This window comes from Bufo bufo, chromosome 4 (assembly GCF_905171765.1).
Source record: "Bufo bufo chromosome 4, aBufBuf1.1, whole genome shotgun sequence".
Classification (NCBI taxonomy): Eukaryota; Metazoa; Chordata; class Amphibia; order Anura; family Bufonidae; genus Bufo; species Bufo bufo.
In genome coordinates this window covers 623,162,234-623,234,322 of record NC_053392.1, presented here as the reverse complement: position 1 = coordinate 623,234,322, position 72,089 = coordinate 623,162,234, and positions in this window count along the sequence as shown.

Sequence of the window (72,089 nt, the reverse complement as noted above, 5' to 3'; positions counted from 1 at the left end):
TCTGGGAACTCCTTCAAGACTGTTGGAAGACCATTTCAGGGGACTACCTCTTGAAGCTCATCAAGAGAATGCCAAGAGTGTGCAAAGCAGTAATCAAAGCAAAAGGTGGCTACTTTGAAGAACCTAGAATATGACATATTTTCAGTTGTTTCACACTTGTTTGTTATGTATATAATTCCACATGTGTTAATTCATAGTTTTGATGCCTTCAGTGTGAATCTACAATTTTCATAGTCACAAAAATTCTTTGAATGAGAGGGTGTGTCCAAACTTTTGGTCTGTACTGTACATAGCCCACGTACCCGGCGCCATTGACGCTCGAATGAGCCCCATTAACGTTCCTCCAACAGCTCCCACAGGCAAGCCGGACACTCCAGGCCAACCGCGTCCGCCTCCGGGGCCAACTGCCAAAAACTATTCCACTGCGAACGAGAAAGGGCGTCAGCAATACAATTGTCCACCCCTGGCACATGCACTGCTACAACCCAAGCATTAAGCGACAAACACTCCAACACCAACCGCTACAGCAGCCGCACCACTAAAGGTGACGATGCTGACAAACCATTGATCGCCTGAACTACCACCATATTGTCGCAGTGAAAACGTACCTTCCTGTCCCGGAAACGCTCCCCCCATAGCAAAACCGCCAACACAATGGGAAATAACTCCAACAAAGCCAAATTTCTCACCCAGCCCCGCTCAACCCACACAGCCGGCCAAACCCCAGCACACCATTGACCTCCACAAAACGCCCCAAAACCCGAACCTCCTGCCGCATCAGTAAGTAATTCAAAATCAAAAGAATCAACAACTTCACCCATAAACAGCGAGCTACCATTATACTGGTCGAGAAACGAACTCCACACCTGCAAGTCCGCTCGCAAATCCCTCCCCAATTGAATGTAATAATGCGGAACAACCACCCCCGCGGTCGCCTGCGCCAACCGCCTGCAGAACACTCGACCCATGGGCATTATCAACAAGCGAAATTTAGCTTCCCCAGTAATGACTGAAGCTCCCTCAACTGCAACTTCCTCGCCCGACTCGCCCTAGCCACCAGTCTTCTCGGATCTTCCAGCTTATCCCTCGGCAACCTACACTCCATTCTCACCGAATCAATAACTATCCCAAGGAAGCTCAATTCTGTTACCGGCCACACCGTCTTTCCCTCAGCCAATGGGACCCCAAACCTCCCAAAAATCGAACTCAACGTTTCCAACAATAATGCGCACACCGGCGACCACGGGGGGCCAATACACCAAAAATCGTCCAGGTAATGAATCAGTGATTCACAACCTGACGAGTCCACGACCACCCACTCCAAAAACGAGCTGAACGTTTCGAAGTAGACGCACAACAGCGAACACCCCATGGTTAAACAACGATCTACAAAAAAAAACCCATCCCAAAAACCCCCCAACAAGTGCTGACACTCGGGATGAATCGGCAGCAACCTAAACGCCACCTCGATGTCTGTTTTTGCCATAAGAGCACCGGCCCCAAAACGCTTCACCCAACCCACCGCCGCATCGAACGACGCATAAACTACAGAGCAAACTGCAGGGCCAATACCGTGATTGACCGAAGAGCCCTTCGGAAATGACAAATGATGGATAAGGCGAAACTTATTCGCCTCTTTCTTAGGGACAACACCCAACGGTGACACCCGACAATTACAAACAGGCGGTTCCAAAAATGGGCCCACCATCCGCCCAAGCATCACCTCCTTCCCCAGCTTCTCCCCCACTACCTCCGGATGCTCCCTAGCCGACCGCAAATTCTTCCTTAGCAACACAGCCCCCCCCCCCCCCCCTCGTCACAAACGGAATTCTAAAACCCTCCGAAAAACCCAACTCCAACAACCCCGCAGCCTCTCTATCGGGGTACCTATCTAGGTACGGCTGCATCTTTTCCAGCCGAACCGGCGTCGCCCCCTTTACCAGTACCATCCCCCCCTCTTTGCTTGCCACTTCTAAAACATCTCGCCGCCCCATGATTCCCTCCACAACCCGAACATTCGTGCTTAAATTTACATTTAACCCCGAACCGACAATTTTCCTTGTTATAGGCGAAACACACCCCCTCGCCGAGGCAACTGCCATATTGCCCGGCCCCCCACTGCTCCCCTTCCCCCGAAAGGGCTGCCCTGACCGCACTAGGGCCGTAACCTTCAACCACAAGGCAATACCCTTGTGATCCCACCGCATCTCAGGACGCACCGCTTTTCGTTGACGAAATTGCTCATCATAACGTAACCACGCTACCCCCCCATACACCCGATAAGCCTCACCAATTGCGTCCAGATAACAGAACAGCCCCGAACAAGCATCCGGCGCTTTCTCCCCAATTACACTCGCTAATATCGCGAACGCCTGCAACCAATTTGCAAACGTCCGTGGTATCAATCTAAAACGGCGCTTCTCCTCCTCCTCTTTCTTACTTTCCTCCCTCCGCACTCTATCTAAATTGAAGCGCTCCAACGGAAGCAGGGAAAATATCTCAACATATTCCCCCTTCCAAATCCTCTCCCTGACCTCAGACTTCAAATGAGCCCCCAACGGGCCCTCAAAACAGACATAAACCTCCCCTTTCGCCTTATCATCCAACCTTACATTATCCTCCTCTACCTCCGCCCCCGCTTGCGTCTGCACTGACACCCCCATGCCCGGTAACCCCCGCTGCTGTTCACCCACCGACTCGCGCTCACAGCCAAACCCTGCACCCCCCAGGCCTGTAAAGGTGTCCCCCCGCTCATCCCCCAACTAGCAACCAACCCCGCCAAACCCCACAGCAATTGTCCCAGGCCCTTGCTCAAATCTAACTGAGAGACACCCCCCACCCCAGCCCCCATACCCTGCACTACCTGTGCAAGTGATCCCCAAGAAAGCTCACCTGGCTGCCTGGGTGCTGTGTTCCCATCACCCGCAAGTCCTGAATCCGGAAGCCCTCTCCTCTGCGCTGCGCCATCCGATCGCATAAGGCCGCTGGCATCCTGCTGTCCCCTGGGCACGCTGGGACCCGGGACGTCATCTTCAGGCTGGTCGATGAAACTAGAATTTCCCTCTTCACCTTGCCTCCTGGCAAGGGAGGAATGCAGCCTGCAGCAAGACCCCTCAGCTGACCAGGCCTCCGGACTTCTCCTAGGACTTGCTGTCTCCTGTCCCCTGGCCCTGCACAGACCAGGGACGCTGGGGTTAATGGATGCCTCACAACTTCTCCTGGGGGCGGAGCTTCCATCTCTGCCTGAATCCTGGGGCCTGCTGCCACCGGCCGCCATACTGGCAGCAGCCCCGCGCTGCAAACGCGACCTCCCACGTCGAGGGGCCGCCTCTGTGCCCGGAGTTACAGAGGCGCCCGCAGTGCCAGGTCCCGATCCCACGCCGTCACCGCATGCAGGTGGAGATGGCCGGGCCCGGCCACACCCAAGGCTCCGCCTACTAGAAGGATTCCTCACGTCGGGGCCTAGATGGAGCTGGCGCCGGCGGCACCCGATGTGGAAGGTCCCACGAGGGGCTCCTAATACGGCGCTTAGCCCGAGGGGGGGAAGATGATGGGGACATGCGCGCCGGCGGCCTGGCCCGCCGTGGCCAAACTACAGGTGAGTGAGGCAAAACGGGCACCTCACCCGCCCCCCTAAGCAGCAACTGGATTTGTTCTTGAGCCCAAGCAGGGCCCCTCACCTCCGCCGCCGCCCGCAACTCGCCAATCATAGCCTCCAACTGCTCCATCTCTCCGGTACCAGCCAGCTTTTCTTTTCACCTAAAATGGCGCCCTGCTTCCTTCCTCCCTGCCTATTTAACCCCCTAACTCCTCCCCCCCTTACACAAACTGACCTATCCTGACCTCTCGCCCAACCTCTAGCTCCCCCCCCCCGCTTCACTCCACCCCCCTCAACCTGCTAAACCCCGGGCTCACTAACCAAACCCCCGTCATGGGGGCCTCCCCTAAAGGGGGCTCCGTCCCCCCTCAGTCCGGCCACTGCTATATATTAACAAACAATTGCAGATACCCCCGTAATGGGGTACTGCACATGTTCCAGAAAAGCAGATGAATATGGAGTAGGACTATGAGCAGGCATGCCGTAGATTAGTCTTGCGAGACAAAAGTGGAAGACCAGCTCGTCGGATTATGAAAGTATCCCGGGTGCACAGACGTCACTCCAACAATGTAAGAGAATCCATGCTGTGAGAACGATTGCCGAGGTGATGGAAATGTGAAAGCAGTAGTGCACTTACTTTGTGCCAAGGTTGTTTTTAGTACAATGACATGAAGAAGAAGTTTCTAATCCCCGTGGAGCTGGATGAATGTTTTTTCATACATTTGCCTTGCTTGACTTCTGTGTCTTAAACTTTTTTGGAGGAACCATGATGCCTCCATTGTTTGGACTGTTCTTTGGTCTCTGGATCACGTTTATGGGGTTTTCTCAATCACTACAGTATGTCTCTTTTCATCTCCCTTTTTCAATCTTTATCTATTTCTCTCTCTCTTTATCTGGTCGCACTGCTGGCACAGTCTGCTCTCCCTGGGCATGTACCTCTGTCGGTGCCGCCCGGATTCGATGAGCAGGCTGTGGGCCTCAGTCTGTACCGGAGCAGGATCTGTCGGTCTCTGGGGTTGGGGAGTTATCTATCTAGCGCATATCTATCAGTCTGTCTATCTACTTATCTATTATCTACAATGTATCTATCTATCTATCTATCTATTATCTATCTATCTATCTATTATCTATCTATCTATTATCTATTGTCTATCTATCTATCTATCTATCTATTATCTATTGTCTATCTATCTATCTATCTATCTATCTATTATCTATCTATCTATCTCTATCTATTATCTATCTATCTATCTATTATCTATCTATTATCTATCTATCTATCTATCTATCTATCTATCTATTATCTATTATCTATCTATCTATTATCTATCTATCTATCTATCTCTATCTATTATCTATCTATCTATCTATTATCTATCTATTATCTATCTATCTATCTATCTATTATCTATTATCTATCTATCTGAAGATTAGTTTGGAATAAGAATCATGATGTGCTGCGCATTGAAGTTAAATAGGCTTTTTTCCATTTTGTCATAGGGATGCTTGTGTTTAATTCTCTCTCCCACTTTTGAATGTGAGAAATGTGTGAATCCAGATAGGGTTCTACTAGTTGTAGATAAAAGGTTTTTATCCCTTTCAATGATTAATTTATTTGATTATTCAGTAATTGATATTCTCATTATTAGACAGCTAAATTAGGGTACTTTCACACTAGCGTCGCTGGATTCCAGCAGGCAGTTCCGTCCCCCAGAATCTGTATGCAAACGAATACCATTTGCGGATCCGTCTCACAAATGTATTGCAATACTGGATCCGTCTCTCCGGTTGTCATCCGGAACACTTAGGGCCGGATCTGGCATTAATGCATTTCAATGTAAAATAATGCTGGTGTTCCGGAATTTTGGACGGAGAAAATCAGTAGCATGCTGCAGTATTTTCTCTGTCCAAAAACCGTACAGTGACTGAACAGAAGACATCCTCCTGATGCATACTGAACGGATTGCTCTCCATTCAGAATGCATTAGGATAAAACTGATCAGTTTTTTTCCGGTATTGAGCCGATAGGACGGAACTCAATACCGGGAAAAAAAAAAACACTAGTGTGAAAGTACCCTTAGGTTGTGATGTACATTTTTTCCTTTCCATAAGGGACCTAAATAGTTTTTTTAAGTTCTCTCTAGTTATCTATCTTTTTGTTTATTTCATCTCTATCCTTATCTATCAGTTTATTTTTTCTTCTACACTTTACATACAGTACACAATACCTTTTTGGCCACATGAAGCAAACACCAAATAGAAGTTTGCTTCATTGAAGCACAATAAAGAATAGGATGATGCTTTACATAAAATAAGGAATGTTATCTGAATAATTGTATTATATTGGAACTTATATTCTTCTTTGATTACCTGATTATAATGGTATTCTGCTTGGCACTGTAACAAATCAAACTAATGTACTTTCTTTAACCATTTGAAATTAAAAAAAACTATCTATCTATCTATCTATCTATCTATCTCATATCTATTATCTATTTATCTATGATTTATCTATCTAGCTATGTATCTAAGTATCTATCTAGCGATTATCTATCTATCTATCTATCTATCTGTGGCGAAACCAACCTCGCCACTGGGTTTTGGAGAGGCCTGTTTATCCGCCTCTTGCCTCAGGATTATGGCCCATACTAACTTTTAAACCCCTGAACCGATTCAAGTGAATTTTGGATAGGTTTGTCCCCAAGTTATACTGTTTAAATTGATGTAAGTTATATGTATGGCAAATGTAAACTCACAAAACTGTAACAATTTATAATAAGTGTAACTTGTCAGCTTGGGAGGAAAATGCTGGGTGTGTTTCTATTGTTGCCATTGTCCCATTGTGTGTTTAAAGGGTGATGTCTGTCCTGTTGTCTGCACATGTGTATTGGTGACTTCTCTTTGTCTTGAGAGATAATTGGATTACGCCTCGGGTGTCTCCAGGGCAGAGAGGAGGAAACCATGATGCATTGTGGGGATGTGTTGTGTCTGTGTGTCCTAAGTGCTGTTTATCTGTCCTATGTCACAGTCTTCATTCTGGTCCCCTAGGGGCGTGTACACCAGATGGGCTTGGTTGTTTTATACCTCCCTGTGGGCGGACCTGTAATTGCAACAACTGTAATAAAAACCAGGCTGGGTGTGCCAGCACCTCAGACCACTGCTTGACCCTCAACACGGAGCCTTGTCTCGTTATTGGGGGGATCCGCTGTATGCTGTTAGAGACTGATTGCCAGGAGTGTAAGCTGATTCCTGTTCGTCTGCTAGCAGCTATTCGTGAGGTTCCAGTTTGGAGTGCTACTTTGTATCCAGTTCGGGACATTGGTGTTCTGCAGTAGCTGGGCCTGTCTCTCAGAAAGGGGCACATCGCCTAAACGGATTTTAACCCCTTGTCTGCTGAAACGGTCCGTTACATTGGTGCAGCAGTGGGATCGTTCCTACAGCCAGAAGGACAGCTACAGGAGACACCATTTCTTTGGATTTTACAACTTAAGGGCAACGCATGTCTCAGTACAGCGACCCTAAAAGCACCAGGATGGAACCAGCAGTGGAGTACAGATACTCTGTGGAGGAATTCGACCGTATGATGTGGTTGCGGCTGAACTTCTTCGGACCTAATACAGCTGAGAAATACGTGAAGTTCGTGAGGAGTCTAGTGTTCAAGACCCTACTATACCGGGCAGAAGGTGACGGTCAGCTGCCACATTGGGTGGACCTCCATCGGAAGTTACAGTTGCGGGACAGAGAGAGCTCAGTCTCCTCTCCCCAGCGGCAGAGTGTCCAGCAGGGAATTGGGAGCCCAGTCTCCATTCCCCAGTGGCAGTGTGAATTGCAGGGAATTGGGAGCCCAGTCTTCATTCCCCAGCGGCAGTGTGAATTGCAGGGAATTGGGAGCCCAGTCTCCATTCCCCAGCGGCAGTGTGAAGTGCAGGGAGAGGAGAGCAGCGTCCTCCCTCCCCAGCGGCAGGCTGAGTTACAGGGGGCAGAGGTAGTTGTTCCTGCCCCCCAGCAGCAGAGTGATATGCCGGGAAGGCAGTGTGAAATGCAGGGAGAAGAGAGCAGCGTCCTCCCTCCCCAGCGGCAGGCTGAGTTACAGGGGGCAGAGGTAGTTGTTCCTGCCCCCCAGCAGCAGAGTGATATGCCGGGAAGGCAGTGTGAAATGCAGGGAGAGGAGAGCAGCGTCCTCCCTCCCCAGCGGCAGGCTGAGTTACATGGGGCAGAGGTAGTTGTTCCTGCCCCCCAGCAGCAGAGTGATATTCCGGGAAGGCAGTGTGAAATGCAGGGAGAGGAGAGCAGCGTCCTCCCTCCCCAGCGGCAGGCTGAGTTACAGGGGGCAGAGGTAATTGTTCCTGCCCCCCAGCAGCAGAGTGATTTTTTGGGAATTGGGAGCCCAGTCTCCATTCCCCAGCGGCAGAGTGTCCAGCAGGGAATAGAGAGCCCAGTCTCCTTTCCCCAGCAGCAGGACACTGTATTGGGAGCGGAGACGGTCGGTCGCCCTCCCCAGCGGCTGGAAGTATGTATGGGAGAGGAGCTCGTAACCCCCTCTCCCCAGCGGCAGCTTAACGCACCAGGGGGAGACAGTAAGCCCCACAACAGTGCAGATGGGACCGTGGTCTCTGCACTTACAGCACAGGGGGTAGAGACAGTCGGTCTCCCCCTCCAACAACCAGACTCTAAGCCAGGGAGCAACACAGAGACCGGGAGTACCAGCTTCCAACATAACCTTGGTGGACTCACTGGACAGAGACAGGCTACCCAATGCAACAGGTTCAGTATTGGGTTGTGGGTGGGCTGCCAGACTAACTCAGGTACCGACCGGCGTGAGGTCAGGTATCTGGTTAGTCTTCCCCGGAGGGGCGGGGGAGATGTGTGGCGAAACCAACCTCGCCACTGGGTTTTGGAGAGGCCTGTTTATCAGCCTCTTGCCTCAGGATTATGGCCCATACTAACTTTTAAACCCCTGAACCGATTCAAGTGAATTTTGGATAGGTTTGTCCCCAAGTTATACTGTTTGAATTGATGTAAGTTATATGTATGGCCAATGTAAACTCACAAAGTTGTAACAATTTATAATAAGTGTAACTTGTCAGCTTGGGAGGAAAATGCTGGGTGTGTTTCTATTGTGCCATTGTCCCATTGTGTGTTTAAATGGTGATGTCTGTCCTGTTGTCTGCACATGTGTATTGGTGACTTCTCTTTGTCTTGAGAGATAATTGGATTACGCCTCGGGTGTCTCCAGGGCAGAGAGGAGGAAACCATGATGCATTGTGGGGATGTGTTGTGTCTGTGTGTCCTAAGTGCTGTTTATCTGTCCTATGTCACAGTCTTCATTCTGGTCCCCTAGGGGCGTGTACACCAGATGGGCTTGGTTGTTTTATACCTCCCTGTGGGCGGACCTGTAATTGCAACAACTGTAATAAAAACCAGGCTGGGTGTGCCAGCACCTCAGACCACTGCTTGACCCTCAACACGGAGCCTTGTCTCGTTATTGGGGGGATCCGCTGTATGCTGATAGAGACTGATTGCCAGGAGTGTAAGCTGATTCCTGTTCGTCTGCTAGCAGCTATTCGTGAGGTACCAGTTTGGAGTGCTACTTTGTATCCAGTTCGGGACATTGGTGTTCTGCAGTAGCTGGGCCTGTCTCTCAGAAAGGGGCACATCGCCTAAATGGATTTTAACCCCTTGTCTGCTGAAACGGTCCGTTACACTATCTATCTATCTATCTATCTATACATACAATTGCAAATACAGCAGCAGCACAGTCAGATGGTGTGAACTTGGTGCAATTCCTCTAGGAAGGCAGGCTTCTCCTCCACTATAAATACATCCAAAGAACGAGGCAGCACTTCAGAGAAGCGTAAAAGGGTGAAAACCCCAAACTTTAATCCCCAAGCAACGTTTCGGCCTACTCAATGAGTACGCTTGACAAAGGCCTCATTGAGTAAGCCGAAACGTTGCTTGGGGATTAAAGTTTGATGTTTTCACCCTTTCACGCTACTCTGGAGTGCTATCTATCTATCTAGCTAGCTATGTATTTATCCAGCTGGTCCAGGCAGACCAGGAGGTACCTGAGCGAGGTACCAGATGTACAGGCATTGTCAGCAGGCTGAGTCGTAACCAGGAGCAACAGTGCAGGACCGAAGGATGAGGCAGAGACGAAGTCAAACAGGCAATAGATCAGGGCAGTCAGCACAGGTACAGATCAGACAATCCGGATCGGCAACAGGAGAGACAAGGCAAGCAGGCAGGGATCAAACAGGTAGCAGAGTCCAGGAACACAAGCAGATATCAGGAACCTTAACAGGACTCAAGGACCTTGACACTGAAGCATCTGGGAAGGGGGCTGAGCCACTTATATATGTGCAGGAGGGCTAGGATTGGTCAGCGAGGTCACATGATCTAAACCATAAAGCACAGGAAGTGACGCACGCCAGCCATTAAGGAAGTGTTGCAGGGGACCAGCAGCAAGCATACTGGTGCCAGGGCTGAAAGGAAACTGTGGAGTGGATCCCAGAACAACAGTACCTACAATGACAGAGCCCAGGACTGCAGCGGTATATGGGGAAGCACTGGCAGCAGATCACCTCTGAACACGCCGCCCGGGACCCCGGCGGTAAGCAGGGGAACAGCGGCAAACAGCAGCTGCTGTTACAGTACACCCTCCCCCATACACCCCCTCTTCTTGAGTCCACGATGAGATTGAAACCTTTTTACCAAGTTCGGAGCATGAATGTTCTCCTCTGGTTCCCAAGACCTCTCCTCAGGACCAAAGCCTTTCCAGTCCACAAGATAGTAGGTCTTCTTGCCACGTTTCTTGACTTCCAGGATGTCTTTGACCTCAAATATCTCGTCAGAATCTCCATATACCAGAGTTGGAGTTGAAGAAGCCGTCGAGAAGTGATTAAGAACTACTGGTTTCAGTAAGGACACGTGGAAGGCATTAGGAATCCGCAGACAGAGAGGCAGACATAACTTATATGTCACTTCGTTGATCCTCTTCAATACTTCAAAGGGTCCAAGGAACCTAGGAGCAAACTTGAAAATGGAAACCCATAAGCGGATATTTTTAGAGAAGAGCCATACCTTATCTCCTGATGAGAACTGAGGTGGTTTTCTTCTTCTCTTGTCTGCATTCGCTTTCATGCGAGTCACCGCTTTGTTGATGCAGTCCTTGGTGTCAAGCCAAATCTTAAAAAAATCCCAAAGTAGCAATTGTACCCAGTTGTCGTGTTGGGCTGAAACAAAATGTCAGAGATAGTTCTCTAATATTTGATTGACTCGCTCTACTTGCCCATTGATCCGGGGATGATAACCAGAAGAGAAGTCCAGCTTAATTTCGAGCAGCCGGCAAAGATCGATTTAAAGCTTAGAAGTAAACTGGACTCTGCGATCGAAAACAATATGCCAAGGTAGACCATGCAAGTGGAATATGTGATTCACAAACAGTTTAGCAAGTTCAGCAGCCGAAGCCAGTCCAGCCAAGGGAACAAAGTGCGCCATCTTGGAGAACGGGTCCAGGACCATCCAGATAGCTGTACATCCGGCAGAAGAGGGCAGATCTGTAATAAAGTCCATGGCAATGTGTTTCCATGGGGCATCAGAAACAGGGAGCGGTAACAACAGCCCAGGTGGTTTGGTCCTGGAGACTTTATTCTGAGCACAGACGGTGCAGGCAGACACATAATCACGCACATCCTTAGACAGTGTGGGCCACCAGTAGTGGTGAGACAAAAGTTCTGAGGTCTTGTGGGTCCCTGGGTGACCAGCCAGTTTGGAGTTGTGCCCCCAAGTTAGAATACGTTTTCTCTTGGCAGATGGCATGAATGTCTTCCCGGGAGGGATGTCTTTTACCAGGACAGGAGCCACTGGTTGGAGAAGTCAAATGACCGAGACAGAGCATCTGCCTTAAGGTTCTTCTTGGCCGGGCGAAAGTGGAGCTCAAAATCAAAATGGGAGAAGAAAAGAGCACACCCGGCTTAGCGAGGGTTCAGGTCGGTGAAGATTACCACCGGATGCTGGGCCCCCTCCAATAGATAACGCAACTCCTCCAAAGAAAATGTTATGGCCAGAAGATCTCTGTCTCCTATACAGTAATTCCTCTGCAGGGGAGAACTCAGAAGAGCTTGGAGGAAAATCCACATGTAAGCATTTTGCCCTTGGAACCTTTCTGTAGTAAAACAGCACCAGCTCCTATGGAGGAGGTGTCCACCTCTAAAAAGAATTGGCAGGAGACATCGGGATGATGTAGAACAGGTGCAGAAGCAAAGGACCTCTCTAATTGGATGAAGGTGGCCTCCACCCCAGGAGTCCAGACTCTGGCATTCACCCCGCTGTAAAACTAAACGTACATGCTTCTGGTGAGTGGTGAAATCTGGAGAATAGATCAGTATATCGTCCAGGTACACTATCACGCAGACATAGAGCAGGTCCTGGAATTGTTTATCAACTCCTGGAATACTGCAGGAGCATTGCACAGACCGAAGGGCATGACTAGATACTCGTAGTGACCGTCACGAGTGTTGAAAGCAGTCTTCCACTCATTCCCCTTTCAAATGCGGATAAGGTTGTTTGCGCCGCGCAGGTCTAATTTTGTGAAGACCGTAGCTCCCTGGATCCTGTCAGAGAGTTCAGAGATTAGCGCAAGAGGGTATATATTTTTGACCGTGACCTTATTCAGACCTCGATAGTCGATACAGGGCAGTATGGTATGTCTGCATCGAACCTAACTGCTGCACCCAACTTTTCCAGAGTCTGATATTGTCCACACCCCTCATCTTTCCTTCTTATCCCTGGTATGTCTGCATTGAACTTTAATGTCTCTTTAATTGCTGGATTTATTGAGTATTTGTTTACATTGACTATTTCACCCCTGTATCTGGTCCTCCCTTGTTTAGACCAAATTTAGCCCCTTCCCCGCTTGTTCACACCTGATTGAACACTGAGTGGTATAAATCTAAGTACTTAGGACTTTCAGACCTTGGTCTTTTCAATGCAACATCTTTCAAATGCAACTCTTTAAGTGCACATACCGAATTATACCAGAACGGAACCTGAAAGGGACCAAAGGCAATTACAGAAATAGTTCATGCAAACAATGTTTCAATCTTTCATCTTACTCTTCCCACTTTTTCAAAACCTCCTGAAATACCCCCACATCCATTCACCCAGCAAGAAACTATTCATCTGTCCCTCCATCTTCCCATCTCATCTGACCACTTGCACAACCCTGTTTGGCAATATAAAACACTTCCTTCCCAAACACACACAGATACCTCCTGCCCTTTCTTATTCTCACCTACTAACACTTTCTCTGCTTCTCCTTATTGCTGGTGATATCTCTCCAAATCCATGGCCCCATCAGTAAATCCCCACTATCACCTCTACGTCCCACTATGAATCTCTGTCTACAAATTTCTGCAACCCCTTAAACCTAATAACCATTCCTCTGACCCCTGCTCCCTTGGTTACTCTTGCAGGAGCATTATGGAATGCATGCTCTGTATGTAACAAACTGTCCTACATTCATGATCTTTTCATCTCTCGAAAACTTTCCTTTCTGGGTCTCACAGAAACATGGCTGACACCCTCTGACACCTCCTCCGCTGCTGCACTCTCTTATAGCAGATTTCATTTCACTCACACCCCCCGCCCTGGCTGCAAACATGGTGGAGGAGTTGGTCTTCTCCTATCAGACACCTGCTCCTACAGCCCAACTCCACTGCCACCCTCCATTACGCTCACTTCATTTGAAGCACACTCTGTTTGCATCTACTCTCCCTCCAACCTCCAAGTAGCTGTCATTTACTGCCCCCCAGGCCCAGCCACCATATTTCTTGACCACTTTAACACCTGGCTCCTACACTTTTTTTTCTGCCGACATCCCCACTATCATCATGGGTGACTTCAACATCTCTATTGACACCTGCCACTCAGCCGCCTTTCACTCCTATCAGTCTCTTCCTCCGTTTGCTTCTCACAGTGGTCTTCAGCTCTCACCTACAGAGATGGTCACACTCTGGATCTGATCTTCACCCACCTCTGCTCCCTATCTAGCCTTTCTAATTCACCTCTCCCCCTATCCGCCCACAACCTACTCACCTTCTCTTCATTGGTCTCTTCTGTGGCTCCTCTGGTCCACACACTAACATACCTAGGGTGGCCACTTGCAGAACCCCAAAAAGGAGGACATCGTACCGGGGACAGTGGCGCACAATAGTTCAATACTACAGCATGCACAATACTACATTATACAAAATATCCATATCACTATATACAAGAAGATGTATAACTTATACCAGCTGTACATATATAATTATATACAGGAGATACCCAGGTTATACCAGCATGGTCCATATCACTATATACAAGAAGATGTATAACTTATACCAGCTGTACATATATAATTATATACAGGAGATACCCAGGTTATACCAGCATGGTCCATATCACTATATACAAGAAGATGTATAACTTATACCAGCTGTACATATATAATTATATACTGGAGATACCCAGGTTATACCAGCATGGTCCATATCACTATATACAAGAAGATGTATAACTTATACCAGCTGTACATATATAATTATATACAGGAGATACCCAGGTTATACCAGCATGCTCCATATCACTATATACAAGAAGATGTATAACTTATACCAGCTGTACATATATAATTATATACAGGAGATGCCCAGGTTATACCAGTCTGCTCCATATCACTATATACAGAAGATGTATAACTTATACCAGCTGTACATATATAATTATATACAGGAGATGCCCAGGTTAGACCAACATGGTCCATCACTGTATATACAGAAGATGCATCTTCTTGTAGTTACTATAGTGATATCGAGCATGCTGGTATAACCTGGGTATCTCCTATATATAATTATATATGTACAGCTGGTATAATGTATACATCTTCTTGTATATAGTGATATGGAGCATGCTGGTATAACCTGCGTATCTCCTGTATATAATTATATATGTACAGCTGGTATAAGTTATACATCTTCTTGTATATAGTGATATGGAGCATGCTGGTATAACCTGGGTATCTCCTGTATATAATTATATATGTACAGCTGGTATAAGTTATACATCTTCTTGTATATAGTGATATGGACCATGCTGGTATTACCTGGGTATCTCCTGTATATAATTATATATGTACAGCTGGTATAAGTTATACATCTTCTTGTATATAGTGATATGGAGCATGCTGGTATAACCTGGGCATCTCCTGTATATAATTATATATGTACAGCTGGTATAAGTTATACATCTTCTTGTATATAGTGATATGGACCATGCTGGTATTACCTGGGTATCTCCTGTATATAATTATATATGTACAGCTGGTATAAGTTATACATCTTCTTGTATATAGTGATATGGAGCATGCTGGTATAACCTGGGCATCTCCTGTATATAATTATATATGTACAGCTGGTATAAGTTATACATCTTCTTGTATATAGTGATATGGAGCATGCTGGTATAACCTGGGTACCTCTTGTATATAATTATATATGTACAGCTGGTATAAGTTATACATCTTGTGGTATTTAACATTATATACCAGAAAATGTATAACTTATACCAGCTGCTGATATATAATAATATACACAAGATACCAAGCAGACCAGAATGGTATGATATAAGGTAATAACATTAGTAGTAACTTGACAGTACCTGGGCTGGATCGTGGGCACTGAGCCTAGTGGGCTGGCAAATTGAAAAAGCCACTAATCAACTTGGAAAGAAGTGGCTAGCAGTCGCAGACAGTGTGGCAAGTTGGCAACTGGCATATAAATACAACAAGCCTGCTGGCTCTGGACTGGCTGTGGGCTCAGTGGGGCTGCCTAGTGCCTACTGGCTGGGCTGAATGGATTTATCTGAAGGCTGGCTGAGTCGAAGGCCAGCTGAGGGTAGGTGCTGGCTGCCTCTGGCTTTTTCTGGGCACTTCACTTAAGGTAAGGCAGGCACGGCCCGACTCTGCACGGTCCGTGCTCCTCAGAGTCTGTTCCCTTCAGTTTCTTCCCGCGCCGCCGCCTGCACAAACCAGAATTGACTGGCGAGAGATACAGGCAGCGCTGGCGTGTGACATCACAGCGACAGCGCGCGTGAGTGTGTGACCTGGTCCAGACAGGCCTGCCAATTGGTTGGGAAGTCTGGGGATACTTAAAGTGACCAGCTGAGCGCCGTACCCACCGATAACCACAAAAAAGGAGAACTTCTGGTCGTCCATCCTGGCCTTGCACCAGACGGAGGATCAGGAGTCTAAAAACCGGACTGTCTGGCGGAAAACCGGACGTCTGGCCACCCTAAACATACCCCCACAGGAACCTTAAACATCTCAACTTTTGCTTTCTTTTTGACTCTCTTCTGCCACTCTCTACCATTTGTTCGCTCCAAGACCCAGATACAGTCCTGAACAAAAGTTTAAGACCACTTGAAAAATGGCAAAAAATCATATTTTACATTGTTGGATCTTAACAAGGTTCCAAGTAGATCTTCAACATGCAACAAGAAGAAATGGGAGTGAGACAAAACATTTTTTGAGCATTCAATTTAATGAAAACAACAAATAAACTGAAACAGGCTGTTTTTCAGCTGATCCATATTTTAGGACCACATGCCTTTAAAAGGCCAAATCTGTGCAAAGATGTGGATTCATTGTCATTTTCTGTCAGGTAGTCACACGTTGTGATGGCAAAGGCAAAAAAACTCTCCCTTTTTGAACGTGATCGGGTTGTTGAACTGCATAAACAGGGTCTCTCACAGCGCGCCATCGCTGCTGAGGTGGGACGCAGTAAGACAGTCATTTGGAATTTCTTAAATGATCCTGAGGGTTATGGAACAAAAAAGTCAAGTGGAAGACCCAAAAAAATGTCATCAGCACTGAGCCGGAGGATCCAATTGGCTGTCTGTCAAGACACTGGACAATCCTCAACCCAAATTAAGGCCCTTACTGATGCTGACTGCAGCCCCATAACCATCAGACGGCATCTGAGACTGAAGGGCTTCAAAAACAAAAAACGTCTTCAAAGACCTCGTCTCCTTGAACGCCACAGAACTGCTCGTTTGGACTTTGCAAGAGAGCACCAAACATGGGACATTCAAAGGTGGAAGAAAGTTTTATTCTCTGATGAGAAAAAATTTAACCTTGATGGTCCTGATGGTTTCCAACGTTACTGGCATGACAAGCAGATCCCACCTCAGATGTTTTCTATGCGCCACAGTGGAGGGGGCGCCATAATGGTCTGGGGTGCTTTTTCCTTCAGTGAAACAATGGAGCTTCAGGAAGTGCAGGGGCGTCAAACGGCCGCTGGCTATGTCCAGATGTTGCAGAGAGCATTCCTCATGACTGAGGGCCCTCGTCTGTGTGGTAACGACTGGGTTTTTCAACAGGACAACGCTACAGTACACAATGCCCGCAGAACAAGGGACTTCTTCCAGGAGAATAACATCACTCTTTTGGCCCATCCTGCGTGTTCCCCTGATCTAAATCCAATTGAGAACCTTTGGGGATGGATGGTAAGGGAAGTTTACAAAAATGGACGATAGTTCCAGAGAGTAGATGGCCTTCGTGCGGCCGTCTTCACCACTTGGAGAAATGTTCCCACTCACCTCATGGAAACGCTTGCATCAAGCATGCCGAAACAAATTTTTGAAGTGATAAACAATAACGGCGGAGCTACTCATTACTGAGTTCATGTTTGGAAGTTGGATTTCTGTTTTGGGGGGGTTTAGTTTTTTTTGGAGGTGAGGTCCTAAACTTTTGATCAGCTGAAAAACAGCCTGTTTCAGTTTATTCATTGTTTTCATTAAATTGAATGCTCAAAAAATGTTTTGTCTCACTCCCAATTTTTCTTGTTGCATGTTGAAGCTCTACTTGGAACCTTGTTAAGATCCAGCAATGCTACATAGGATTTTTTGCATTTTTCAAGTGGTCTTAAACTTTTGATCAGGACTGTGCTAGTGTTGATCGTGAATATTCTAATCGCAAATTTTTATCGCAAATATCGGCACTTTGAGAATTCGCGAAGATTTGAATATAGTGCTATATATTCGTAATCGCGAATATTCAGGATTTTTTTTCATCAGTAACCCTCCTTATTGCTTTTGGGCCAATGAGAAGGCTGCAATGTTTTTGTCTGAGCTTAGAAACATCCCCAGCAACCAATAGGTACGTTTCCTACCCCTTACTGTATAAGAACCTCCCCAGCAGCCATTTTTTACAGTTTTTTATTTTCAGTTCTGAGAGAAAGAGCAGTGTTATTGCTGTGCTCTGTGCTTTACTGTGTAATTACATTAGATAGTTAGATAGCTTATATACAGTATTAAATACATTGAATAACATTTAGCAGCAATATAGCACATAAGTGGGACACTGCACCTTCAGTGAAGCCTCCAGCCCACGCATACATCACGGCACTAAGCAGCACCTTGCGTGGGCTGGTGGCTTCACAAAATGATGCCGGCAGCCCGCTCTTCCATTCAAGACATTTAGTATCGTTGGGCGGGCTGGCGGCTTCTCTGTATGCGGTGTACTGCCGCCAGCCCGCACGTCCTTCAGTCACCACAGCCGGAGCAGCAGAAGGATCGCCTTCTCCTCTGTGCTGCCTGGCCATTAATCCTTAACCAGTGTCTCTGGTTTGTTAAACTAGCGTAATCTTCTGTAGTAGTACTCATTATCAAAGCGGCGGGCAGGTCCTCCTGCTCTATTCATGAAGTGGGAGGAGCATGAATGAGTGAGTGAGGTTACGCTGCCGACCTGCCCGCCGCTTTGATAGTGAGTACTACTACAGAAGATTACGCTAGTTTAACAAACCAGAGCCACTGGTTAAGGATTGAATAAACACACTTTACATATAAAGACTGCTGTGAGAGGTTATCCCCCATAACAGTGTCATCCACAGATCCCCCATAACAGTGTCATCCACAGATCCCCCATAACAGTGTCATCCACAGGTCCCCCCATAACAATGTCATCCACAGATCCCCCATAACAGTGTGTCACCCACATATCCCCCATAACAGTGTCATCCACAGATCCCCCCATAACAGTGTCATCCACATATCCCCCATAACAGTGTCACCCACAGATCCCCCATAACAGTGTCATCCACAGATCCCCCATAACAGTGTATGTGACCATTAAATCTACTTGAAATTACTATTAGAGCGAGTGCTGGTCCTTACTATACAATCCCCCCATAACAGTGTCATCCACAGATCCCCCATAACAGTGTCATCCACAGATCCCCCCATAACAGTGTCATCCACAGATCCCCCATAACAGTGTCATCCACAGATCCCCCCATAACAGTGTCATCCACATATCCCCCATAACAGTGTCATCCACAGATCCCCCCATAACAGTGTCATCCACAGATCCCCCATAACAGTGTCATCCACAGATCCCCCCATAACAGTGTCATCCACAGATCCCCCCATAACAGTGTCATCCACATATCCCCCATAACAGTGTCATCCACAGATCCCCCATAACAGTGTCATCCACAGATCCCCCCATAACAGTGTCATCCACCGGTCCCCCCATAAAAATGTCATCCATAGATCCCCCATAACAGTGTGTCATCCACATATCCCCCATAACAGTGTCATCTACAGACCACCATTAGTTCAAAACCCACCAAAAGCACACCTTTTGGTTAAAGATTTTTTTTTCTTATGTTTCTCCTCAAAAACCTAGGTGCGTCTTATCATCAGGTAACTACGGTCAAGGACAATATATGTCCTTTATGGCCCACTGGTTAATTATGGTTCCTGCATAGCCACACCAGCAATTTGGCCAGGTGACGCCACTTCCGCCTCCATGTTGTCACGCCGTTGGTCCTGCAACAATGTCCGCCTCTGCCTCCTCATCCTCCACCGTGTCCTCAGCCTCCGCTGCAGGGACAATTCACAGTGCCCCTCCAGCATACCACATGTGCAAGGCACGGCGGTATCACTGTGTTCTACACCTCGTTTGCATGGGCGAACTGAGTCACACAGGGGAAGAACTACTCTGTCTCCTTCATCAAGAAATCGAATCCTGACTTTCTTCACGACAACTCAAAATCAGAACCATGATGACCGACAACAGGAAGAAGCTGCGTCAAGGAGGGCTGAGCCATGCGCCCTGCATGGCGCATATGTTCAATCTGGTTATAATGCGGTTCCTGAAGTCTTCCACCCATCTGCAAGACAGCCTAAAAATGAAACTTTGCATGCACTTCAGCCACTCGTACACCGCCAAGAACACCCTCCTTGAGCTGCAACGGCAGAACGGCATCCCCCAACATAGGCTGATATGCGACGTTTCCACCCGTTGGAATTCCACCCTCCATATGGACCGACTATACAAACAGAGAAAGGCCATAAACAATTTCTTGATGATCCAAGCGGACAGGAGTACTCCTCTGTGTAACTACGATGTAACCTGCCGTTTGCTCGTGCCCTTTGAGGAGGCCACGTTATTTGTCAGTCGCCAGGACTATGGGATGAACAATGTCTTTCCACTGAATCATATACTGAAAAATATGCTGGTAAACCTGGCTGGTCAGGGGACTGGAGATGTGGCGCCTAGATCTCACGGCCACATGAGCCCTATGGGGGCTGAACTGGAGGAGGAGGAGGACATTAGAGCACAAGCAATGTGTAGCTAAATGGGTGTTTTTTCTACACAGGTGACAGAAGAGGAGGAGCAGGAGCAACCAGAGGAGCTACAGGGCAATGAGGAAGACGAGGCAGAGGACCCAGACACACCGTGGCAGTATACACCCACTGAGAGGGAGGACAAACAAAACTACTATAGAGACATCCTAAGTAGTCAGTTGGCCGCTGCCTATCTGCGCCATCGTCCATCCTCTCGCAGGTCTGACCGGGGAGGGGGGGCACCTCTGTGCTCATGTTCCACTGCCATGGCTGCTGGGGGGGGGGGGGGTTGGTGGCAGGAGAAGTACCAGCTCCATCAGCAGCAGCCTGAGTATAGAGTCGCTGATGAGCAGCTTTCTTCACTGGCATAGTGAAGAAACTACTCACCAGCAGCTAGACATAGAGCAGAACCTGAACCAGCAGATGGTGGCATACTTAAATTGCACCCTGCCACCCATCATAGAAGATCCTCTGGACTACTGGGCAGCCAAACTGGATTTGTGCCCACAACTGGCCAAGTTTGCCCTGGAAAAGCTGTCCTGCCCGGCCAGTAGTGTGGCATCAGAGCAGGTGTTTAGTGCGGCGGGGGCCATAGTTACCACAAGGAGAACTCGCCTGTCAACCCAAAATGTGGAGAGACTGACCTTTGTCAAGATGCATCAGGCGTGGATCAGCCAGGATTTCCACCCACCAATGCCTGCTGCATCAGATTAGATCAGCCATGCTGCCTCACCCAAACCTTGACAAAAGAGACCGGTTTCTTCTGGTTACCTGCCTCAGCTACTATTCTGATGCTGTCACCCGCCTGATGCCACACATCTGATGCCAAGTGTTCCTTATTACACCCACCATCGTCAGAGGGTACTGTTATTGGCACCCACCTCCCCACTCTGTCCCCGATTCACTCTGTGGTCTCCTCATGCTGCTGCTGCAACCTCCACACCATGTCACCTTGCCACTCTGTGGTCTCCTCACACTGCTGCCACCTCCACACTTTGTCATTGTGCCACTCTGTGGCCTCCTCATGCTGCTGCTACCTCAACACTATGTCACCTTGCCACTCTGTGGCCTCGTCATGCTGCTGCTGCCACCTCCACACTATGTCATTGTGCCACTCTGTCGTCTCCTCATGCTGCTATCCCCTCACCAATATGTCATTGGGCCACTCTGTGGACTTCTCAAGCTGTTCTCCCACCCTCCCCACTCCATGACTGGGCCACTATTTTGCCCTTTTGGCCTGGATGACATCATCATTTATTTGACCCTTCTTCTGATCTGTCAGAAGGAAGGAAAAATGAGACGCAGCTGTAATGCCTGTATGGTGCCATCAGAATTGGCTTATGATTTGGTAGCCAAAAGCAGGAGTGGGTACAAAACACCGAAGACCTACAAATATTACATTCACGTGTCATCTCTGTTTTGGATCCACTCCTGTTTTTTTGTCTTTAGCAATACTGATGGATTACTGACCAAATGCTGACCGAGTTGAGGCGGATGCTCCACAGACAGGATCAGTTTTTTGGGGGTTATTGTTCTGACGGATCAGAGGAAGGGCAAAATAATCAGTGATGTCAACACAAACTTACTGCTGACACCCTCTCCACTCTGTCGGGGGCTCTACTTGTATAAGTGTTTAATAGAACAGGTTCTGCAGACATCTATGTGGAATCAGCTGATGAGGGTGCAAAAGGAGTGCGCTTCTTCTTGACACTAACATTGACCTGTAAGGCTGAGTTCACACCTAAGTTATTTGGTCAGGTTTGGCCCCGTGACTACCCAAATAAGTGAAGTGTGCAGTGATTCTAAGAGCGACGCCTGTCATCTGCATGTCATACGGACTCACAGTATTATTTCACTACCACAGCAGACTCTCTATGAGTGTTACTGCAAGGCACAGTGTTCTACACCCCTATAAAGGTTCTCTGCAGCCAGGAAATAGAAGTTTTTTAACGTGATTCACCGCAAATAAATTCAGATCTAATCGTTTTGGAAAATTCAGCGAACCGGCCGAATCAAATTTTAGAAAAATTCATTCATCTCTAATTACAGCAACCTTAGCAGGACACAAGGACCTTGACACTGAGGCATCTGGGAAGGGGGCTGAGCCACTTATATACATGCTAGGATTGGTCAGTGAGGTCACATGATCTAACCCATAAAGCACAGGAAGTGATGCGTGCCGGCCCGTAAGGCAGTGATGCAGAATATCTATCTATCTAGCTATCATTTCTCTCTATCCCAATCTCTATCTTTCTATCTCCCAAATGAGTCACCCAAAAATTAAATTCTTTGAAACCTAAACTTTTCCGGTGAAGATTCCTGAATTTTAGAATGTCTTCTCTTCTCTCCAGGTATCCCCCCTGCTCGTGGATGTGGACTTATCATCAGACATCACTGACCTCATCTTAGGTTTGTTTGGCCGCATTCCCTTTTTCCCTTTTTCTGCCCGGCGCGCTCTTTTTCAGTGAAGCTTCGCTGATTTTCGCTTTCTTCTTTTCAGGTCTGTAAAAATAATAAATTCTTATTATGCAAATCTGTAATTCGTATTTTAGGATTTTTTTTTTTAAAAGAGCTGACTTCACGCTAAACATTTATAAAAACATTCAAAATTCTGAACCTCGGGAGACAAGGAAAAGTGCCAGCACCTTGATGGACGGGAGAATCCTTGGCTTTGCTGCACTTTGTGGGATGATTGATGATGAGACTCCGCTCTCAGGTCATAACTCCCATCATTCACCCGCAAGATTTGCAGCTGATGCAGGACGGACTTGTTGGCTAACAATAATATGCTGCCTCAGGAAAATGACCGACAAATCTGCCACGTCCTCAAGGCTTTTGATACCTCCTGGAAATGATGAACGGACTGAGCAGAGTTCTATCTTGTAACCACTCCACTCACCAGTGATGGATGGGGATAATACATTTCGAGATGGCTGCAAAGTCGCTTTATTTTTATACACAGAGCGGTTATATATTAACCAGGTGATTTTTAGGAAGCTTTTGGTCGGCAATGGGAAAAAAATGAAAGGGCAAAATAACATTAAAGCGCGGAAGAACCAATCACCACCAGTAACGCCGAGGTAGCAGAGCTGAATTTGATATCGAATTGGTTCTTCTGTGATTCTTCATAGCACAAGGTGCAAAGTCAATGCAAGTCTTTGGAAAATGAAAGATACATCAGGAAATGCAATAGGCTGAGACAAGTGACATCTCGATATAATCTACATTGATCAAACCATGGGGACCATTTTTGAATGGCTCCATACATTAAAGCTGTTCTAGATGACACGGTCATATATTTTTTTTGCAAATGAAGCCCTATGGGGCAGGGAAATACTAGAACTTCATTCATCTTGTCAAATTGTATTGAGGTGGGAAAGGAAACCTAGAAACGAATAATACAAGTCAACAGGACATTAACTTGTCTACAATGTATCAGATAGTGGGAAGGGTGGGGCTTAGCAAGGGGTGTGGCTTATCTTCTATTAGGGACAGAGCAGTGGGGGAGAGCTCCTGCTGCAGCCAGTTGCCTTAAAGAGGGACCAAGGTGGAAGCCAAGGTTTATGACAAGGAGGATCTTTGCCTCACAAAGAAAAAGAATATTAAGGTAATTCTCACATTAATATCTGCCCTGAAAATTTGCTGGAACTTTTATTGAGGGAAACAAGAGTATGAAACACATACAGTACATAGGAGATGCACAAAATACAGCCATGTCAAATATACCGCTGCAGAGTGTATGATAGTTTCCAAAAAACATAATCACTGTTTCTTCAAATAATTCTCAAAAAAGCGCTGCAGCAGCAGCAATAGTAGTATCATTAGTAGTAGTACTGGCAGCAGTAGTATTATTGCACCAGCGGTAGCAGAAGCAGCAGTATGAGGCCTCTTTCACACGACCGTATGGATTTTTCAGTGTTTTGCGGTCTGTTTTTTACGGATCCGTTGTTCCGTTTTTTGTTTCCGTTGTGTTTCCGTTTCTTTTCTGTATACAGTAATTACATTAAAATGGGCTGGGCATACAATTTTCAATAGATGGTTCCGCAAAAATGAAACGGATACGGAAGACATACGGAGTACATTCCATATGTGTTCCGCTTTTTTTGCGGACCCATTGACTTGAATGGAGCCACGGAACATGATTTGTGGACAATAATAGGACATGTTCTATCTTTCAACGGAACTGAAAAACAGAAATACGGAAACGGAATGCATGCGGCGTATATTCCGTTTTTTTTTGCGGAACTATTGAAATGAATGCTTCCGTATACGGACAGTATATGGAATGCAAAAAACGGCCCTCAAAGGGAAAAAAAACAACTGTTCTATAAAAGAGGCCTTATTAGTAATAGTGGTGGTAGCAGCAGCTGTAGTATTAGTAGTAGCAGCTGTAGTATTATTATTATTATTATTATTATTATTAGTAATAGTAGTAGTAGCAACAGCAGCAGTGGTGATATTAGCAGTAATAGTAGTAATAGCAGTAGTATTGTAGTAGTAGCAGTAATAGTAGCAGTAGTATTAATAGTAATCGTAGCAAATGTAGCAGTAGTAATAGTTGGTAGTAATAATAGTGGCAGTAGTAATAGTAGTAGTAATAGTAGTGGCAGTTGTAGTAGTAACAGCAGTCGTAGTAATACCCTAGTAGTAGCAGTAGCCGCAGCAATAGTTGTAATAATATTAGCAGTAGTAATAATAGTAACAGTAGCAGTTAGTTTCCCAAAAACATAATCACTGTTTCTTCAACTTTTCCTCAAAACGTGCTCTTTTTTATTCATTAATTTCATTTGAAAATGTATTATTAGATTTTTTTATTTCTTTATTTGTTTTTATATATTAAATTTTTTAACTCAATGAACTAAAAATTAAATAAAATAAAATTTTCCACGTATGTACCGCCGCGTCCCGTCACCAGGGATGGGTCTGCCCGGGGCCGACCCATTCTCTCCAATCTCTCGCTCTGTGCGCACTACACACTCAGGCCGCAAAGTGAGCGTGAATCACCCCAAACACGTACAGAGTCAGACCCAACACCCCAAACACCCGCTACCACCGACTTTGACGTAAGTCAGAAACGCTAAAAAAGCCACGTATATACGCGCTGCTCACAAGAGGTCACACAATCACACGTTCAGGCGGACTTAGAAAGGGAATATTTTATACACGAAAAATAGTGCAGTGTTTCCAAAAACAGGCAAAGTAAAAATAACGTACAAAACAGCAAGAGTAAAATAAATGGGAGAAAATATAATAAAAACAATTTACTGCCCGCGGGAGAAAGAGAAGGATTGGATACCCGTCAGCTCGGCTGTGACTCCCACATGGTGTAACTGATAAGTTCTGTCCTTGCAACATTTTTATAGAGTCAGGGTTGGTTTCCATCATGCCGTAAAAACTGACAAGAGTAGGACATGTTCTATTGCAGAACGGATTTACAGATATGGAATAATGCACAAGGAGTCATTTCTTTTTTTGTTTTTTTTTGCGGCCCCATTTGTGGGCTCTAAAAAAATGGAATGGACACGGACAAAAAATATGTTCGTGTGCATGAGCCCTTATACTACGGATGCACAGCACAAATAATTCTATTATATTCATTACGAGTATGCATCCGCACATCATATTTATGAAACAATTTATTTTATTATTTTTTAATGTATTAATTAAAAGTAAATTAATTTCATAATGTTTCTAAATTTAGCAATATGTCTATGAAGTGTTCTTATCTCAGCCCCATCTCCAGCTGTAGATGTCTATTAGATGTGCATAACTTCCAGATATTGGACCTTTCCCCTTCCATTTTCTGGTTTCTGTAAGGCCCCTTTCACACGGGCGAGTATTCTGCGCGGGTGCAATGCGTGAGTTGAACGCATTGCATCCGCACTGAATACCGACCCATTCATTTCTATGGGGCTGTGCACACGAGCGGTGATTTTCATGCATCACTTGTGCGTTGCGTGAAAATCACAGCATGCTCTATAGTGTGCGTTTTTCGCGCAACGCAGGCCGCATAGAAGTGAATGGGGCTGCGTGAAAATCGCAAGCATCCGCAAGCAAGTGCGGATGCGGTGCGATTTTTACACATGGCTGCTAGGTGACGATCGGGCTGGGGACCCGATCTGTATTATTTTCCCTTATAACATGGTTATAACGGAAAATAATAGCATTCTGAATACAGAATGCAAAGTAAATTAGTGACGGAGGGGTTAAAAATAAAAATAAATTAACTCACCGAGTCCACTTGATCGCGTAGTTGCGGATCTCTGTCTTCTTCTGTAATGTTGAGCTGCCGGCTAAGGACCTGTGGTGACGTCACATCACATGATCCAATCACATGGTCCCTCGCCATGGTGATGAACCATGTGATTGGACCATGTGATGAGCACAGTGACATCATCAAAGGTCCTATTCCTGTGCACAGCAAAGAAGAAGACAGAAGAGATGCCGGCTGAGCGATCAAGTGGATTAAGGTGAGTTAAATTTTTTTAGATTTTTTTTTAACCCCTCCAGCCCTATTGTACTATGCACTCTGTATTCAGAATGCTATTATTTTCCCTTATAATCATGTTATAAGGGAAAATAATACAATCTACAGAATACCTAACCCAAACCCGAACTTCTGTGAAGAAGTTCGGGTTTGGGTACCATGCATGCTGATTTTTCTCACACGCGTGCAAAATGCATTACAATGTTTTGCACTCGCGCGGAAAAATCGCGCCTGTTCCCGCAACGCACCCGCACCTTTTCCCATGTGAAACCAGCCTAAATGTTCTCTCCCCAGTTCTGCTGGGCGTTGCTCTTCCTGATGATCTCATGGTTGTCCCATGTACGCTGAGCCAATCAGGTAGTCAAGTCTCCTTTCTGATGCTCCTCCTCCCTCTCACAGAACATAGTATCACACAGACACCGAGGAGGAGACCCTGCAGCTGCATCCTCCTCCTCCCTCTCATTACTGTCCTCAATTTTACACTAGGTGGATTTTGGGGGATTTTCAGAGACCTTGAAGGCTGGGAAAGAGGAACTACAGGCTGCAGGAAGGAGAGGTAGATGGCACTTTTCCAGAATAAGAAAAAATAAATATAATAAAGTGGTTGTCTCATCTGAGACACTGGTGGCATATCTCTACAATTCTAGCGATAGGCCATCAAAGTCCTAGATGACAGAGTCCCTTTATAATGTTCAGCGATAAATGGATTATTTAATTACTATGACTTTAAATTTAAAAGAAATACAATATATAATCATAAAATAGCAACAAATTAACCTTTTTTTGATCCAGTAATTTCATTATTGATATTGAGTTGGTTTTCACGCAGCACTTGTGCATTGCGTGAAAATCGCAGCATGTTCTCTATTCTGCGATTTTCACGCAATGCTGGCCCAATATCAATAATGAATATTAGTAATAATAGTAACAGTAGTAGTAACAGTAGTAATAGTAGCTAAAGTAGTAATAGAAGTAGTAGCAGCAGTAATAATAGTAGTAGTGATAGTGGTAGTAGCAGTAGTAGTTATAATAGTGGTAGTAGTAGTAGTAATAGTGGTAGTAATAGTAAGGCAGTATTGTAATAGTAGTAAGTAGATGCAAGTGCTACTAAGTTGAGTATTTCTAGTAGTAGCAAGAGGAACAGTAGTAGTAGAAAGCAGTAACAGCAGTAGTGAGTGGGTCTTAGTACAGTACTGTAGTTAAAGTATTAGTAGTAAGTGGGTAGTGGTGGCACAAGGAGTAGTAGCACCAGTAACATTAGCAGTAGAAATAGAAGTAGAGTAGTAATAGTAAGGCAGCGGTAAGTAGTTATTATCCATGGGATAGGCCATCAGTATTACATTTTTGGGGGTAGGACACAAGTCAGGTGTTTGGCGCTGGATGGTGGCACCAGAACTGCACGGCTTGGTCCATTGCGCAGTGTATGAAGCTGGTTACCAGGCACCTGAGTGGGCGCAGCTCTGCAGTAAGCATCCACTATACTGCTGATTGGAGGGGTGCAGGGTGTCAGACCCCTGCCGATGAGAGATGGCCAGTCCTGTGGATTAACAGCTATTTCAGAGATACACAGTCACAGCAAACCTTAACTGGACTTCTTCAACGTTACTGCAGCAGTGTTCACCAACAGCGATCCTCACTGTACAATGCAAAGAAGGACAAGAAAATGTTCATGGACTTTCTCAATGGCTTTCGGTGGATTTTGTGTCGTGATATCACACTCAAGTTTAGATCTTCTACATCTGTATGTATGTAATAGGTTCTTATCTGCCGAAATAGGTTCTTATCTGCCGACACATTCTATGTTTCTATACAGTGAAGGAGTTTAAGCATGCATGGGATAGGCATAAGGCCATCCTTCATATAAGATAGGGCCGGGGGCTATCCATAGTACTCAGTATATTGGGCAGACTAGATGGGCCAAATAGTTCTTATCTGCCGACACATTCTATGTTTCTATGTTTCTAACATGTTACGTGCCAAGTTAAAGATTGCTACAGCTGTGCAACTGGAAGTGGGGTTGTTGTTGACATCATTCAAGACCTCAATGAATTCCAAGATGCACCCATGAGAATCGAATCAGGAGTAAACCTTTTCCGAGGTGATCAGGGCAAGGTCACCCTCATCTGCACTCATGATGAACTTCAGCCCAGCGGAAATCCCAAACTGAAGCAATAGAGAACTTGTATGGACTACTCGATTCATCAGCAATAACTTCCACCATTCCATCCACTGGACACAACTTGGACAGATGCGGACCTCCTAGAGCAGGGGTCAGCAACCTTCAGCACTTCAACTGTTGCGAAACTACAACTCCCAGTATGCTCCATTCACTTCTATGGGTGTGAACAGCCAAGGAATTGTGCATGCTGGTTGTTGAGGAAGGGTTGAGACGTATGCATATATACCCATACGTGCATGCATGTATGGTATATATGCATACATTGATCACCATATCCTGGGATGATGTGCGCAGATGTGCCCAAAATCTGTGCATGTCTGCCCATGGATGCCCACAGGGACTCATGGTGGCCCCTGTGGGAAATAGGTGCCCCCTTTAGACTGTGCCCCCTTAGAATATACGGCTGCGGCCCCTTATGATAATATATATATATATATATCTCTATAATCCCCCTTAGATAGCTATGGCCCCTTACATCTGTGTCCCCTTAGAATATTAGTGTCCCCTTCTATGATATGGATGTATATATATATTGTGGGGATGTGCTCGTGGTAGGCCACGGTAGCGGCGGCAGTATTGAGGCAATCACAGACAGTCTTTGTGGTTCACCGTGACTTTATTTACACCAAAGGCATAACAGGCAATGTGCAGACCACACAGGTGCATATCCACATAGTGCATAAAACAAAAGTCCTTCCATAGAAAATAAACAGCAGGTTTGAGTCACCTTGTTTTGGACAGACCACAGCAGTTTCTGCAGGCTTGTAGGCTACCTGCCTTTGTCTCCCTCAGGCCAGAGCCACTTCGGCTCGTAGCACCACAGGTCCCAGGACTATCCTTCAATGTGTGCTGCGCCCAGACTCTCCTTCTCCAGCACTAACTCTGTCTGTGGAAATCTCCAGCACAGCAAGACACACCCCACCCCCATCATCAGCAGGCTGGGTTCTTTAAAGGCCCAGCTCCACCAAAAACCTGGGCTGGCCGTGGGGAACAGGCACCCCCCCAACTCTTTACCTGTTCCCAGTAAAAACCGGCCCGGACACGCTGCGCCAGCAGCATTCGCCGCTGTAACCGCAATGATCCGGTTCTTACTCCACCGAGGCCAGGACCTCTGGTGGCACGTATCGTCCGTCCATTATTATTCCGGGGACTCTCCTACATATCCCCCCCCTTTGTTCACCCCTGAGGGCTTGAACATACTGTTCAAGCCTGAGGGGGTGAACACATGCACACCAGTGTACCCGGGACAGGGCATCTGCGTTCCCCTGTAAGCGGCCGGCCCTGTGCTCAACAGTGAACTTAAAGTTCTGGAGGGACAAGAACCACCTGGTGACCCGAGCGCTCCCCTCCTTAGCTCGACTCATCCACTGGAGAGGGGAGTGGTCGGTCACCAGACGGAACCTTCTCCCCAGAAGGTAATTTCTGAGAGACTCGAGTGCCCACTTGATGGCGAGGCACTCTCTCTCCACAATGCTATACCGGGTTTCTGCTGGGGTAAGCTTGCGGCTTAGAAAAACCACGGGGTGCTCTTCCCCGTTGAGCTCCTGGGAAAGCACAGCCCCTAGCCCTACTCCCGAGGCATCTGTTTGAACTATAAACTCCCGCTTGAAGTCGGGCGTCACCAGAACCGGGGACTCACATAGGGCCGACTTCAAACGGGAGAACGCCTCCTCCTCCCCCCAGCGAACCATCACCGACTTTCTACCCTTCAAGAGGCCGGTTAACGGGGCTGCCAAGGTGGCAAAATGGGGAATGAACCTCATGTAGTACCCAATCAGGCCCAAAAATGACCGTACTTGCTTGGACGTACGAGGCCTGGGCCAATTCCGGATTGCTTCAACTTTATTCACTTGGGGCCTAATGACTCCGCGTCCAATCACATACCCCAAATAGCGAGCTTCCTCTAGTCCCACCGAGCATTTTTTTGGGTTGGCAGTCAACCCCGCCTTCCTTAGAGAATCTATCACTGCCTGAAGTTTTGACAAATGACCCTCCCAGTCCGGGCTAAACACGACTATATCATCCAGATACGCGGAGGTATACTGGTGATGGGGCTTGAGGACGACATCCATCAGACGCTGGAACGTAGCCGGAGCGCCATGCAACCCAAAAGGCAACACCCTATACTGAAAAAGCCCCTCCGGGGTGACAAAGGCCGTCTTCTCCTTTGCCGCCTCCGTCAGAGGTACCTGCCAGTAGCCCTTCGTGAGATCTAGGATCGAAAAATACCGGGCTTTTCCCAGCCGCTCTATCAACTCGTCCACCCGAGGCATGGGATAGGCGTCAAATTTTGATACCTCATTTAATTTCCTAAAATCATTACAGAACCGTAATGAACCATCCGGTTTGGGAATAAGGACAATCGGGCTAGCCCACTCGCTCTTTGACTCTTCTATGACCCCTAGACGTAGCATCGATCTTACCTCCTGCGAAATGGCCTGTCGCCGAGCCTCCGGTACTCGGTATGGTCTTAGGCGGACTTTCACCCGGGGCTCGGTGACAATGTCATGCTCGATCAAGGTGGTACGTCCAGGAAGGTCAGAGAATACGTCCCTATTCCGACTAACGAATTCTCTCACCTCTTGTGCCTGTTTGGTCGACAGTCCGTCCCCTATCGTCACCCCAGCGGCGTTCTCCGGAACACCTGGTGACCCCGGGTCACTCCCTGCCGTCCAGACAGAGGGCGGGCTGTCTCCAAACAAATTCTCTCTGTCTCTCCAAGGTTTTAGTAGATTCACATGATATACCTGTTCGGGCTTCCGCCGCCCTGGCTGGTATATCCTGTAATCAACTGGGCCCACTTTCTCCTTAACTTCATAGGGTCCTTGCCACCGGGCCAGGAATTTACTCTCGACCGTGGGCACGAGTACAAGAACTCGGTCACCTGGGTGAAATGTCCTTACCCGGGCGGACCGGTTATATACCCGACTCTGGGTCTGTTGTGCCGCTTCCATGTGCTCACGGACGATCGGCAACACGACCCCTATTCGGTCCTGCATTTTTCCTATGTGTTCTATCACACTTTTATGAGGCGTAGGCTGTTGCTCCCATGCCTCCTTAGCGATGTCCAGTAGTCCACGGGGATGTCGCCCATATAACAACTCAAAGGGCGAGAACCCCGTGGACGCCTGGGGCACTTCCCGTACCGCAAACAAAACATAGGGCAACAGTAAGTCCCAATCTCTCCCGTCCTTAGCCACGACTCTTTTTAGCATGGACTTCAGGGTCTTATTAAACCGTTCTACTAACCCATCGGTTTGGGGATGGTAGACGGACGCGTGCAGGTGTTTTATATTTAATAGCTTACACAATTCCTTTGTTATTTTGGACATAAAGGGTGTCCCCTGGTCCGTCAGAATCTCCTTTGGTATCCCCACCCGGGCGAACATACTCATAAGCTCTTTAGCTATTACCTTGGCCGACGTATGGCGCAACGGGACCGCCTCCGGATAGCGAGTGGCATAGTCTAACACTACCAGTATGTGTTGGTGACCTCGGGCTGACTTAATAATAGGGGCCTACCAGATCCATGGCGATCCTTTCGAAGGGCACCTCTATAATGGGCATAGGTACCAGTGGACTGTGATACTGAGGGTGGGGGCTAGTCACCTGACACACTGGACAGGACTGACAGAACCTCCGGACTTCCTCATAAATCCCAGGCCAATAGAACCGTTGTAGAATTCTCTCCAGCGTTTTCTTAACCCCCAGATGACCACCCAACACATGCGCATGCGCTAAATTCAAGACCATTCGCCGGTAAGGCTGGGGCACCACCAGTTGTTCCACCACCTCCTGCCTCACCTTGTCTACCCTATATAACAGGTCCTGGTTATAGGCCAGGTGAGGAAATACGGTATCGGCGCCGGGACGCTGGGCAATGCCATTAATCACCGACACACCTTCTCTAGCCCGCAATAACGTCGAATCCTGGAGCTGTGCGGTCCCAAAGGTTTCTCGGGGTACCCCCAGATCCAGGACAGGCGAACTTTCTACTGTCTCACCCGCCAATACTTCTAGGGGAAACCGGTCAGGGTTACACTCTACCTCCCCTACGGTGACCCCTACAGCTGGGGCCCCTGCCTCGGGGTCCTCGGGCTCGGGACCCGGACATTTTTCTTCCCCACAGGTAGGCAACCTGTTCCTCCACAAAGTCCAGAACAGGGGAAAGTCCCTTCCCAATATTGCGGCATAAGGGAGCCGTCTCCCCACTCCGACGACATGTGGTACCTCCTTCCCACGCACCGCCAGGGTAACCTTAGTGGTGGGATACTCCCGGCGATCCCCATGTATACAGACAATGGTAAGGGTTCGCCTATCTGGGAGTTTTTTCGTTACCAGCGATTCATGGACCAAAGTTACCAGGCTCCCAGAGTCCAGCAGGGCCTGCACGGAGTGACCATTGACAACAACATCACACAACGGAGGGGTGTCTGCAGCCAGCAGGGGGTCAGCTATATACACCGGTTGGGCATAAAAAGAGGACCGGCGAGCGAACCCGCAGTCCATGGGTTCGGATGCCCTAGGGCAGTTGGCTGCCACATGTCCCCAACCCTGACAATGCCAACATCTGATCCTCGCAGCCTCCCTCCTCCCCAGGGTATTCCTCCCACGGACTGGAGATCCACTCCCATCCTTATGAGGTGGGATCCCTTTTTCAGGATCCCGGGTCGGCAACGGGGGCTGACGTGACTTCGGTAGTACCGCTGAGTCCCGCACCAAATCCTGAGTGGCCATATACCTCTCCACCAGGCTAACCAGTTGTTCCAGGTTGCCTGGATCGCCTTGTGCCACCCAGCGCTGTATGGCTCTCGGGAGGGTACGCACGAACCTGTCGACCACGACCCTTTCAACCATCTGAGAAGGGCTCAATATTTCAGGCTGAAGCCATTTTTTTACTAGGTGAAGTAAGTCATAGGCTTGTGACCGGGTGGGTCGGGACTCGGCAAACACCCACTGATACACCCTGTGCGCTCGCACATAGGTGTTTACCCCCAACCTGGCCAACACCTCACTTTTTAGCCTCTCATAGTCCTTGGCCTCATCGCGGCTGAGGTCAAAATAGGCCTTTTGTGCGTCCCCCACCAGAAAAGGCGCCACCACCTCGGCCCACTGTTCCAATGGCAGCCTCTCTTGCTCCGCGGTTCTTTCGAACACCGTCAGGAACGCCTCTATATCATCTTCCGGACCCATTTTCCTCAGGGCGGATCGGACTTTATCCCTGGTGGTAGACACAGTCGGGGTTGTTGCGGTTGAAACTCCTTGCAGGGATGTTCGCACCGACTCTTGCATGGCTACCCGCTGCTGCATTAGGAGATTGTTTGTTTGCTGCTGTGCACACATAGCCTCCTCATGTCTTTTTTGCTGTAGCTCATTATTTTCCCTCTAAGCCTGCAATGCCTGTTGCTGCTGTACATTACTCTGAATCAGGTGCTTAATGGCCTCCTCCATCTTGTCAGGAACCATAAAACTTGCAGGCCAGATATATGACATGCAGTCCAACACAACTTTTGCCTCAGGCCTGCCTCACTGCAGGAATGCCCGCTCCAAGCCACCAATTGTGGGGATGTGCTCGTGGTAGGCTACGGTAGCGGCGGCAGTATTGAGGCAATCACAGACAGTCTTTGTGGTTCACCGTGACTTTATTTACACCAAAGGCATAACAGGCAATGTGCAGACCACACAGGTGCATATCCACATAGTGCATAAAACAAAAGTCCTTCCATAGAAAATAAACAGCAGGTTTGAGTCACCTTGTTTTGGACAGACCACAGCAGTTTCTGCAGGCTTGTAGGCTACCTGCCTTTGTCTCCCTCAGGCCAGAGCCACTTCGGCTCGTAGCACCACAGGTCCCAGGACTATCCTTCAATGTGTGCTGCGCCCAGACTCTCCTTCTCCAGCACTAACTCTGTCTGTGGAAATCTCCAGCACAGCAAGACACACCCCACCCCCATCATCAGCAGGCTGGGTTCTTTAAAGGCCCAGCTCCACCAAAAACCTGGGCTGGCCGTGGGGAACAGGCACCCCCCCAACTCTTTACCTGTTCCCAGTAAAAACCGGCCCGGACACGCTGCGCCAGCAGCATTCGCCGCTGTAACCGCAATGATCCGGAGGACCTCTGGTGGCACGTATCGTCCGTCCATTATTATTCCGGGGACTCTCCTACAATATATATATATATATATATATGTATAAAATATCTATTCCCCCCCCCCCCCCTATACCGGTGTGAATGTGCCCCAAGCATTCACACAGATGCAATCTGGTTGATTGTATCAGAATGACCGGACTAAGGTTCGGACATCCTGATAACTACAAAGGACTCAGATTCAACAGAATCTGAGCCCTTTGTTGCAATTACCTCCAGCGCTGCTGGAGATAATTATACATGATAGAAGGAAGGGCGAAACCTCCCCTCCTTCTATTATGCGCATTTCGGCAGCAAAATTAACATCTCACTGGCCGGAATGCAGAATGCTACAGGCGGGAGATCAAAGGCTTCTCCCGCCTGTTGGCATGTAGCGCAGCCCCAATGCGCTCGTTCAGGAGACGCACGGGCCAGCGCAGTGACATCATCTCACTGCGCCGGCCCACGTGTCTCCAATGGTGGCGCGCGCGCGCGCCACCCTGTGGGCGGTGCGGCAGTGCGGGCCGTCAGAGATAAATATCCGGCGGACCCGGCACTAAGGGAGAAGAGCCGTGCCGCCCCCCACATAAGGAGACGACCCCTGGACGAATGAGCAAACATATATTAAGTATCACCCCCTTTATTATCCCCTATCCCACCAACGATATTAACCATTATACCCCTGATCCCTACCGCTATTCCACCAACGATTTCTCCCCTTGTTAACCCTGTAATCCCTGACACTATACCCCTACTCCCTTGGTTGCCCCTGATTCACCCTGGTCCCTGATTAACCCTTACATTATAGTGTCCTTGTTTGTGCCCCTGATACTGTGCCCCTGATTTACCCTTGCCTCTGGTTAACCCTTCCCTGATTCTGTGTCCCTGATTTACCCTGGTCCCTGATTAACCCTTGCCCTGGTCGTGCCCCTGATCACCCTTCCATTGTTATCCCTGATTAACCCTGTTTACCCCCCACGATACCTCACCCCTATTACCGTATTTGTATTTGTGGTCTGCTTACACCCCTGTAAGACCACCGTTAACCCTCGTCGTACCCCATAGGGATAGTAAATAGAACCAGGTGGGTGGGCTGTTAATATTTGTGTGCGTATGGTATAGCTAGTTTGTGGGTGGAATCCGGGAACGTGTAGGGTAGTTTAGTACTGTATATTTAGTGCTGTATTAGTGTATTGTGTGCTTAATGTACTAGGTGTTAATAAATATCTTGTTTACTAGTAACTATCTGTGTACGAGTAGTCATTGGCGATAGTTAGTTCAGTAAGGCGCATGCAGTTAGTTTAGTGAGTAACGTAAGGTGTAGTGAAGGTATTGTATTATTGTTATATAAAAGGTATAAATAGGCGGAGTCATCAATTGACGGCTCCTCCTATTTATGAATATTAATTATCAATATTTGCATAAATATTGGTGATTAATATTCCCCCTTTACACTGGTTGTCTTAGTTTCACCACAGCTTGAGTGGTTGCTGATCCCTGTCCTAGAACCTTGGCATCACCACTCTTGTGGCCACCAGAAGTTTCTTAAAGGAACCCTCCTTGAAAATCTTGGCCCAGGGTCTGGAGTGGCGGGGCGTGAACATATTTGATGTTACTGTGCTGTTACTGTGCTGGCCCTGTGCTAAGTATAACACTGTGGGGTATGTTCCTGGAGTGTTATTTTAAGGTTCCTCTTTTGATAGGTAGAACCTGAGCTAAGTATTTCTGGCCCTGAATGGGTCGAGCGGCTTGCACTGAATGGAAACTGGTATGTTAGCAGATTGTAATTAATTTGAAAACACATTTCAAGTGGAAATCTCTCACAATCGCATCTTTCAAAGAGTCTGCAGATAGCGGAGGCATGCAGTGACCTTCATCCCTCCTTTCAGAACAATTCCCCGTGAGGCACAAAGATTTCCTAATCCATTCCTAACCTTAACCAAACAGAAAATCGCTTAAGGCTGCAGAAGGGCAAGAACGAGTAGCAAGGTGCTTGATGTGACCCTGCAAGAAGTAAGGTGTGTGTGTGGGGGGGTTAACGCATTTCAGACCTGGGGCACAGAAACAGCTCGACCTCCAGCAACAGGCCACCGGAGAATATCAGGAGCACGTGGCGGACACCAGGCCGGATTACAATGAGGAGATTTGTTGTTTTTGTATTCTTACGTTAGATGGATAATTCCGCTCCACGCTCGCCCTTGGGTTCAATGTTCTGCGTTTTGTTCGATAATTGTATTATGCTTTCTCTTTGTGCCTCGCGTGGGAAGAAAAACCAAGGCCGCGGCACCCAAAACATTGCATTCTTGAATTCTTTGTTTGCAGGAAAAATAGGATAGTTTTGCCATAATCAGTGAGAAATTTCAATGTTGTGCTGCCATTTATTCCCTGTCGGCAGAGTTAGATTGTGGGGTCTCGTGGAATATACAGTGTCGATCAAAATTAGAGAACAATTTATGAACACTTGATTTTTTCAGAAATAATGTAATCTACATTGATCATCATTTGAAGGATTTTTTGTAAAGGATACACCATGCCATTAGAACAGTGTTTTCCAAAATAACCAAAGTATATCAACATAAAACCTTTATTTTAAAAAAAATTAGAGAACAGCAACGACTGTAGCACAGAGAAAGATTCTAGCTACATTTTCTGAAGGTTACACCAGTCACCAATCAGTGGAAGTGTACAGGCGCTTGCTTTGAAGGACTTCAGCACATCTGCAGCCACAGGACATCACCCGTCTCTCACACTGCTCCGGTGGGATTTTGCTTCACTCTACTTCCAGTCTCTTTGACAGTTCTGAGACTGTTATGGGTTTCTTGACCATAACTTTGTCACCAAGGATTTTCCAGAGGTTCTCTATTGGGTTTAGATCAGGACTCTGGGCTGGCCATTTCATTGTTTCAATGTTTTCAGTTTCAAGGAACTGCTTTATCCGTTTTTCTGTGTGACGGGGGCATTGTCCTGCATGAAAATTGCTGGCTGATTGAGTGATAAAGACAAGGAAGGAACCATGTGTTGTTGAAGAAGGTTCTGATACACACTTGCATTCACTCTGGCATGTAGCTGTATGACAGGTCCAACTCCTGCTGCAGAAAACATTCCCCAAACCATGACACTTCCTCCTCCACCTTTCACTGACTTCTTTACACACTTTCGGTACAGTCTTTCCCTAGTTTGTCGACGAACATAATGTTTCCCATCAGACACAAATAAATTAAACTTGCTTTCATCACTAAAATGAACTCTGGAGCACTTCTCCTCTGTCCACACAACATGCTCCTCAGCAAAGGTGAGCCCAGCCTTCTGATTCTTTCTGCTAATGAGAGGTTTGGTCACTGCAGAGTGGGCTTTCAGTCCAAATGCTCTTAAACGTTGAGACCCTGTATGACGAGACAGACCCATACCCTGTTCAGTACTCAACTGGTGAGCAATTTTATCTGCAGGGTTGAAACGATTACCCATGGAGATTCTCCGCATTCTCCCGTCCTCTCTTGCATTTGTCTTTCGAGGGCGACCAGCCTTCTTGGGAGACTTGAATGAGTTTGTGATGTAAAGATGCAATATTCTAGAAATCACAGACTTGGAGTGACCAACTTCTCTTGCTATGGCTGATAGACCCACCCCTTTGGCCTTCATCTGGACAACCTGCTGCCAGAGGGTTACAGTTAGTGTTGAGCGAGCATGCCGAGTACCGCATGTGCTCGAGCGACATGCTCGAGTCTCCCCCCCGCACGTTTCACGGCTGCTATGCAGCCAATAAACGTGCAGGTAAGTACTGCCATCACTGTAATGCTAGTAGCCATGTTGGCTGCTGGCATTACAATGATTGGCTGGCCGGAACGCGTCATCAGGTGCTATATAGCATCTGATGACACACGTTTGGCTCATTTGGAGTCAGGGAGAGCTGCACTTACGAAGGGACAGAGAGTGTAGGAAGTCTGATCGCAATCTTTTTAGTTGAAAAACGTTTCAAAGACCCAAAAATCTTTTTAGGACTATTGTTTGTGGTGGCAGCAATATAATATAGCCATCAATTCTCCCCCCCCCCCTCATTTTCAATACTTTTTCTATAGAGGGTGTCTGCAGTGACTTGTGACATCTGTGCAATACCTTCTGTGTGTCAGGGCCAGAGATTGGAGAAATATAAGTGAAATCTATTTTCCTTTTTCCATACTTTTACGTACTTTTTTCCATATACTGTGCTTGCTGTGAACTGTGACATCCGTGCCACATCTTGTGTGTCAAGCGTGCATATAACATTTAATATGAAGAAGGCGAGCAGTAAGGGACGGGGAAGTAGCCATGATGCTGATGGTTCACGCACAGGCCGTGGCCCTGGACGCGTTGAAACTGTGCCTGCTGCCAGAGCACAAGAAAAACAATCATCCACGATACCTAGCTTCATGTCCCAGTTTGCAGGGCGGCGCAGGACACCACTCTTGAAGTCAGACCAGAGCGACCAGGTGGTCGGTTGGATTGCAGCAGATAATGCTTCCAGTCGGTTAAGCATCACCCTGTCTTCCACCAAGTCCAGTCTCAGTAGCCAAGAGTCTGGTCAACAGAATCCTCACCCTGATCCTCCTTCCTCCCACCATGGAGAGTCTGGGCAAACAAGTGATCCTACACTCGGAAATTCTGAGGAGCTGTTTTCATCGCCATTACTTGATTTGGCCCTCTCGTCAAGCCCGCTTGAAGAGGGACATGAGATCTTGTGCCCTGATTCCCAACCTCTTGAGCATCCACAGTCACAAGAACATGACTGTGGGGAACGACAATTAATGTTTCACGAGGTGGATGATATGAGACACAGTTGCCAATGAGTCAACCGCAATTACTGTCTCAAGAGGTTGATGAAGAGGATGAGACACAGTTGTCAATTAATGAGGTTGTGGTGAGGTCAACAAATCAAGAGGATGATCAGAGTGAGGAAATGGAAGACGAGGTGGTGGACGATGAAGTCACTGACCCAACCTGGGAAGGTGGAAAGCCGAGCGAGAACAGCAGTACAGAGGGGGAGGGATCTGCAGCATCGCAACAGGCTGGAAGAGGCTGTGGGGTGGCAAATGGGAGAAGTCGGGCCACACCACACAGACCCGCATCTGTTCCACTGAGCACCCCCTTGCGGAAATCTCCCTTGCCAAGGGATAGGTGTTCCGCAGTATGGCGTTTTTTTGAGGAAAGTGCGGACGACAAAAGAATAGTAGTCTGCAACCTGTGCCACACCAGAATGAGCCGGGGCGTGAACACTAGCAACCTAACCACCACCAGCATGTTCCGCCACATGGCATCCAAGCACCGTGATAAGTGGGATGAACGCCTGGGTCCACAATATGTGTCTGCGGGTCACACCACTGCCTCCTCTTCCCCTGTGTCACGTGCTGGACAATCCCCTGTCCAAGACGCAGGCCCGAATGCCTCCCGCTCTGCACCTGGACCTTCGCAAGCACCATCAGTGACCACATCCACTTCCCTGTCCCAGTGCAGCGTCCAAATGTCATTACCCCAGGCATTTAAACGCAAGAGCAAATACCCAGCCACCCACCCACAGGCCATAGCACTAAATGCGCACCTTTCAAAATTACTGGCCCTGGAAATGTTGCCATTTAGGCTTGTGGACACTGAGACCTTCTGCAGCCTGATGTCGGCGGCCGTCCCATGGTACTCTGTCCCCAGCCTCCAATATTTTTCAAGGTGTCCCATGCCTGCCTTACAGCAACATGTGTCCCGAAACGTCACCCGTGCCCTGACCAACGCATTTACTGGGAAGGTCCACTTAACCACGGACACATGGCCAAGTGCATTTGGCCAGGGACACTACATTTCCCTGACGGCACACTGGGTAAACATTGTGGAGGCCGGGAGCGAGTCGTACCCTGGAATGGCACAGGTGCTACCGACGCCGAGGATTGCGGGCCCTAATTCCATCAGGGTTTCCGCCACCACCTACGTTAGTGGCTCCAACCCGCACTTCTCCTCCTCCACTTCCACCTCCGAATTATCTGCTTGCAGCACAAGTCGGCCATCAGCCAGTAGCTGGAAGCAGTGTAGCACTGCAGTGGGGAAGTGATAACAGGCCGTGCTGAAGCTGATATGCTTAGGTGACAAACCTCACACCGCCACAGAGCTTTTTCAGGGGATAAGAGACCAGACTGAGGCACTCAACCTACAACCAGGCATGGTTGTGTGTGATAATAGCCGTAACTTGGTGGCGGCTTTAGAGCTGGGCAAGCTCACACACATCACATGCCTAGCCCACGTCTTAAACTTAGTGGTTCAGCGGTTTCTCAAAACCAGAAGAGGGTCCAGAGGAGGGCAACTAAAGTAATAACTGGAATGGGGCAACTACAGTACCCTGAAAGATTATCAAAATTAGGGTTATTCACTTTAGAAAAAAGACGACTGAGGGGAGATCTAATTACTATGTATAAATATATCAGGGGTCAGTACAGAGATCTCTCCCATCAGCTATTTATCCCCAGGACTGTGACTGTGACGAGGGGACATCCTCTGCGTCTGGAGGAAAGAAGGTTTGTACACAAACATAGAAGAGGATTCTTTACGGTAAGAGCAGTGAGACTATGGAGCTCTCTGCCTGAGGAGGTGGTGATGGTGAGTACAATAAAGGAATTCAAGAGGGGCCTGGATGTATTTCTGGAGAGTAATAATATTACAGGCTATAGTTACTAGAGAGGGGTCGTTGATCCAGGGAGTTATTCTGATGCCTGATTGGAGTCGGGAAGGAATTTTTTATTGGCTTTTACCTCACAGTTTTTTTTTTGCCTTCCTCTGGATCAACTTGCAGGATGACAGGCCGAACTGGATGGACAAATGTCTTTTTTCGGCCTTATGTACTACAGTCCTGATCAAAAGTTTAAGACCACTTGAAAAATGGCAAAAAATCCTATGTAGCATGGCTGGATCTTAACAAAGTTCCAAGTAGAGCTTCAACATGCAACAAGAAGAAATGGGAGTGAGACAAAACATTTTTTGAGCATTTAATTTAATGAAAACAACGAATAAACTGAAACAGGCTGTTTTTCAGCTGATCATAAGTTTAGGACCACACCTCCAAAAAACCTCTAAACCCCCCCAAAACAGAAATCCAACTTCCAAACATGAACTCAGTAAGGAGTAGCTCCGCCGTTATTGTTTATCACTTCAAAAATTTTCTATTATAGTGACGGCGATGTGCGGTCCGCAAATTGCGGAATGCACATTGCCAGTGTCCGTGTCTTGCGGATCCGCAGAACACTTACGGACGTGTGAATGGACCTTATAAATAGGGTTTGTCAGATCATTAAGGAAATTAGCACCAGTTGCCAGATTAACACCAATAACTTGCAGGTTACTGAAAGTGTTCTCTAATTTTGATCAGTGTTCTTTTTCAATGATCTCATTTAGATTTTTATTCCGTGCTTTAGAATAAATACAATTTATGAAATAATATTAAAATACTGCTATTTTACTCATGTTAGGATATATTCACATAGGACTACACTATGACCTTGACATTTCGGAAATTGTGTGTTGTTCTCTAATTTTGATCGCCACTGTACAATAGAAAATTGATAATCGTCCTGATCAGCAGAAGAAAATGAAGATGTCATATTCACATCAGAGTGAATGCTGTAAAAACAAAAACCCCAAAAAAACAAGGCAAAATTGCATTTATTTTTCCATTCCCTCCGCAACAAAAACATTTTTGCAAGTTTTTCAATTTGTAACAGTTTTTCAATGTGTTACAGTATTTTTCTCCGTATAAGGCCTCATGCACACGACCGTTCCGTTTTTTTGCGGTCCGCAAACCGCGGATCCGCAAAAAACGGAAACCGCCCATGTTTTCTTCTGCAATTTGCGGAACGGGCGCCGGCAATATAAATGCCTATTCTTGTCCGCAAATCGCGGACAAGAATAGGACATGTTATATTTTTTTAACGGTGCCGTGGAACGGAGCCACGGATGCGGACAGCACACGGAGTGCTGTCCGCATCTTTTGCGGCCCCATTGAAGTGAATGGGTCCGCATCCGAGCCGACAAAACGGCGGCTCGGATGCGGACCCAAACAACAGTCGTGTGCATGATGCCTAAGATGCACTTTTTTTCCCCAAAAGTGGGGAGAAAATGTCAGTGCGTCTTATGGGCGAATACTAATGACTGCTTTCACTATGGAAGTGCTCATTAGTACAGAAAGATTAGGAAGCGGTGAATACAGCGCTCTCTTTTCTCACTCTGTACTCACTGCTCCCTGGTTTTCTTCTGCCTGTGCTTCACGCTGTGCTGTCACCTGCGCACAGTGTGAGAACGTAGCTGCGCAGCATTTAGTCACAGCACAGTGATGACTCTCAGGAGCAGCAGCATCTGGAACAGGAGAGGTGAGTTACTTTTTTTGTCTGATCTGAGGTCTGATTGGGGATATAAGCTGGGGTCTAATAAGTATTGGGGGTCTGATCTGAGGTCTGTTTGGGTCTGATTAACATTGGGGGTCTCATCTGAGGTCTGTTAGGAAGTCTGATTAACATTTGGGGTCTCATCTGAGGTCTGTTAGGGGGTCTGATTAACATTGGGGGTTTGATCTGAGGTCTGTTTGGGGTTTGATTAACATTAGGGGTCTCATATGAGGTCTGTTAGGGGATCTGATTAACATTGGGGGTCTGATCTGAGGTCTGGGGTTTGATTAACATTGGGGGATGGGAGCATTAGCTGCAGTCTAATTACTGTACCATTGAGTGTCTGATCTGAGATCTGTTTGGGGGTCTGATTGACATTGGGGATGGGGGTATTAGCTGCAGTCTAATTAGCATTGAGGGTCTAGTTTGTTGTCTGTTTGGGAGTCTAATTAACATTAGGGGTCTCATCTAAGGTCTGTTAGGGGGTCTGATTAACATTGGAGGTCTGACCCGAGGTCTGTTTGGGGTCTGATTAACATTGGGGGATGGTAGTATTAGCTGCAGTCTAATTACCATTGGGTTTCTGATCTGAGGTCTGTTTGGGGGTCTGATTAACTTTGGGGGATGGGGTAATAGCTGCAGTCTAATTTGCATTGAGGTCTGACCTGAAGTCTGTTTGGGGGTCTGATTAACTTTAGGGGTCTGATCTGGAGTCTGATTAACACTGAGTGTCTGAGCTGAGGTCTGATTAACATTGGAGCTTTAATCTGAGGTCTGTTTTTAGGGTCTGATTAGCATTGGATGTCTGAGCTGAGGTCTGTTTGGGGGTCTGATTGGGGCTCTGAGTCAAGGTCTGATTAAAATTGGGGGTCTAATTAACATTGGGGGTCTGAGTTGAGGACTGTTTAGGGGGTTTGAGTTGAGGTCTGATTAACATTGAGTGTCTGAGCTCTGATTAACATTGGGGCTCTGATCTTAGGTCTGTTTGGAGGTCTGATTACACAAGGGGGTCTTATCTGAGGTCTGTTTTTAGGGTCTGATTGACATTTAGGGTCTGATCTGAGGTCTGCTTGGGGGTCTGATTAACATTAGGGGTCTCATCTAAGGTCTGTATGGGGGTCTGATTAACATTGGGGATGGGAGCATTAGCTGCAGTCTAATTAGCATTGGGGGTCTGATCTGAGGTCTATTTAACATTGGGGCTCTAATCTGAGGTCTGTTTTAGGGACTGATTAACATTGGGGGTCTGATCTGAGGTCTGTTTGGGGGTCTAACTAACATTAGGGGTCTCATCTAAGGTCTGTAAGGGGGTATGATTAACATTGGGGGATGGGAGCATTAGCTGCAGTCTAATTGGCATTGGGGTCTAATCTGAGGTCTTTTTTAGGGACTAATCAACATTGGGTTGAGTTGAGGTCTGTTTGAGGGTCTGAGCTGAGGTCTAATTAAAATTGGGGATCTAATTAACATTAGGGGTCTAATCTGAGGTATGCTAAGGGGTCTAATTAACATTGGGGGTCTGAGTTAAGGTCTATTTGGGAGTCTGAGCTGAGGTCTGATTAACATTGAGTGTCTGAGCTCAGATTAACATTGGAGCTCTGATCTTAGGTCTGTTTGGGAGTCTGATTAGCATTGGGGGTCTGATCTGAGGACTGTTTGGGGTCTGATTAACATTGGGAATGGGTTTTTTACCTGAAGTCTAATTAATATTGGGGGTCTGATGTGATGTCTGTTTCGGGCTCTAATTAACATTAGGGGTCTCATCTGAGGTGTTTTAGGGGGTCTGATTAACATTATGGCTCTGAGGTCTGTTTTAGGGTCTGATTAACATTGGGGGTCTGATCTGTGGTCTGTTAATGGGGTCTGATTAACATTGGAGGTCTGAGCTGAGGTCTGTTAGGGGGTCTGATTAACATTGGTGGTTTGATTAACATTGAGGGTCTGATTGGGGCTCTGAGCTAAGGTCTTATTAAAATTTGGGGTCTGAGCTGAGTTATTATCATTCGGCAGCCTTATTGTGGGTCTGATCTGAGGTCTGATGAAAAATAATTGTTTTCTTATTTTCTTCCTCTAAAACCTAGGTATCACGTATCAGGGACCAGACGAGCCCACCGCATCACGTGACAAGGGTTGCCCAAGCCCTTCAGGCCGATTCACCTCATGCCCTCACACGCTGTTACACCCTGCGCCGGGCCGTAACTCAAGCATAAATCGTCACATGAAGCCTGCAAGCACACCCACGCAATAACACAAATCTTTTGCCGCCACCACCTGCCACCTGGTTGACAGGACACCCCTTAGTGTTTAACAAGAGACATACATAAATGACAATTGTAAAATAAAAAGGAGAAAGCATATAAAGTTCTGATACTTAGCAGTTGCGTGGTAAAAGTCCTTTCCTCCCAGGAGATTTGGGCAGAGTAATTTTTGATTGAAACGCCTTCATTGCAATCAAATCATCAAACATACATACTTAGTACTGCAATGCAGCGCAGGCCACGAGGCAGCACTTAATAAATACTTAAAATGACAAGGTATTGTCATGTAAAGCACAGGCTAGCGTACACTATACATCACAATGAATGATATTCTAGCATTCCTATTCAATCACAAATGAACACCAACCTTCCAACAAAGCATTTAGACAGTGATGAGGGGTGAGGGATGGGAAGGAGGGGGTAGGGAGGGGAAATCACATGCCCGAAGCTTTATTGAAAGGACAGATACAAACGGGGGGAGAGGGGTTTAGTCCTCGTCTTCATCATTGATGTCCAAGATGTTGTAGTCCCGCAACAGGCTGTGGATAAGCCTGCGGCAGTCCAGGATGGACATGCTCTCCCTCCTGAGGATAAGCCGGTTCCTGACAAGCCATATAGCTTCCCTAAAACAGTTCATAAGGTGCCAGGCCTTCTGGATGGCCTCAACAGTATGAATCCCAGGAAATAGTCCGTACAACACCGAGGTGTGTAGCAGGCTGTTCCTGGGCACAGAGTCTTTGAGTTCATGTTCCAGGCCATCCAACAGGCCCTGCGCAAAGGGGCACTCCCAAAACAGGTGATAAGATGTTTCCTCTGTTAAACGGCATCTGGGGCAGTAGCAGGGTTTGCACAGGCTGCGAGCGTGCATGAATGACCAGATGGGTAAGCCTCCCTGGATGGCCATCCATGACTAGTCTTGTGCCCATTGGTTAACCTGTCCGAAGACACATTAGTCCATACTGTCTCTGCGGTGTCATCAGGGAGCCCTGGAATTGACTCCACAAAGTCCTTTGCTCTGATTATCTTGTAGATCGTCTTGGGTTTCCACAAGTCAGGCTTGAGGCCCTCCAGTTGAGTTTCCTCACAAACTTGACGACATGTCCATAATACCAGGGAGCGTGCCAATTGTAAGGGATGGAGCTATCCCATTTGTCCCAGCCTAGACCCCTCCAGAGGGACAGGAGGAAGAAGCGAGACTTGGCTTTGCCTGCAGAGCCATTTGCAGTTTTCAGAGTCCGGCGAATGCTGTCAAAAACGAAGACAATCTGCAGTAAACTGGGCAGGTCCGGAATTCCTTTCCCGCCCTTGCGGGGCTATTAGTACGTGATGGCTCGCTTCACTCTGTCCATTTGGATCCCCCAACAAAGCGAAACACTTTCCCCGAAGAACATGGCTTCCGACTTTCCGCAGTTGACTTTGGCCCCTGAAGCTTGTCCGAACTCCTTGCAGGTCTAGACGAGTGCAGTCACCGAACGCCGGTCAGCGCAGAAGATGGTCACGTCATTCATATACAGCGAGCACTTGACCTCGTAGTGTCCTGGTCCTGGTGCGGTGATCCCTCTGATCTCTCCATTCTGCTGGATAGACTCTGTGAAGAGTTCTATAACACAAACAAAAAGGAGAGGTGATAGAGGGCAGCCTTGTCTGACCCTAGAGAGTACCGGAAAGACCCAGCTCCCGCCCAGACCCAGCTTGCACAAAGCATTGCCTATGAATTCATAGCAGACACGGCAGTCTTTGATATATCGTACCGTGTCTCTCATGAAAGCTAGACTGTTTGCGATCCTGTGGCCAGGAATGTCGCAATTCTGATCCGGGTGGGCATACTGCCGATGACAACCTTCAGCCGGTTGGCTAGTACCTTGGGGAGGAACTTGTAGTCCATGTTCAGGAGAGAGATGGGACGCTAGTTTTTCGCATCATATCTCTCCCCCTTCTGCTTATACAAGATCATGATCATTCCTTCCCTCAACGATGGGTGCATTCTACTCTCCACCACCATCTACTCATAGAGTTCCAGCAGGTCCGGACAGATCAGATCCCCCAGCGCTACATAGAGCTCCACTGGAAAACAGTCACTGCCCTAATCCAAACCCTAACCCTGTCGGACATAAAGGATCTAGCAGCGGAGAGCAGCTCCCTGACCATCAGAGGGTCATCCATTGCCTCCGCACCTGCAGGATCAAGATGGTTAGTGATACCTGACAGGAATTTATCAGTGTCTGTCAGGTCAGTGTTCTTCAGAAAAGGTCAGTAATGGTGCACAAACCATTTCTATTGGATCTCCTACTTTGTGACACCCAAATATCCCAGTGATTACATTTTTATATCTTTCCTCAAGGGGCAGGCCTGAGGGGGATTCTCCCTTACACCTCTGACTCAGCCCCTCTGGACTGAGCTTCATTACACATACAGCCTGCCCACCTGGCCATCTAGGGAACAGGTGTTAAAATATAAAAAAAATATTTTCCCAGTTGCCCTGGTGAAGATACAGGCCCCAGCCCTTCTTCATAATTCATATCTCATAATTCGGAGTCCTAACATATAAAACAAGATATGTCCAGGACGCTAGGAAGGTGAGATTCTTCTTTTAGGAAGATGAAGGCGAGTCAATACGCCATGACTGGTGTCCATGCGATGCCCCCATCATACCAGAGGTGATGATTTGGATTCTGGAGACATCCGCCCCCTCCTGAAAAAGTTATGAAGGATTACAAATTATTGTTCATTCTCTGGTTAGGAACCCCCTGCTGACAAAAGGGGCCAGAAAGTCTGCAGTCCTCTGTCCTATAGTGTGATCAGCAAACGGGCCCATCCTCGTTAGCATCTCTGTGCCAACTACTTCCCGGCAGGGCCAGTTTTAGAGAAAATGTAGCCCTGGGCGAAATTAAAAGTGGGGCCCCAAATTCTGAAGTACTGTATCAACAGTAATTTATTCATTTGAAACAAGGGGAGAAGTCACGACCATGGCCCACGATTAGTTGCAGGCAGCGTCAAAATAGATGATGACATCCAGGGACCTGAGCAGAGGTCGAAGAGCACTGGAGCAGAGATCCAGTGTCAGGAAGCAGGTCAGGCCCAGTTCACACTTCAGTTATTTGGTCAGTTATTTCCATCAGTTATTGTGAGCCCAAACCAGTAGTGAAGCCTTCTCAGAGATAAGGTATAATAGAAAGATCTCCTCCTGTTCTGTTTTAGATAGATAGATAGATAGATAGATAGATAGATAGATAGATAGATAGATAGGTAGCTGATAGGAGGAATACAGATGATAAAGATATATGGGTAGATAGAGGATGCAGAAATAAAGATATTTGTGAGATAGACAAGCATTAGATACATTATAAATATTACATTATATTTAGACAACTGTGTTCCAGGCAGCAAATAGTTAAAAAACAGTTACAGTGGGGGAGAGGGGGGGATGTAAAGGACAGGTCCTGTATATCTTCTGCAGGCTGTCTTCCCTCATGTTAGGTTACTTTCACGCTAGCGTTAGAAGAATCCGGCAGGCAGTTCTGTCCGGATCCAGAAATCTGTATGCAAACGGATATCATTTGTTTCCGGATCCAGATGCGGATCCGTCTGACAAATGCATTGAAATACCAGATCCGTCTCTCCGGTGTCATCCTGAAAAACGGATCCGGTATATATTTATATATAAAAACACAGAAATGAAGTGGCAATTCTGGAGGAGCTGCTCAGCCCCTGACACTGTGGCGTGTCTATTTATTGGGGGAGCAGCCCCACCGCATGTGGACCGCAATAATCGACTAACCCCAGCAAAATATGCATACAATGGAGGATGTCGACGCGGTCCACATGCACCACAAGAAGCAAACTACACAGAATGTAGCAAATAAACATATGAAACACAGAGAGGAAATGCACCAAACAGAAATGCTACTGACTATACTGGGAAGTCATACATGCAGGTATTAAAAGCTGAGACTTTCGCCAATATGTTCCAGTCAGGAAGATATCGGAGCCCATCAATGCACCACGTCACGGTCACTCAGCATGGCAAAGGGTCCTAGCCGCTACTATTTATATATATGCGCAGACCGGAAAACCGGATGCGTCAATGCGGTAATTTCATGAACACTTGATACCGGATCTGGCATTAATACATTTCAATAGAAATTAATGCAGGATCCGGCAAGTGTTCTGGAATTTTGGCGGATCGGAAGATAACCGGATGCATACTGAGCGGATTGCTCTCCATTCAGAATGCATTAGGACAAAACTGATGCGTTGTTTTCCGGTATTGAGCCCCTAGGACGGAACTCAATACCGGAAAACTTTAATGCTAGTGTGAAAGTAGCCTTAGTCCGGGGTCTGGACTGTCCAGCTGTATCAGGTTATGTCTGCCAACAAGCAGCCCTTGTCATTTACTGCGGCACAGAAAGGAGAGAGGGGTCGGCAGCACATACAGTGGATATGAAAAGTCTACACACCGCTGTTAAAATGTCCGGTTTCTGTGCTGTAATAAAATGAGACAAAGATAAATCATTTCAGAACTTTTTCCACCTTTAATGTGACCAATAAACTGTACAACTCAAGTAAAAAACAAACTGAAATATTTTAGGTGGAGGGAAGAAAACAAAACAAAAAACTAAAATAATGTGGTTGCATAAGTGTGCACACCCTCTTATAACTGGGGATGTAGCAGAATGAAGCAATCACATTCAGAATCCTGTTAAATAGGAGTCAGCATACACCGGCCATCATGTAAAGAGCCTCTGATTAACCCCAAATAAAGTTCAGCTGCTCTAGTTGGTCTTTCCTGAAATGTTCTTAGTCGCATCCCACAGCAGAAGCCACGGTCCACAGAAAGCTTCCAAAGCATCAGAGGATCTCATTGTTAGAAGGTATCAGTCAGGAGAAGGGGACAAAAGAATTTCCAAGGCATTAGATCTACCATGGAACACAGTGGAGACCGTCATCATCAAGTGGAGAAAATATGGCACAACAGTGACATCACCAAGAACTGGACGTCCCTCCAAAACTGATGAAAAGACAAGAAGAAAACTGGTCTGGGAGGCGACCAAGAGGCCGACAGCAACATTAAAGGAGCTGCAGGAATATCTGGCAAGTCCTGGCCATGCGGTCCATGTGACAACAATCTCCCGTATTCTTCATATGTCTGGGCTATGGGGCAGAGGGGCAAGACGAAAGTCTTTTCTTACCAAGAAAAACATCCAAGGCAGGCTACATTTTGCAAAAACACATCTGAAGTCTCCCAAAAGCATGTGGGAAAAGGTGTTATGGTCTGATGAAACCAAGGTGGAACTTTTTGGCCATAATTCCAAAAGATATGTTTGGCGCAAAAACAACACTGCGCATCACCAAAAGAACACCATACCCACAGTGAAGCATGGAGGTGGCAGCATCATGCCAAGGGGCTGTTCTTCTTCAGCTGGAACTGGGGCCTTAGTTAAGCTAGAGGGAATTATGAACAGTTCCAAATACCAGTCAATATTGGCCCAAAACCTTCAGGTTTCTGCTAGAAAGCTGAACATGAAGAGGAACTTCATCTTTCAACATGACAATGACCCAAAGCATACATCCAAATCAACAACGGAATGGCTTCACCAGAAGAAGATTACAGTTTTGGAATGGCCCAGCCAGAGCCCAGACCTGAATCCGATTAAAAATCTGTGGGGTGACCCGAAGAGGGCTGTGCCCAGGAGATGCCCTCGTAATCTGACAGATTTGGAGGGTTTTTGCAAAGAAGAGTGGGCAAATCTTGCAAAGTCAAAATGTGCCATGCTGATAGACTCATACCCAAAAAGACTGAGTGCTGTAATAACATCAAAAGGTGCTTCAACAAAGTATTAGTTTAACGGTGTGCACACTTATGCAACCATATTATTTTATTTTTACATTTTTTCTTCCCTCTACCTAAAAGATTTCAGTTTGTTTTTCAATTGAGTTGTACAGTTTATAGGTCACATTAAAGGTGGAAAAAGTTCTGAAATAATTTATCTTTGTCTCATTTTTTGCATCACAGAAACCTGACATTTTAACAGGGGCGTGTAGACTTTTTATATCCACTGTATGTCCGGTTATAAGAGGGTGACATTGTGAACTCACCAGTAAACCAGGGGAGCAGAGGAGGCCATTACCTTCACAGTGCAGGGCCTCGGTGAGAGAGAGGAAGGGGGCGGGACTAAGTCTGTCTGACTGCTGTGGAGCCGTTGCTATGGATGCAGCACCCGGCTCCTCACTACAGTATAAGGACCCTGCGGGCTACAGTGGGCGGGAGACGAGGGACCAGCGCTCCTTGCTGTGCTATCTGTGCTCTTCTCAGATGCGGCCACCAGCTCTTTTCCACATGTGTCGGGGCAGCTCAGGAAAGGGGCCCCATTTAGGGATGGGGGCCCTGGCAGTGGCGGATCCAGAGCCTGGCCTCGGGAGGGGCACTTCCAGATTATATTCTGTCCGCCACCACAAGACTACACAGTGTAGCGGTATACTGTATATTGTGTGGCACAGTGTAGTGGTATACTGTATATTGTGGGGCACAGTGTAGAGGTATACTGTATATTGTGGGGCACAGTGTAGAGGTATACTGTATATTGTGTGGCACAGTGTAGCGGTATACTGTATATTGTGTGGCACAGTGTAGAGGTATACTGTATATTGTGTGGCACAGTGTAGAGGTATACTGTATATTGTGGGGCACAGTGTAGAGGTATACTGTATATTGTGGGGCACAGTGTAGAGGTATACTGTATATTGTGGGGCACAGTGTAGAGGTGTACTGTATATTGTGGGGTACAGTGTAGAGGTATACTGTATATTGTGGGGCACAGTGTAGCGGTATACTGTATATTGTGTGGCACAGTGTAGAGGTATACGGTATATTGTGGGGCACAGTGTAGAGGTATACTGTATATTGTGGGGCACAGTGTAGAGGTATACTGTATATTGTGGGGCACAGTGTACAGGTATACTGTATATTGTGGGGCACAGTGTAGAGGTATACTGTATATTGTGGGGCACAGTGTAGAGGTATACTGTATATTGTGTGGCACAGTGTAGCGGTATACTGTATATTGTGGGGCACAGTGTAGCGGTATACTGTATATTGTGTGGCACAGTGTAGAGGTATACTGTATATTGTGTGGCACAGTGTAGAGGTATACTGTATATTGTGTGGCACAGTGTAGAGGTATACTGTATATTGTGTGGCACAGTGTAAAGGTATACTGTATATTGTGGGGCACAGTGTAGAGGTATACTGTATATTGTGTGGCACAGTGTAGAGGTACACTGTATATTGTGTGGCACAGTGTAGGCTATATGTGTATAACAAACATATTTCACATGAAAACTTACAATTACTTGGCTTGACCCTTGGGAATCTCGGACACCACTTCAACACTTGGCCGGGGGCTCGGCGGAGATGATGTTGGGTTTTATCCTAATGAGAAAGATTTCATAATAAGGATTTGGAGAAGGGGCAGAGGGGTCACAGAGCATGGAGAGGCTGGTGCTGCTATTAGGTCATACCATGGGGGAGTAATAAAGTCCACCATAATGCCCCCCCAAGTAGAAATAATTCTCCTTATAATGTGACAGTGCAAAAAATACCCCCTTGTAATGCCCCCAGTTGACCTAATGTCCCCATAGTGCCCCCATAAGGTGCCAGTATAAAATACCCCTATATAGTGCCCCCAGTAAATGCCCCCAGAGTGCTCCTCTCCCCCCTTCCTCCTAGTGCCCCACATTATGTACCAGTATAAAATGCCCCATATATAGTGCCCCAGTAGATGCCCTCAGTGTCCCCTATAATTTGCAAGTATAAAATACCCCTGTAGTGCCCCCGTAGATGACCCCATAGTACTCCTCTCCCCCTTCCCCATAGTAACCACCATAATGTGTCCCAGTATAAAATGCTACTGTACAGAGCCCCCATATAAAATACCCCTTCTTTATGGCCTCAGTAGATACCCCTATAGTGCCCACCGATAATGTGCCAGTAAGAAGTGCCTCCAATAATGTGCCAGTAATAAGTGCCCCCAATCATATGCCAATAAAATGTGCCCCCATAGATGCCCCCCAATCATGTGCCAGTAACAAGAGCACCCCCCATCATGTGCCAATAATAAGAGCCCCCTCATCATGTTCAAGTAATAAGAACCTCCCATCATGTGCCAGTAATAAGAGCCCCCATCATGTGCCAGTAATAAGCACCCCCCATCATGTGCCAGTGATAAGCACCCCCATCATGTGCCAGTAATAAGAGCCCCCCCATGTGCCAGTAACATAAGCCCCCCCCAATGTTCCAGTAACAAAAGCCCCCCCATGTGCCAGTAATAAGAGCCCCCCCATCACGTGCCAGTAATAGGGGCCCCCTATCATGTTCCAGTAATAAGAGCCCCCCCATCATGTGCCAGTAATAATAGCCCCCCCATCATGTGCCAGTAATAAGGGCCCCCTATCATGTTCCAGTAATAAGAGCCCCCCCATCATGTGCCAGTAATAATAGCCCCCCCATCATGTGCCAGTAATAAGAGCCCCCCATCATGTGCCAGTAATAAGAGCCCCCCAATTATGTGCCAGTAATAAGAGCCCCCCATCATATGCCAGTAATAAGAGCCCCCCCATCATGTGCCAATTATAAGCACCCCCCATCATGTGGCAGTAATAAGAGCCCCCCATAATGTGGCAGTAATTAGCACCCACCCATCATGTGCCAGTAATAAGAGTCCCCCCCAATGTGCCAGTAATAAGAGCCCCCCATCATGTGCCAGTAATAAGAGCCCCCTATCATAAACCACTAATAAGAGCCCCCCCATCATGTGCCAGTAATAAGATCCCCTCTATCATGTTCCAGTAATAAGAGTCCAACCATCATGTGCCAGTAATAATAGCCCCCCCATCATGTGCCAATAATAAGAGCCCCCTCATCATGTTCAAGTAATAAGAACCTCCCATCATGTGCCAGTAATAAGAGCCCCCCATCATGTGCCAGTAATAAGCACCCCCCATCATGTGCCAGTGATAAGCACCCCCCATCATGTGCCAGTAATAAGATCCCCCCCCCCATGTGCCAGTAACATAAGCCCCCCCCCAATGTTCCAGTAACAAAAGCCCCCCCATGTGCCAGTAATAAGAGCCCCCCCATCACGTGCCAGTAATAGGGGCCCCCTATCATGTTCCAGTAATAAGAGCCCCCCCATCATGTGCCAGTAATAATAGCCCCCCCATCATGTGCCAGTAATAAGAGCCCCCCATCATGTGCCAGTAATAAGAGCCCCCCAATTATGTGCCAGTAATAAGAGCCCCCCATCATATGCCAGTAATAAGAGCCCCCCATCATGTGCCAATTATAAGGACCCCCCATCATGTGGCAGTAATAAGAGCCCCCCATAATGTGGCAGTAATTAGCACCCACCCATCATGTGCCAGTAATAAGAGTCCCCCCCAATGTGCCAGTAATAAGAGCCCCCCTATAATAGGCCAGTAATAAGAGCCCCCCATCATGTGCCAGTAATAAGAGCCCCCTATCATAAACCACTAATAAGAGCCCCCCCATCATGTGCCAGTAATAAGAGCCCCCCCCCATGTGCCAGTAACATAAGCCCCCCCAATGTTCCAGTAACAAAAGCCCGCCCATGTGCCAGTAATAAGAGCCCCCCCATCACGTGCCAGTAATAAGGGCCCCCTATCATGTTCCAGTAATAAGAGCCCCCCCATCATGTGCCAGTAATAATAGCCCCCCCATCATGTGCCAGTAATAAGAGCCCCCCATCATGTGCCAGTAATAAGAGCCCCCCAATTATGTGCCAGTAATAAGAGCCCCCCATCATATGCCAGTAATAAGAGCGCCCCCATCATGTGCCAATTATAAGCACCCCCCATCATGTGGCAGTAATAAGAGCCCCCCATAATGTGGCAGTAATTAGCACCCACCCATCATGTGCCAGTAATAAGAGTCCCCCCCCAATGTGCCAGTAATAAGAGCCCCCCTATAATAGGCCAGTAATAAGAGCCCCCCATCATGTGCCAGTAATAAGAGCCCCCTATCATAAACCACTAATAAGAGCCCCCCCATCATGTGCCAGTAATAAGAGCCCCTCTATCATGTTCCAGTAATAAGAGTCCAACCATCATGTGCCAGTAATAATAGCCCCCCCATCATGTGCCAATAATAAGAGCCCCCTCATCATGTTCAAGTAATAAGAACCTCCCATCATGTGCCAGTAATAAGAGCCCCCCATCATGTGCCAGTAATAAGCACCCCCCATCATGTGTCAGTGATAAGCACCCCCATCATGTGCCAGTAATAAGAGCCCCCCCCATGTGCCAGTAACATAAGCCCCCCCCAATGTTCCAGTAACAAAAGCCCCCCCATGTGCCAGTAATAAGAGCCCCCCCATCATGTGCCAGTGATAAGCACCCCCCATCATGTGCCAGTAATAAGAGTCCCCCCATCATGTGCCAGTAATAAGAGCCCTCATCATGTGCCAGTAATAAGCACCCCCATCATGTGCCAGTAATAAGAGTCCCCCCATCATGTGCCAGTAATAAGAGTCCCCCCATCATGTGCCAGTAATAAGATCCCCCCATCATGTGCCAGTAATAAGAGCCCTCATCATGTGCCAGTAATAAGAGCCCTCATCATGTGCCAGTAATAAGAGCCCCCATCATGTGCCAGTAATAAGAGCCCCCCATCATGTGCCAGTAATAAGAGCCCCCCCATCATGTGCCAATAATAAGAGCCCCCTCATCATGTTCAAGTAATAAGAACCTCCCATCATGTGCCAGTAATAAGAGCCCCCCATCATGTGCCAGTAATAAGCACCCCCCATCATGTGCCAGTGATAAGCACCCCCATCATGTGCCAGTAATAAGAGCCCCCCCCATGTGCCAGTAACATAAGCCCCCCCCAATGTTCCAGTAACAAAAGCCCCCCCATGTGCCAGTAATAAGAGCCCCCCCATCATGTGCCAGTGATAAGCACCCCCCATCATGTGCCAGTAATAAGAGTCCCCCCATCATGTGCCAGTAATAAGAGTCCCCCCATCATGTGCCAGTAATAAGAGCCCCCCATCATGTGCCAGTAATAAGAGCCCTCATCATGTGCCAGTAATAAGAGCCCTCATCATGTGCCAGTAATAAGAGCCCCCATCATGTGCCAGTAATAAGAGCCCCCCATCATGTGCCAGTAATAAGAGCCCCCCCATCATGTGCCAGTAATAAGCACCCCCCATCATGTGCCAGTAATAAGCACCCCCCATCATGTGCCAGTAATAAGAGCCCCTCCATCATGTGCCAGTAACAAAAGCCCCCCCATCATCTGCCAGTAATAAGAGCCTCCCCATCATGTGCCAGTAATAAGAGTCCCCCCATCATGTGCCAGTAATAAGAGTCCCCCCATCATGTGCCAGTAAAACTATTGTACATATATAAAAATAAAAAAAACACTTATACTTACCTCTATGTCAGCGATGTGATGCAAGCCTCTTCCGGCCTGTGTCCTGTGCCGGCCTCTGATAGGCCGCCAGTGGGCTCTGGGCAATTGCCCTGCTTGCCCCCCCCCCCCCCCCCCCCCAACGCCGCCCCTACCTCCCGGGGAGCAGTTTGGCTTTTTCCCAGGAACGAGGCAGACAGCTCGACTCTCTCTATGCAGCCTTAAACCAATTCATAAAGCAATTACCCCCAACATGGCTGCTGACCTTGTAATACAGAAGATACAAATACATAAATACACACTGTATATATATATGTAATACAGTTACACTACGACATGGAACCATAAAACACATAATATCACTGCAAACATAATAATAAGGATAAGGCGGTCCTTATTCCTGACACTAGACGCATCTTATAGACCAAAAAATATGATATTTGGTGCTAATAAAAAAATATATATATAATTCTGCAAGAAACTTGCTGATGGAGAAAGAGAAAAGTTATGGCTCTTTGAAGGCAAGGAGGAAATCATGAAAAACAAATACTGGCTGTGGTGCCAAAGGGTTAAAGCAGCCGCCGGCATCCTGGCGTAATCTCGTTACGGAGCAGCGAGGACGCCGCAGGACGCTGCCTCCGACCTGATGAATAACCATATATTTATGTTTAAGATGCGTCGGGCGGATTCCGGACAGACGTGATGAATGTGACGCCATGAAGATGTATCGTGGTGAAGGGCAATGCAGGATGCACGACGCAGAAATGCAAGCGGCGCCTGCTGATCGCTGCTTAATATTTCAGCCGCCGCTTATCACCTTTCGCTCCGGCGTCTTGATTGCTCGTTTGACTTCTTTCCATTTTAAATATCAGAAGAAGTTTGAAGCTTCGGATGGAACGGAGGAAATATTGTAACGGCTCCTGCTGGAGGCTCAGACGTAGCCAAGCAAAAGGTTAATTTGAGCAGATTAGGAAATGTAATGCAGAGGTTAATGGATGAGCGGTGGAGGCGCCGGACGGGAAGATGGATCTGACGGGAGAGGTTTTTTTTTTTTTACTATAAAAATGTTATAAAAATGTGCAAATCAGTTCTTTGCAGGCAAATTATATGCAAAGAGACAACTCATAGAGAAAGAGAACTTTCTTGTTAGCGCCACAATATGAGCAGGGGTGCGCCGAGTCCTTTCTGCTGCCTGAGGCGAAAATTAAAATGGCGCCCCCCTCAATGCCAATCTCTTAACCTAACCCCTTTGCCACAATTAAAGCGCTCATTGCCCATGACCCTTCTGCTGCCCCTGTCTTGCACCTACCTGGTGCTGCCTCACCTGGCCTCATTGGTGGTGCACCCCTGCCTACGAGTGAATGTCTGTCTTTGCCCTCTCCTTACACTGCCCCCAGAAGGTGGCGCTAGTGAGGCGGTCCTCTTTCCCTGAGAGATGCCTCTTTGTATATTATTTTCCCATGGAGCTGTCTCCATACAGATCCGGTCTCTTTAAGGACAACCGGTACCTCATCCGCATCTGAGGCATCGCACCCAGACAGAATCCTGCTCCGTACTGATGACGGGCAAGCACCCATAAACAGTGGATGGATGGCTTGACTAGTTTTCCCAGGTCCAAGGCTGGTTAAAAAGTTCACATGTCCAACCTTTTAACCAGCTGACTCGCACTGACTCAAACAGTCACTTCCAGGAGGTGGCGCTAGCGAGACAGTTCTCTTTCTCTGAGAGATACTTTGCATATTTTTCCCCATGAAGCATTGCAATGTCTCCATACAGAGCTGGTCTCTTTAAGAAGTGCCAGTACCCCCCCCCCCCAGTTACACGACATTGCCATGACCAAAGCAAAGTGCATATTGGTGCCCATCCTCGCAACCCCCCTCAGCATAGCTCCAAAAGGCTGCTCTATCTACAGGTGGCTGTACTGAAATGCTGAGGATTGCCCCTGGATATGGTGGCTAATTTAAAGGGAACTCCGGCCTTTACGTGTACAGTTTAAGGTACGTCCTCTGCTTGGCTACTCCGTCTGATATTTGCATGATTGTAAAAAAACATAATTGTGGCGGTATTTAGTCACTGTATGGTAGTATTATTCAATGTATGGAGGTATTAATCAGTCATTGTGCAGTGGTATTATTTAGCTAGTGTATGGAGGTTTTATTCAGTCACTGTATGGTAGTATTATTCAATGTATGGAGGTATTATTCAGTCACTGTATGGTAGTATTATTCAGCTAGTGTATGGAGGTATTATTCAGTCATTGTATGGTAGTATTATTTAATGTATGGAGGTATTATTCAGTCACTGTATGGTGGTATTATTCAGTCACTGTATGGTGGTATTATTCAGTCACTGTATGGTGGTATTATTCAAGGTATGGAGGTATTATTCAGTCACTGTATGGTAGTATTATTCAGCTAGTGTATGGAGGTATTATTCAGTCACTGTATGGTAGTATTATTCAATGTATGGAGGTATTATTCAGTCACTGTATGGTGGTATTATTCAGGCACTGTATGGTGGTATTTTTCAAGGTATGGAGGTATTATTACGTCACTGTGTGGTGGTATTATTCAGTCACTGTATGGTAGTATTATTCAATGTATGGAGGTATTATTCAGTCATTGTGCAGTGGTATTATTTAGCTAGTGTATGGAGGTATTATTCAGTCACTGTATGGTAGTATTATTCAATGTATGGAGGTATTATTCAGTCACTGTATGGTAGTATTATTCAGCTAGTGTATGGAGGTATTATTCAGTCATTGTATGGTAGTATTATTTAATGTATGGAGGTATTATTCAGTCACTGTATGGTGGTATTATTCAGTCACTGTATGGTGGTATTATTCAGTCACTGTATGGTGGTATTATTCAAGGTATGGAGGTATTATTCAGTCACTGTATGGTAGTATTATTCAGCTAGTGTATGGAGGTATTATTCAGTCACTGTATGGTAGTATTATTCAATGTATGGAGGTATTATTCAGTCACTGTATGGTGGTATTATTCAGTCACTGTATGGTGGTATTTTTCAAGGTATGGAGGTATTATTACGTCACTGTGTGGTGGTATTATTCAGTCACTGTATGGTAGTATTATTCAATGTATGGAGGTATTATTCAGTCATTGTGCAGTGGTATTATTTAGCTAGTGTATGGAGGTATTATTCAGTCACTGTATGGTAGTATTATTCAATGTATGGAGGTATTATTCAGTCACTGTATGGTAGTATTATTTAATGTATGGAGGTATTATTCAGTCACTATATGGTAGTAGTATTCAGCTAGTGTATGGAGGTATTATTCAGTCACTGTATGGTAGTATTATTCAATGTATGGAGGTATTATTTAGTCATTGTGCAGTGGTATTATTTAGCTAGTATATGGAGGTATTATTCAGTCACTGTATGGTAGTATTAGTCAATATATGGAGGTATTATTCAGTCACTGTATGGTAGTATTATTCAGCTAGTGTATGAAGGTATTATTCAGTCACTGTATGGTAGTATTATTCGGTCACTGTGCAGTGGTATTATTCAGTCACTGTATGGTGGTATTATTCAGTCACTGTAAGGTAGTATTATTCAATGTATGGTAGTATTATTCAGTCACTGTACTGTATAGTGGTATTATTCAGCCAGTGCACGGAGGTATTATTCAGGTACTGTATAGTGGTATTATTCCGTCACTGTATGGAGGTATTATTCAGTCACTGTGCAGTGGTATTATTCAGTCACTGTGCAGTGGTATTATTCAGTCACTGTGCAGTGGTATTATTCAGTCACTGTGCAGTGGTATTATCCAGTTACTGTATAGTGGTATTATTCCGTCACTGTATAGTGGTATTATTCAGCCAGTGCACGGAGGTATTATTCAGTTACTGTATAGTGGTATTATTCCGTCACTGTATGGTGCTATTATTCAGCCAGTGTATGGCGGTATTATTAAGTCACTATTTTCCATAGTTGCAGTACATAACGGGTTACATAAAGGTTAAAAAAGGACAGAGATCCATCAAGTCCAATCTATAATCCTACTCTGTGGATCCTACTATATGGCAGTATTGTTTGCTTAGTGAAGTAATGAAGCATGCAGAATACCCCGCACAGTGTCCTGTCATAGATATATCTTTGTTTCCATCTGGGTGACATCTTCTCTGTCCAGTCCTGCAGGATGCTTTTCCTCTGCACATATCCCCCTGCGATGTGCGGAGTACAGGTCGCCCACTTCTCTGGCTCTGTCTGGGTGGATGAAGGCGGATTTACTTGGTAAATTATGTGCGGCACAATACATGGAAGGGAATGTGAAATGCGGCCTGCTTGACCTCGCTGAAAAATTCATGCTGGTTATTAATGTGACGGCCTATGGCAGAGAGGAGACCGACGGCAGCTTCCAATCTGTTCCCCGCCGCTTGTACTAATCGCTGCTCTTGTCTGGAGGTTGTGACCCTACCAATGATCAAGCGCCACTGTAACTCTTCTAGAATATTCCGCTGTTTACAGAGATGACATATGATAATCCCAACAGTCAAAAATAAATGTATCTCGTATCTATCTATCTATCTATCTATCTATTATCTATCTATCTATCTATTATCTATCTATTATCTATCTATTATCTATCTATTATCTATCTATCTATTATCTATCTATCTCCTATCTATCTATTATCTATCTATCTATTATCTATATCTATCTATTATCTATCTATCTATCTATCTATCTATCTATCTATCTATCTATTATCTATCTATCTATCTCATATCTATCTATCTATTATCTATCTATTATCTATCTCCTATCTATCTCATATCTATCTAGTTTTTATGACTGCCTCAGTACTAAATGTGGGTAAAATGTAGGTAGTAGTAGCAGCAGCCATTTTAGTAGTAATAGTAATAGTAGTAGTGGAAGTAGTAGTAGTAGTAATGGTAGTAGTTGTTCTGTCCCAGCACAGGGAGATGCATTTCAGTATCATTACTGTATCAGTGATACAGTCCTGACCTCAGTATCTGAGGAAAGGGATTTAGGGGTCATTATTTCAGAAGACTTAAAGGTAGGCAGACCATGTCATAGAGCAGCAGGAGATACTAGCAGAATGCTGGGGTGTATAGGGAGAGGCATTACCAGTAGGCAGAGGGGGGCGCTCATGCCGCTCTACAGAGCACTAGTGAGACCTCATCTGGAGTATTGTGCTCAGTACTGGAGACCATATCTCCAGAAGGATATTGATACTTTGGAGAGAGTTCAGAGAAGAGCTACTAAACTAGTACATGGATTGCAGGATAAAACTTACCAGGAAAGATTAAAGGACCTTAACATGTATAGCTTGGAAGAAAGACGAGACAGAGGGGATATGATAGAAACTGCTAAATACATAAAGGGAATCAACAAGGTAAAAGAGGAGGGAATATTTAAAAGAAGAAAAACTGCTACAAGAGAACATAGTTTTAAATTAGAGGGGCAAAGGTTTAAAAGTAATATCAGGAAGTATTACTTTACTGAGAGAGTAGTGGATGCATGGAATAGCCTTCCTGCAGAAGTGGCAGCTGCAAATACAGTGGAGGAGTTTAAGCATGCATGGGATAGGCATAAGGCCATCCTTCATATAAGATAGGGCCGGGGCTATCCATAGTATTCAGTATATTGAGCAGACTAGATGGGCCAAATGGTTCTTATCTGCCGACACATTCTATGTTTCTATGTTTCTATTACAGATCACATCTGCTGTATTTCTGAAGTTATTAGTTTGGTAACAGCGCCATCTAGCAGTGGTAAAAATGTATAGCACTTTGTTTGTCTGTTAATAAAGATTATTATATTGTGGGAGTGTAGTGCATACTGGAGTGCAATAACATTCCTGACAACCGGTCTGAAATACCTACACCAGAGGTAGCGGCATACCACCCTCACCTGAGGCATATAGCTCACCTGATACCAGAACTGGACCCAGAAACCCTGATAGTCTTACTTCTTGGAAGAGACATACTATGAGTTCATAGGTTAGAGGACTGATTAACGATCCCCAAAACGCTCCATATGCCAGAGACTTGACCTAGGATAGGTCATTATAGGAGACGTCTGTCTAGGAGGAGCACACAAGCTGACCTCAGTCAACAGTATGCTCACCAACACACTTGAAAATGGACGTCCTTCCCTATTCCAACCATGTCACAGCAGTTTCCTGTTAAAAGAATTGCCACACAGTGCTCCTGTGCCTTGTCCTTTCATTGATCCCTCCTGTGAAGAACACACCTGCGATGGTGAGCAAGATCACTTAGGGTGCACAGTTTTACACAAGACAAGAGAAGACAATCGGGTCACAATGCCCATAGAATACAGGCTGTTCTTGGATATCATGGATCAAGGAATAGTAAAAGAAAATTCAAAGAGCTGGGTCGCACCTTTACAGTTTAAACCCCAGAGACAACGCTTACCTAGCAATAAAGAACTTGTCTATAGTCGATTTATCTCCCTCAAAAACAAACTTCAGAGGACACCAGAGACTAGAGAACATTTCTTTATCTTCATGGAAAGAATATTCCAGAACAACTATGCAGAAATGGCAACCACGCTCGAAGACTCAGAGGAGTGTTGGTACTTACCCATATTCGGCATGTATCATCCTAAAAATCCAGAGCAGATACGAGTAGTATCGCTAAACAATGTCTTATTGTCTGGTCCAGACCTTAACAACAGACTTCTGGAGGTACTTCTCCGCTTCCGCAGAGATTCTGTAGCATTTATGGCTGACATACAACAGATGTTCCACTGCTTCCTCATCAAGGAAGAACATAGAAACTACTCGAAGTTCTTCTGGTACCGCAACAACGACCCTAATGAAGACATTATAGAGTACCGAATGAGAGTGCACATTTTCGGAAACAGTCCTTCCCCTGCAGTTGCTATCTACGGTCTCAGGCATTCAGCCCGAGAGGGTGACGCAGAGTATGGGTCAGATGTCAGATCCTTTGTGGAAAAAGATTTCTACATGGACGACTGCTTGAAATCCACACCCACGAACGAGACCGCAATCAGTCTCCTAAAAAGGGCTCAAGAGATGCTCGCTCTATCTAATCTAAGGTTGCACAAAATCGCCTCCAACAGCCGTGAGTTAATGGAAGCCTTCTCACCTCAAGACCATTCAAGTGATCTAAAGGACTTGGATCTTAGCACCGACTCCCTTCCCATGCAGCAGAGCCTCAGCTTGCTCTGGGGTTTAAAGGCAGACACATTCACGTTCCGAATCAGCAAGGAAGATAAGCCCTTCACACGCATCGGAGTTCTGTTCACCATAAACAGCTAATATGATCTTCTGGGATTCGTAGTGCCTGTTACCATCCAAGGTAAAATGATGTTAAGAGACTTCACCACAGAGACGTCTGATTAGGATGATCCGCATCCCATGGAGAAAAAGGACCTGTGGACAGATTGGAAGAAGTCTCTCAAAACTTTGACCAGCCTATATGTGGCACGACCATATGTTTCCATGCCATCTACTGAATTCAAGATGCAAAGACTATATATCTTCTGCGATTCTTCAGTCAAGGCGATTGCTGCTGTAGCATACCTATAGACCATTGATGTCAAAGAGCAATGCCATATAGGATTTGTCATGAGCCGGACCAAACTGGCGCCACTCTGCAAACACACAATACCCAGACTGGAACTCTGTGCTGCTGTGCTTGCAGTGGAGTTTGAAGATCTTATATCTTCAGGAATGAACCTAGAAATCGAAGAAGTCGAGTTTTATACAGACAGCAAGGTAGTAATAGGATATATCTACAACAAAACCAGACGTTTTTACGTCTACGTCTGCAATCAGTTGCTAAGGATCAGGAGATCCACTTGTCCTAAACAGTGGCACTACGTGCCTACAAAGCATAATCCTGTGGACCACGCGACTAGATCCATCGCACCAAGCCACCCTAAAGACACAACATGGTTTACGGGTCCTACGTTCCCGTTCCGTTCAACGTCTTGCTGCAACATCGGATCCAACACATTCGAATTGGTAGACCCAGATGCGGATGAAGAAATCCAACCTGAACTACTCTACACACAGTGACTTGGAACCACGTAAATCCCATCGTTTCAACAGGTTCTCCACCTGGATGTTGCTCTTTTGTGCTATAGTCTGTGTTGCTAGCTCAGACATTACCTGTGATCCAGAAGCCCTGCAAAGGTTGGCATCACTGCGAACATGCCTTTACCGCTCCTAATCTGTAAAGTTCCTAGAACATAGTAATTCGCACAATACAACGTGAATGTTATACTAAGGAAATAGACTACATAAGCAAAAGTAAAACAGTCTCCAAAGATAGCGCTTTGGAAAAGCTTGATCCCACAATTGACCTAAATAGGTCGCTAAGAGAGAAGGACCCAGTGGTGGCGTCTGTTGACGCCAGACGGGGAGTGTTCTGTCCCAGCACAGGGAGATTAAACTCCACCATCCTTTTGCAAGTATATTGTCACGGATGGTGTTACAGAAAACAAGAGGTAACAAATAAAGATCCGACTGACTTGATCCCAAACTAAGGAACAAAAGGGTGAGCCCTATTAAAGCCCTAGAGCTCTCCCTGACTGCTCAACCCATGCAAAGATCTCAATGATAGAAAGTTGCATGTCCACGTACCTCGACTGAGTGACACCTGCAAACCCTATAATAGTGAGGGGACACGACCACCGACTCCCTGCACTTAATACGGAGGGAGTCAGGGTCACCTAGAATCAAGCCAACAGGAAAACACAAATACAGAAATAGACTTATTTGAGATACCAGCAGTAGCAACTTCAAGCAGTGAACACAATCCAGGAAGTAGTATAAACCGCAAAGTGAAGCAGTATGGGAGGAGATATAAAGGGAAGCAATCACTGCTAATAGATGACAGCTGGGAGAGGGAGAAGAGATGTCAAAGCGAAAACAAAACAAAAGAACATCATGCAGGAGGTACTGAAGAACGTCTGTCAGAACTTCTCAGAGATCTGGCGGTGACAGTACCCCTCCCTCTACGAGTGGACTCCGGACACTCAGAGCTCACCTTCTCAGGATGAGACCTATGGAATGCCCTGAGAAGACGAGTGGCCTTAATGTCCACCCATGGAACCCACATCCTCTCCTCAGGACCATAACCCTCCCAATGAACGAGGTACTGAAGAGAACCGCGGACAATATGAGAGTCCACAATCCTAGAGACCTGAAATTCAAGATTACCATCAATCACAATCAGAGGAGGAGGCAAAGAGGAGGGTACAGTGGGTTGGACATAAGGTTTTAATAGGGACTTGTGAAAAACATTATGGATCTTCCAAGTCTGAGGAAGATCAAGACGGTAGGCAACGGGATTGATGACGGACAAGATTTTGTAAGGCCCAATAAACTTAGGACCCAACTTCCAGGAGGGAACCTTCAATTTGATTTTCTTAGTAGACAACCGCACCAGATCACCAACATTCAGGTCCGGACCAGGCACACGTCTCTTATCCGCAACACGCTTATATCTCTCACTCATGCTCTTTAGATTATCCTGAATCTTTTGCCAAATAGATAACAAAGACGAGGAGAATCTCTCCTCATCAGGTAAACTAGAAGACCCCCTCTCCAGAGAATGTCCCAAACTGCGGATGAAACCCATATGCAAATGAACTGAACCCCTTGAGTGGGGACAGAGGGAATAAAACTTAGCATTTAATAAATAATGTTTAGAATAAATGACGTAACAAAAAAGTACAAAACACACATAAAAGACAGGCCCAAGTGGGCCTAGACAATGGCACTGTGTTACCAATATAGAAAAGGAACGCTCTCACCCGTAATGAACACGACCGTAGGCAGATGTCGGGGGCAAGAACTCCGTGTAGGTAGGCAGGGCCTCATTAGCCCCCTCAATAGGGCTATTCATCCCTGACATCTGCCTACGCCTACAGCAACTGACACCACGGTGCATGGCTTCCAGCAATTACCTATAGAAAAGAACAAGAAAAAGATGACGCCTTCTCACAGGTTTCTGCGCTAGTTCCTGCCTGACGAATTCTTCTGGTCGTGTTCATCACGGGTGAGAGCGTTTCTTTTCTATATTGGTAACACCGTGCCATTGTCTAGGCATTGTCTTTTATGTGTGTTTTGTACTTTTTTGTTACGCCATTTATACTAAACATTATTTATTAAATGCTAAGTTTTATTCCCTCTGTCCCCACTCAAGGGGGTCAGTTCATTTGCCTTTGTCTCTTGGGAGTATCTAGGATAAGCCTTCACTGAGCTAGACCTAATTGATTTTCTTGAGACCCATATGCACCAAAAAATGGTGACTTATCAGAGGACTCCTGACGACGGTTATTTAAAGCAAACTCAGCAAGGGAGAGAAAAGAACACCAATCCTCCTGATTCTCCGCCACAAAACAGCGCAGATATGTCTCCAGATTCTGATTGACGCGCTCCGTCTGGCCATTCGACTGCGGGTGGAAAGCAGAAGAGAATAACAACCGAACCCCCAAGCGAGAACAGAAAGCCTTCCAGAATCTGGAAACAAACTGCGTGCCCCTATCAGAGATTATAGGAAGGAATACCATGCAATTTGACAATGTGATCAATAAATGCCTGTGCCAGCGTTTTAGCATTGGGCAACCCAGGAAAAGGAATAAAATGTGCCATTTTGCTAAAACAGTCCACCACCACCAGAATCACAGTCTTCCCCGAGGAACGAGGCAGGTCAGTAATGAAGTCCATGGACAAATGTGTCCAAGGACGGGAAGAAATGGGTAACGGAAGTAGAGGACCTGATGGCCGTGAATGAGGGACTTTGGCACGAGCGCAGGTCTCGCAGGCTGCCACAAAACCCTCAACCGACTTACGAAGAGCCGGCAACCAGAATCTCCGAGCGATGAGATCCACTGTGGCTCTACCCCCCGGGTGCCCAGCAAGGACAGTATTGTGGTGCTCCTTAAAAACCTTGTGTCGTAAAGCGAGAGGCACAAACAACCTCCCAGGAGGACAAAGATCAGGAGCCTCTGCCTGGGCTGCCTGAACCTCTGCCTCCAATTCAGGATAAAGAGCAGACACAACCACCCCTTCAGCCAAAATGGGACCCGGGTCTTCAAAGTTCCCCCCTCCCGGAAAACAACGTGACAGGGCATCCGCCTTCACATTCTTAACCCCAGGGCGGAACGTGACAACAAAATTAAACCTTGAAAAGAACAAAGACCATCTGGCCTGTCTCGGGTTCAGACACTTGGCTGACTCCAAGTAGGCCAGATTCTTATGGTCAGTAAACACGGTAATAGGGTGTCTGGCTCCCTCTAGCCAATGGCGCCATTCCTCAAAAGCTAACTTGATGGCCAACAACTCCCTATCTCCCACATCGTAATTTCTCTCTACGGAGGAGAGTTTCTTCGAGAAAAAGGCACACGGTCGCCATTTGGCAGGAGAGGGACCCTGAGATAAGACCGCACCCACACCCACCTCAGAAGCATCCACCTCAACAATGAAGGGCAGAGAGATATCAGGTTGTACCAAGATGGGAGCGGAAGCAAAAGTCTCTTTTTGATACTAGAAAAGGCCTTACACGCCTCTACCGACCAGGAGGAAAAATCTACCCCCTTTATAGTCATATCAGTGAGTGGCTTAACAACAGAGGAATAATTCTAAATTAACTTTCTGTAATAATTGGCAAAACCCAAAAAGCGCATCAGCGTCTTCTGATTCTCAGGAAGCTCCCACTCAAGCACAGCGCGGACCTTCTCAGGGTCCATGCGAAAACCAGAAGCGGAGAGAAGAAAACCAAGAAATTGAATCTCCGGAACCGCAAACACACATTTTTCCAGTTTAGCGTGCAATTTATTCTCCCGCAGAATGAGCAAGACCTGACGAAGATGGTCCCTATGAGTTTTGAAATCAGGAGAAAAAATCTAAATGTCATCTAGATACACTAGTACAAATTTCCCTATTAAATGATAAAAAATGCTGTTCACAAAATGTTGAAAGACGGCTGGAGCATTCATCAAACCAAAGGGCATAACCAAATTCTCGAAATGACCCTCAGGGGTATTGAAGGCCGTCTTCCATTCGTCTCCTTCTCTGACCCTGACCAGGTTGTATGCCCCTCTTAAATCCAACTTGGAAAAAACTTTAGCCCCAACAATCTGGTTAAACAGGTCCGGGATCAGAGGAAGCGGATAAGGGTCACGAATAGTGATACTGTTCAGCTCCCTGAAATCCAGACATGGTCTTAAAGAACCATCTCTTTTCTTAACAAAAAAAACCCAGCGGCAACAGGTGACTTCGAGGGTCGGATGTGTCCCTTTCTCAGGCTCTCAGAGATATAAGAACGCATAGCGACCCTTTCAGGTTGGGAGAGATTGTGTAACCGAGATTTAGGCAGCTTGGCGCCTGGGTGAGATTAATAGGGCAATCGTACTCCCGGTGAGGGGGCAACTCCTGGACACCACTCTCGGAAAACACATCCGAAAATTCAGAGAGGAAAGATGGTACAGTCTTGGTAGAAACCTCTGAAAGAGACGTCGAGAGGCAATTCTCTCTGCAAAAGTCACTCCAACCATTTATTTGCCTCGCTTGCCAATCAATGGTGGGGTTATGTTTAGTGAGCCAGGGTAGTCCCAACACTAGAGGAGTAGGTAATCCGCTTAGGACGAAACATGACACATCCTCAACATGAGCGTCACCCACAGTCAAACGGATATTGTGAACTATGCCCTTTAACGATCTTTGAGAAAGTGGAGCGGAATCGATAGCAAAAACAGGTATATCCTTTCCAAAAGTGCATACCTGGAAACCATGTGTTATAGAAAATTGATTATCAATGAGATTGACAGCTGCTCCACTATCTACAAAAATCTCACAAACAATGTTCTTGCTGTCTAGCGCCACCCTGGCAGGTAGGACAAAACGGGAACTACAAGCAAACGGAAAACCTTCAATTTCCGCATCAACCTTGCCAATAGTAACAGACGGAACATTTTTAGAGGACTTTTTTCTTTTTGTTTCTTTATTGCTCTCAAAAAACTCCCTGAATCTCCTAGAGGGACAAACATTTGCCAAATGATTTATACCCCCACAACAGAAACAAACCCTCCTCTGAGAGCTGAATCCTCTGTTGTTAGAGGAAAGCAAACCCAGCTGCATGGGCTCCTGCTCAGAGGGGATAGTTGTGTTGGTGGTGGTAGTAGTGGGACATGTAGCCACGGTGGTTATGGTAGGTAAAGTGGTAGTGACAGTGGCACTCAGAACAATTGCGGAGCAGGAAATTGGGAGGGAGGAAATGGAGCCCACCATGAAAGTTCACAGTCTGGTAAAACTGGAGGGTGAGGACTATGATGATGATTGGGTGTTGCACAGGACCTGGAAGCTGAATCCGGGTGCTAAGGAGGAGATGACATCAGTTGCAATGGCAACAATAAAGAGCAGAGGAGATGTTTGCCAGAACCTGGAAAGAACTGGCAGGGCCAGATCTGTTTCTTTTATGATTATCTCAGAGAATGATGATGTCCCTGCTACTATGAGTGCAGGCTTAAAACGTGCCAGACCTAAGCCAAGCTTGGCTGCTGCTAGCTCTGTGCGCCTTCTTTACAGTGGCACAAGACAAAAGTACTGACGTGTGCAAGATCTGCATGGTTAAAATAAGCCATGAGCGTTCAAACACAAACGTATGCACCACAGATCTATTGCAGCATATAGAGCTGCATCACCCCAATCAGTACGAAGATAAAAGTGGCAAACAGCTGGCGCAACAAGAGTGTCCTTCTGCCCCCATTCTCCTTTGCGGAAGCCAGGCTGCATACACATGCAGTACGGTCTCCATGTCTTTGTCATCATCAGTTACTGCTTCTCCCACTCAGAGTCTTCCTCCTCCTCCATTGTCAGCCATCGAGAACAGAATACCTGGGCAGGAAACAGCTCTACAGACCCAGCAATCCAATGGTGCTCAAGCTTAGATCCCACCAGGCCAAGTTGCTGCCGTACCATGTAGTCAAGTCTGCTGCCTTTAGGAAACGAATGGCGTGCGCTCAGTCTCGCTGGAAAATTCCTACCCGTCATTATTTCTCCCAAAAAGCCATCCCTGCCTTGTACTCTCACGTAATCGATTAGAGATATGTGAAGAAGGGAAGTTGCCTGTGTAGGGGGCACCTCTAGTGCACACAAATCTCTTCTAAACACAAAAAGGAGGAAAGGGTGGATAGTCAAGCGCCAAACCTCCCGTAAGATAGGGGTAATAAGTATATTAATGATAGTAGAACATGGGGCTGATACGGTGGCCACTACATATCATGTGTATATATAAAATGACAATGTAACGGATCTCCTGGCACCCCGACCGGGTACCTCCGTTGATAGTTGCTCCTAGTGCTTTCCGAGGACTCCAAGCACTCCACTTGACACCGTACGCACTGCAGATCCCACGAACCGCCGAAGCTTGGTTGAGGTCTCACCGTCTCCTACCCACCCTTGACCTACGACAAGGATCCAGGCTCCAGTGGGTGAACCTCTCCTAAAACCAGAGAGCAGGAACAGCTCTTAAAAGAGCTAGTAGTTATAGCCAGGGGAGTATAGCAAATCTCCCAGCGTATAGCAATCCCCAGCGTCGATCAGTTACCCAAACACCAGCCTCAACATGATGAAGGGTAAAACAGGAACTCTTTTTGAGGGCTACCCGCCCGTATTTATGCAGGTCCCCATCTGGTGGACACACCCCTAGGGGAACAGAAGGAAGACTGTGACACAGGACAGATATGCAGCACTTCAGGATACACAGACACAATACATCCGCACAATGCATCATGGTTTCCTCCTCTCTGCCCTGGAGACACCCGAGGAGTAATCCAATTATCTCTCAAGACAAAGAGAAATCGCCAAAACACATGTGGGGACAACAGGACAGAAATCACCATTTAAACATGCAATGTCACAACCCTTACAGTAAACACAGACATTTAACATATTCCCAGAT